Here is a 72,089-nt window from a genome sequence, read left to right as displayed (position 1 = left end):
AGATTTATTTTATAGTATTTTATATTAGAATCACGTTTTATATGTATTTTATAATAGAATTTATAATAAAATTGATGATTCATAGTGGCGCACTATGGAAGTCCATATAAGAAGTCTCTCTCTGGAATTTTGGCCATGATATATATACTCAATTTAGTAGTCTAAATGATTTTTGTCCATTACCATAATACTCAATTTAGCATAATTGCTAAATACAGTTCAGAATTACTTTGTGCAGTTCACTGAGATTACAAATTTATCCTTCCTAAACTTCTGTGTAATACTAGTATACAAACAAAATCAGCCCTAGTTTTTTGTGCACGTGAACATGATTAATGTATACAATCACTACATTCATGCACTAACTAATATTATATTTAAAATTTTTTTCAACAATTAACTAATGCGTGAATATTATTTAATACATACATTCTTTTTATTTATTCTAATTTTAATAGATTCATGTCACTGTGTCTACTAATTATTTACTTATTAATTAGTAGATCTGATAATACATATTCTATCTTCTGTATATAAAAAGAACTTATAAATTTCATTGTTTTGTTAAGATAACATCTTACTAATAAACAGATTGATTTGTTATCAATCTTGTCGATTTTATTTTTACTAGTTTTTGTTAAAAAAAAATCATTCACAACTTTAATCTAAACAATTTAAAATTTTACAGTTATACAAGGCTATATTTGATTTTTTTTATAATATAATCTTTAGTTGGCGTATAACCTTTAATATGTATCGAGAATGTAGAAGGATAATTCATATAAATAATCTTTATTCATATAATTTTTATTTGACTTTATATATAATTTTATAATTAAAATACTTGACTTTATATATAATTTTATCGACGTCTTTAATTTATTTTTCATCGATGTGTTTAATTTTTTTTATTTTGTACATTCTCATTTAACCAAAACAACTTAAAATTTTGAAACTATAACCATTAGGCTTGGATGGCTAAAATCCCAATACCTTAAAATATTAAAAATTTAACACTAGTGTTTGATATAATATTTCAGTCACAATAAAAAATACTTGTATTGAGAATTTTAATAGTCAATAATTATATCAATTCATAATATTAAATATGCAAAATTAATAGATTATTGAAAATATGATAATCATATTATATAATACATTTTTGAAAAGAACACATGCTTTACAATTAAAATCTAAACATTTTAATATTTAAAATTAAAAAAGTAAGAAAGTTTTTGATGTTTACAAATTAGGGTTGTACTACCGTATAAATATGCATCTACCCAAAATGTATATTATTACGTCAGAAGTAAACATCTCGTAATCAACAACATCTATTAAATATGGTTTCATACATTCAATGAGCTGAGGTTATATTTGTAATCTATACGAATTGCTTGAACTGCACAAAGTAATATTGAACTGTATTTAGCAACACCCTAAATTTGTAATCTCAGTGAACTGCACAAAGTAATTCTGAACTGTATTTAGCAATTATGTTGTTTAATCACCATCGTCTGTAGTAAACATAAGGTGACAGTAAGTCATTTGAAGTCTTACTGTCACCTTATGTTTAGGCCCTGATTTTCTTACCCTGTGACTTTTATCTTTCTTCTGTACAGACGATGCAACATAAGGTGACAGTAAGACTTCAAATGACTAATATCCTGTTTCACTCTATAATCCTAAGTTATGCATGTAATAAGTTTCATCGACTCAACGACTTCACTTTCCGACGACAGGACTCACCTGTCAATGTCCATATTATCTTGCACATATATATTCTCTCCAGAATCTTGCACACTACCTGAATCCACCTTCATATCCAATTCTCTTATATCACTAATAGCTCCCTGCAACATGGTATCTTCTCGTATTTCCTTTAATGAGTTTGACACAGCGCGAGCCATATCAGCCTCAAGTTCTTTGTCTGCTGCTCCTGATTTAACATTTGCTGGTTCGGGGGCTTTACCTGCACCTGAAACATTTGTCACTGTGGCAGAAATGGGGTCAGCAACAGAACATGATCCACCACGTCCCCGGTCATCTCCCCAAACAATTTTAAACATTTGAAACATTTTATACTCATGGGGCACATAGAAATCAGCTTCGTTAAAATCTTCATTGCCATTCAACTCCATAAAACATAAGAACTTCTCACGCAACTCCATCACTTTCTTCTTGCACTGGTCAGTTGTTATCTTGCTGTCAAGGAACAGATTAATAAATTTTGTAACACCATTTTCAAAGTCTAAAACGAAAGCTCCTCCCTGAAAAATGGAAGTCCTCTGATTCACTGTATACCAGTAAAGACGCCATAATATTTCATAATCCTCGTCATATTCATTATCTGTATTTAGTAGCAGACACCTTTCTTCCTCCTGATTTACACCGTGTTTTGGTGGAGAATATAAGAGTTTTCTTCGTTTAGATTGTTTATTCTCAATTGCCTCTGGCATTGGATCAGTCATTCTCCTTTTCCTTGGCAATGTGTCCATCTCTGGTGCTGGCTGGTCTTCACTTATTTTACTCTTTGTGTCTTCTGAAACTTTCCCTAGTGACATTTCTGTAGCCAGAGTTAAGTCTGCATCATCGGTGTCTTTGACAGCTTGTGGCTTTGGGCCTTTGAATATATGTGATTTGTCAGCTGACACTCCACTAGCAGAAGCCGGGGTGGAGTCGAATTGAGATCCGAAGCAGACGTCAATCCAGTGGAAAATCTCATTCAAGTCAAGGTCATCTATTTCATCAAAGATTGGATCATCGGGTTTAAGCACCTCTTTCAAGTCAGGGTAAGAACCAGTCATGTCAACATCCACAACTGAATCATCAGAAACATTATTCTCTTTCGGATCATATGGATTACATTTCATATCCGGGTGACTAAAAGGAGCATTCGGATCAAAAAATTCGCCATAATCATCCAGGTCATCAGAACCATCACTTTGGATAACATGATCACCCCAAATAAACCATGACATTCTATACATTGAGTACCCCAATTTTGAATCGAAATCATGCTTATTCAATGGCCTCTTACCGTATAGCCTCACAAGTCTGTTGTGCTTCGCCTCCAACTGGCTCCGCCTTGTCAGAAAACGGCCCTGGTTAACATGCTGTGTCGGGGAAATGCTCCCCTTTTTTCTTTCCAAATACACGAGTAACTTCAGTGTATGCCAATCATCTTGTTCTTCAATTTGCGATGTATCAAACAAATATTGGAAACCATCATCTTCCTGATAAGGTGCATTGGCTTGAAAGTCCCTTTCTTGAATTTGGGATTCAATTCTTGAAATTCCTGCAGGGTCTTGAGGTAGAGATTCTTTCGTTCGATTATAGTAATCAAGGGCCTGTTCTTGTCTCTTGAGATCAGACACACTCATGTCTTCAGAATGTATGACTGTTTCTTCATCAATTTCGGAGTAGATATTCGGAATTTCAGGGCGTTCATAGTGAGCAAGGGCATGACTCTGTTCCATGTATATAAAATGTGCCATCTCTGGATTCATTTCTAAGCTGATATTCGAAACATCTAGATTACGTTGGCTTAAGGATATAGGTTGAGGAGAAATGTGAGGTTGATGGGGATCAAATGAAGATAGAAGTTGAGGAGTGTATACAATACTAGGTTCAGGTTGTGGTTCTGAGGACCATTCATGAACACCAACATCATCTGAATTGTTTCGGTTGATTCAAAATCTGGAGAAGCAGATCCTGATGATGCTGGAGTTGGGTTTTTTTGGGGAGATGAAGAAGACATTCTTGTCTTGTGGGTTTTTCAAGAATCGTTCAGAGAGGGAGAGAGAGAGAGAAAGAAAGGAAGAGAGGGAGAGGGTGAGGGAGAGGGAGGGAGAGAGGGAGGGAGGGAGAGAGAGAGAGAGAGAGCGGGGGGGGGGGGGGGGGGAGATTGAATGATTTGGAGGAGAGGATGATGTGTCCACCAAAAACTTACAGTAACGGCAACTTGGAGCCCAGATGAGACAGATGAATATACTCACCCTGGGTCCCTGTTAGGAAGTGTAAGTAGGAAGTACAGATGCTACACTGAAAGAATGAAAGAAAGTGCAACTTTGTCTCGTTGCTCTGTTTTTTCTGCTTGATTAAATAATGTGAGATATTGCAACAGCGGGAATCAATCCATCGTGTCATTCTAATTTTGGAATTTAGTGGGGTACTATTTACCAACTATAGCTCTAAAGTGATATACCGGATATGAGGAGAGAGCCTGGCCGGTTCGGCTCGGTTTCCGAATAAAATCGAAACCGCAATCATATATTTTTGGTTTTTAAAATCGAAAATCGCAACCGCCGATTTGGATTCGATTTCAATTTAAAAAACCCGGTTCAGTTATCGGAAGAGGTTTTTCAAACCAGAAGAGGCCTTTATAAACTGGGCTATTGTTATAGCGTATCGCTGTAAAGTGGAATTCATCCTTTGTTTTTTCCTTTCCATTCACTCGGATCTCTTCCTGATCAATTCGAAACGTTTTTTTTGAAAAAAAAAAGAAAAAATCTCAGGATTTTTCTGACTTATTGAATCCAGTCCAGAGCCAAGACCACACCTAGCAACTTCTTTTTCTGGCAACGCTAGCCCATAGTAGATATCGGTTCGGTTTCAATTATAAAATTGACATCTACAAAATTGTAAAATAATAAACGAGTAATTTTTAGTATTACAAAAGCACTGCACTACTTATTTTTGAAAACAAGTAACATGGTAATAAACAGACCAGAGAATCTATTACTTGCAAAAGTACTGTATCCACTGCATGTAATGTAAGCCATCTTTAGAACACTGCTCGAAATATACATTGTTCAAGAATCCTAATTGTTTAGAATAATCATGAAATTCCGTAATGGAGACTGAAGCCATACACTCCCATTGTAAGCACATATAGACAACTGAACTTCCTAAGTTGATGCGTTATAGTAAGTCCTATGCCCCAAAGTATCTTCCTGAACACCATCAGAAATTACCATATAGATGTGTTTATATCCAAACAATATCTATGTTTTATTTAGACTATGTTTTGATAATATGTAACCATATAGATTTCTGAATTTAAATGATTAAATGTGTTATAAATTTTTTATATTATATCTTATATATAAGGTTTGGAAAATATTGCTAAAAGTGTTTTATTCATATTAATCTATGAAAAGAAATCTTTCAAAAAAAATCTATTAAAAGAAATATTCTGATATAACTAGGTTTCAAAATAACAGATTCAAATAAACATATTCAAAGACAGCAACAGATGATAAAAAATTTAACTTAAAGGTAGACAAGTCTTTATGAATACGAGTAAGCTTGAACTGAAAACTAGCACAATGTTAATCTGTTTTCTTATATTTGAAGATCAAAATACAATAGCACTTTCTTATCTCACTAAATTGTCCAAGAATGCGAGTCTATTTTGTTATCTTTGTCAATGCAACATTTTATATTATCATCTTACATGACATATATTTAGGCATTCATAATGATGCATTGTTGTGGATATATGTATCTTACAGAAGAAATTACACTGGCTGATAAAAGAAAGAACTCTGAGAATCTGAACATAACTTGGCAGAATCATAGCACATTACTTAGCAGAATCATAGCACATTACAAGGTCCTGGAAAGAATCGAAACACAAATCTAACACAGAGCAGAGACAATCTGTGAACCCAAAAGAAGAAAAAGTCTGATGATATCTCATTGTACAGTAATTGCTACTATGCCTCTCACATTAACATTTGGTCATCCACCTGTTGTACTTGTGCCTTGAGCTCACTTATATCATGGCTTTGTATTATACTTTCTTGAGAATACTTTCCCCTGGAAGCGCTTAGAATCATCTCTTGCCTAATGCTCCGGATTGGTGCTGTATACATAAAACAAGATATTATGATATTATTAAGTATAAGGACAGGGGAAGAAAATCCTGAGATGTATTTATGCATGTAATATGTTTCATCAACTCAACGACTTCACTTTCCTACGACAGGACTCACCTGTCAATGTCCATATTATCATCCTTTTGATCAGCACTTGGGTCTCGTACTTCCTTCAATGAGTTTGATACAGCGCGTGCCATATCAGCCTCAAGTTCTTTGTCTGCTGCTCCTGATTTTACATTTGCAGGTTCGGGGGCTTTACCTGCACCTGAAACATTTGTCAGCGCAGGAGGAATGGGCTCAGCCACATGACCCTGATCCACATTCATATTATCAACAGCTCCTTGCAGGGGGTTACCAACATTAACTCCCTGGCCAGCAACAGAACATGATCCACCATGCCCCGGGTCAGCTCCCCAAACAATTTTAAACATTTGAAACATTTTATACTCACGCGGCACAGAGAAATCAGCTTCGTTAAAATCTTCATAGCCATTCAGCTCCATAAAATATAAGTACTTCTTACGCAACTCCATGACTTTCTTCTTGCACTGCTCAGTTGTGATCTTGCTGTCAAGGAACTCATTAATATATTTTGTAAGACCATTTTCAAAATCTTGAACGAAATCTCCTTCCTGAAAAATGGAAGTCCTCTGATTCAATGTATACCAGTAAAGACGATATAATGTTTCATAATCATCGTCATTTTCATCATCTTTGAATAGTAGCAGACACCTTTCTTCCTCCTGATTTTCACCGTGTTCTAGTGGAGACTCTAAGAGTTTTCTTCGTTTAGATTGTTTATCCTCAATTGCCTCTGGCAATGTATCAGTCATTTTCCTTTTCCATGGCCAATTGTCGATCTCTGGTACTGGCTGGCCTTCACTTATTTTACTCTTTGTGTCTTTGACAGATTGTGGCTTTGGGCCTTTGATTATAAGTGTTTTTCCCTTAGCTGAAACTCGACTAGTAGAAGCCAGAGTGGAGCCGATTTCAGGTCCGAAGCAGGCCTTAATCCGTTCATTAACCGGATCAACAAGGTCAGCTAGTTCTTCAAAGAATGGATCATTGGGGTCAAGCTCCTCATTCGGGTCAAGATAAGAACCCATCGTGTCAACACCCAAGACCGAATTATTAGAAAGAAGGGCATAAGGTTCTTGAATTTGGGATTCAATTCTTGAAATTCCTGCAGGGTCTTGATGAAGAGATTCTTTCATTCGATTAAAGTAATCAAGGGCCTGTTGTTGTCTCCTCAGATCAGACGGACTCATCTCTTCAGAATGTATGACATTTGCTGTTTCTTCATCAAGTCCGGAGTAGATATTCGGAATTGCAGGGTGTTCATACTTAGCAAAAGCACGCCTCTGTTGCGTGTATTCGGCTATAGTAATGCCCTGCGATTGTATCAATTGTTTGGTGTCTGGATCCATTTCTAGGCTCATATTCAAACCATCTAGATTAGGTTGGCTTGAAGATATAGGTTGAGGAGCAAGGTGAGGTTGATGGGGATCATATGAAGATAGAGGTTGAGGAGAGTATACATTACTAGGGCCAGCTTGTGGTTCTGAGGACACTTCTTGATTACCAACATTCTCTGACTTTGCTTCGGTTAATCCAAAATCTGGAGATGCAGATCCTGATGATACTGGAGATGGATTTTTTGGGGGAGATGAAGAAGACATTCTTGTTTTGTGGGTTTTTCAAGAATCAGTTCAGAGAGCGAGAGAAAGGGGGAGAGAGAGAGGGAGAGATTCTTGCAGGAGTTGGAAATGGAGGAAGGGAGGGAGGAGGGAGGGAGAGAGAGAGAGAGATTCTTGGAGGAGTTGGAAATGGGGGAAGGGAGGGAGGAGGGGGAGAGAGAGAGAGCGCTTCTAGTAAAGCAAAGATGAGATAATTGGAGGAGTTGAAGACATTCTTGTCTGGGGGTTTTTCAAGAATGAGGGATGAGAGGGATGATTCGTCTGCAAATGCGTATATATAGTAGTAGCTGCTACGCCCAAGAACAAATTACAAACATATAGTAACGGCAAATTGGAGCCCACACAGATGAATATGCTAACCCTGGCCCCCTGTTTGGAAGTGTAACTACACATGTCACACTGAAACAACTGAAACAGAGAGAGCGCGTCTCGTTACTCTATTTTTTTCACTTGATTAAATAATGTGAGATATTGAAACAGAGGGAATCTATCCGTGTCATTCTGATTCTGGAATTAGGCGGCGTATTAACAACTAGGGTGAGCATTCACAGAAAATCGTATCAAATAATCGAAATTTTTCTGTTCGAACACTATAAATTTCGGTTTGATTTTCGATAGCAAAAGTTTAAAATTTTGATTTTTCGATTATTTGATTTTTAACTGCGGTTAACCGAAAATCAAATGGTTAGCCGAATTTTTAATATTTAATAATATTTTATTAGTATTAATTTACTGTACAACTTACGTGTTCGTAGATTATAATACTATATTGCTTTTGAATCACTTTTCTTTCTCGAATTTTGAGAATCTAAGAGTATCTCAAATGAACTCCTCAAACAAACTCTTAACTCTAGATTTTAGAAGTATATTAAAAAATAGAGCTCCAATGGACTACTAGTAGCTCTTTAAAAATTTAAGAGTTTCATCTCTCTTCTTTCTTTTAAAGAGCATCTAGGTGCTCCTAACTTATTTTCATTGAATAAAATAATCACTTTTTTATATTTCTATTCACTTCTCTCTAATTCTCTCTCCAACTTTTTTCTCAAATAAATAATAAAATATGAGTAAAGAGCAAGTATAAAGAGTTGGTTGGAGTTGTCCCAATATTCAATGTATTAACTTAGAGGAGCCACATATTAGATTTTTTTTACAGAAAAATTTAAGATCACCATGAGGAATTAATACATACACTTATTCAAAACCCAGCTCAAGATTTACTTGCAATTTCATTTATGTTCTGCTCTGTTTAACCGAATGGTCACTCCCGTTAACAACAAACAGTCTAAGCATCGTTGATCTTTATTCGACTTGAACGACGATAAATTTATTCCAACTACTTCGAAATAAAGGTTGTTTTGATTTATTCACGTAAATTTGAGATATTAATTTAAATATTATTTTTAAATTTTTTTTTCTGAATAAAATTTCACTTTTAATTTTTTAAAAATAAATAAATTTTGAAAATTAATATATTAGGATATGTTTTTTTTTATATCTTAAATTAAGAATAATAACACTTATTTTAGAACAGAAAATTACTAAATTTAAAATCAGAGTAACGTATAGGAAAATGTTATATACAGAGCAAATTTAATTATGTCACCCCCTTGCATCCACATAAATCTTCCAACTTTAGTAAAAAAATTTGCAAACTGCTCTGAAAATTAAAAACTGCTCTCGATATAACATTTTCCAACGTATAAAGGGTATAAAGGATATGTTGATTTGAATTACACGGTATATTTATTAGTTAATTATCAACCACATTAAATTTTCATGTATTTATGCAAAAAAAAAAAAAGATTTCCTAATTTTCTATTGACATATTCTCACCTGTACCTAATGTACTGAGGATCTTGATTGATATCAAATGTTTCAATGTTTTATTTTAGTTTATTTGCAGAATTTGAAAATGACATGAACTCAATTTTTTTGCAGAGAATCTTAAAAATAACAATTTAAATAAACATGTAGTTCAAAATACTTTCTACACTCATCTTCAAATCGAATCTATACATTTGTTATCACCCAAGATCAAATTCCTGTTATTAGTCTACACAATTTAATCAGAAAGACAATAGAACTTTTACATCAACACCAAAGTTAAGGAACAAATGATCAATATTACCATTACATCTTGATCTTACAGCTTCTTAACACTTTGGTCTTTGTTCAAGACCAACTTGCTACTCAAAATCTAAGAACAAGTCTATTGATATGGCATTCAATTCCTTCAGCCTACTATGTATCTAATCTTCCAAGATTATGCATGCATGATGCAGCAAAACAGACACAAAAACATCTACTTATCTTTTGACCACTGCTTGATAAGATGACAATAGCACTTCAAATGTCTAAATTCCTGTTTTTTTTAATCATCCTAACATACTTTGCATATCTTTGATTTACTCAAAGACTTCAGTTTCCTATAGCTAGTGAGAGTTAACTCCAGAAGTTGTACAGGGAAAGAACAAAAGGTAAAAGAAACCAAAGCAGTTTTCATTCATCATTTTTCTGTCTACAATTGTTTTTTATTATATTTGAACATAAGCTAACCACAAACACTCTCTTCTTTCAACCTTGAGCAACCTAATCTCTGAAATGTAGCTCACTTGTTCAGGTCACATACCACTATCCTTTCAGGCCTCCCTGGTAGCTTCATTGCCATGATCCATAGTCACTCCCTGTTCAGTTCCAGCTTCATAACCCTTAACCAAAGTCACTTCGCGGTCAGCACCATCACCTTGATCCACATTTACTACCAAACCAGATGCATTTCCACCATCCACATTCATTCCCTGGTCAGATGACTCAATACCCGGATCCACATTCACTGCCAGGCCAGCTGCATTACCATGATCCACTTTCATTTCCTGGAACACAAAAGCCTTATCCGCTTCTTGCACTTTGTTATTCACTGATGATCGCTGTCCAGGCAGAGCCATTCGCGCCCTCTCTTCCTTTTCTTTTCTTATATTCTTCTTCCACCATGGCGTTGGCTTCTGGGGCATTTGTGCCCTCGCTTCCTTCTCTATTCTCATCTTCTCATCAGTGTCCGGGTCACTACAGGATCCCGATCTCTTGCCCTCCTTCCTATCACTCCAAATAAGTCTACAAAGCTCAGCCATCTCATAGTCACAGGCTCTAGAAAAATCAATTTCTCTAAAATTCTCACCACCATTCAGTTGCACAAGACGTTGGAACTTCCTATGCAAGACCACCACTTTATCCCAGAACAGCGCGAATTTAATCCTACAATTCTCAGCAAGTACCCCATTGATGAAATCCACCATAAGACGCCTAAATCTTGGCACTAAATGTGCCCCATTTGAAATATACGCACAAAGAAACTTCAACGTCTGCAAATCATCTTCGCCTTCACTCTTCGACAAGGGAAACAAAAACCATTCCTCCCCTCTCTGATCACCCGCCTGACCTTCCGATTTCAAGATTTCCAAGGGCCTTGGATCAAATTCCGGTGGCATGATGAGTTTTCTTCTTCTGAGTCCTTTTTCATTTTCTTCCCCGAAATTGAACTTTCTCTTGGATTCTTTCTGAAACACGAAGGCCTTTTCCGCTTCTTCCTTTTCTTTTCGTGCCCTGTCTTCCTTTTCTTTTCTTATATTCTTCTTCCACCAAGGCCTTGGCTCCTCTTGCACATTTCCCACATTTCTTGGAATTCTTCGAGGCACCCCAGTTGTTGAGTCTTCTTCTTGACTCTGAATTTTCTCCAAATGAGGGGCAGACCTCCGCATATTGATTTTATAATTTCCAGGAGGCAGAGGAGACATAACGTTCTGAATCACAAGTGCAGATGGTTTTTGTGGCCTTATTACCACATTATTCGATCGTTGATCAGACGACAAAGCGTTTCTTGAACCTTCATCAAGACCAGATGCAATGGAAGGATCAACAGGCTGATCAAGAATGGTCTGTTCTTTCTTGAGAATGTTTTCAGGGTGAGTACTTAATGAAGAGATATGAAATGGGGTCTCTCTGTTTGATGAGACTTCTTGAGTATCATCATCATTATTTGAATTTACTAAGCAACCTTCATCAGAGTTGGAGGAGAATGAAGACATTATTTTTGTGGGATTTGCAGGAATGAGTTGAGAGAGATAATCGAGATGTTTGTGATTAAGTGGGAATCAGTGGTTTATGTAGAGATTAGTCAGAGGACTAACAAATCTACCAATTTTGGGACTAGACTTCTCTGCCAAACTTCCTGGTCTTTCGGATTCTTTAAGCCTTAAAGTGAGGATCAAGAAGTTGAGTATTCTAACGTTTTAAATTTATATTTGTTTTCAAAATTTAAAATTTAACCTCACAAAATGAACGTTTTTTTTTACAGTTGACAAAATGAACGTTATTATTTTAAAAATAATTAATAATAATTGTATTGTATTAGTAATATTCATATTATATTAGTAATTTTATGTCAAAGAAATTGTAAATACTTGCTTATAATCCACGTGTAACTAAAATTTTAGAAGTTACTATTTATTGGAAGGATAATGTCATTTTATTTAATTACATTATCTTATTTTAGATATACGTATTTAAATTATTGTTATTTAGATATAAAACTTTCTATGTATCAAAATTTGATCCTATTTAAAATTTTGAGTTTTACTAAAAGAGTTATACTCAAATACATGTTATGATATGAATTTATTTCATAACAATATTCTAGGTTCTGTGAGTCCACAAAATATTCGTGAAGTTCAAAATTAGATAAAGTATAATCTGTCAACTTAATTTCAATTTTTTTATTTTATAATATTTGTAAAATGCGACAATCGGTAGATTATGTTGTGCAACATAATCGTTGTAATGAAAAGATAGGACAATTATTTTTACAAATCGTAAAATACTATGTTCTACAACCTAATGATTGTTAATTAATGGATAATTATGTTTAAGACTACTTATAAAGGATAAATTTGGATAATCAAAAATATTATTTATGGTTAAACTAAAAAATTATGACCGATGATTCTTAAATTGATGAAAATAATATTAAGCATCAACACATATAAGTGCACTTATAGTGTCTTTAATTTTTAATAAAATTCAAATTTAATAATTATTTTATATGTCTAATAGGTAAATGTTATTTTCAATTCTAGTTGGAGTGTTTGTAGGAGTGTTTGTAGGTCCAAAACTAATTTGACATCAAATTTTTTGATGATGTTTTGTGTTTCAATCCTTTTTACTATTTGTCGCAATATGGACAATTATTCCAAAAATTGTGGTGATAATGACTTCATTTTTTTTGAATTTTTGTTTTTAATGTCAATACTACCCCCATCTTCTTCGTTTTTATTGCAATCTTCTCGAGAGCATTAACAAAATTAAATTTTGAAATAATAATTTGTAATTGTTTTTGAGTTATAATACGTATGTGTATTGTATATTTAATTTATAAGTGTTTTTGAGTTATAATATGTATTTGTAATGTTGGTTGGCATTCTTATAGATTTTGGAGTGGTAGTTATTTATATAATAAATTAAAATAGTAGTCTAAAGGTAACTTAAATATGTTTTATAAATAAAATTCGTAATAATAATAAAATAATAGAATTTTTTAGCTTATTTTTTATTTGAATATTTATCTATTCTATGTTCTCAGATCGGCACAAAAACTCTATTGACTCCTTATATTTATTTGATAGGAATTTTATAGAGTTAATTCATATATATTCGATATAAATATTATAGAGTTAATTCTTAAGTAAATATTTTATAAAGTTAATTCCATAAATATTTAATTTGTAATTGTTTTAGAGTTATAATAGGCATGTGTAATGGAATTTAATTTATAATTGTTTTAAAGTTATAATACGTTTGTGTTATTTTGGTTGGAGTTCTCCTAGATCTAGGAGTGATAGTTGTTTGTATGCAAATTAATATAAAAATATAAGAAAATTTTAAGTTAAATAACTTAAATATGTTTTATAAATAAAGTTCAAAATAAATAATGAAATAATCTCTATTAACTTAGTTTTTATTTAAAAATTTAATTTATTTTATGTTCTAAGATCTTCACATAAATTCTGCTAACTCCTTATATTTATTTGATAAGAATTTTATATTGTTTCGTTTTAAAAATTAAAATGTTCAGCTGTATTGGAATGTAATTCTATTTCATGAATAATAGTTATGTTATAAAGTCCTAACCAATATACATCTTTTAATAGGAGTATAATAATAATATAATAATAAATATAATATATGATGATCAAATTTTGGTACTTGGATATTTCTGATACTCAAATGTGGTTTTGCAGAGTATTGATGATTGATAATTACTGGGCTCAAGATCTAACAAAGCTTCATCCGGAGACCAAACAGATTCATGCTTTCAAATTTAACACTTAACTGATTACTCACAGTTTCTCTTTCACATAGAACCTTATTTGGATTTTTAAAAATAGAATAAAAATTTCAAAAAACCAAACATGGGGCAAAAATCCTTGTATATACACAGAGCGCAATTTTTTGCCCTTGTAAATCAACAAAATACAAAATATTGTATTGGAACAAGTATCGTAATGTCTGAGGCTAGGCAATCATATCTGACCAGTATCATGTCCAGCACAGAGAATCCAAGTCACAGATCTGGCTGCTACTTAATTGGAGTTCACAGGTTGCATACCTTTGACAGAAACCAACGTAGCTGGTATCATGCAGGGTACATAAGGAATAACATCCAGTTCCTTAGATTTGAGCTTATAAACAATACATCCTTTGATATCATCCTCGTCATAAACTAACATAGCATCCTCATCTTCACAAAATACGAGTGCATATGGAACTGTCTCTTTTATTCCCGGAAATTGCTTAAGAAAAGGCAAGGGAATTTTGATGGTATCAGCCCACTTCTGTCTCTTATAATCATCCAGCACCCATATATTCAGTTGCTCCTCTAAAACAAAAATTAGTGCTGGCTTCCCTCTCCACAGCTGTATCCTAAGATTCGGCCAGTCAAATCCTAAGCTGATTTGCGGTACATCAAGTATAGTAGAGGCCTGCTTGACAATGTCAAAACAAATGATCTTAGGCTTCCTTGGCCCGACTTTAAGTAGAGTAACGATATACAAAATGCCCTCCTTGGACAGATAATATAAAAATTTCTCATATATCTTTTGTCCGTTGAGCTTGTCAAATTCTGGAATATTGAAGTTTCTCCACGAAAGATCTTGGCTAGGACATGGATCGTTACTCTGACCTCCAAGATCAAGACGTTCAAAACATACTTTACCTTGATCTTTATCTGAGTATACAGAAAGCACATTATATGAACTAGTAGAAGAGTCTATAAAGATGCCCAAGCAAATCATTCGATTGTGTGGATTTGGGAGATCAAGTGTACGCTGAATTGATGGATTCATTATTCTATATTTGGGTGATGGCATGGCTGAGGATACTATTTTGTGCACCAATAAGCCTGTAGGAGAAAGAAATATTTTGCCCTCATATTTAATGTTGCAAAACGTATGTTCACTGCGTAGCGCATGCATGTTAACAAAGTGTTTGTTGTTTATTGCAGCATACCATAACCTGCAAACAGATTTACATCTCAACAAAGACTTCACTTCTAACCAGCTCAAAATCTCCGACCAGGCTTCTTCGGGGAGAAAGCATACATCTTTTGTAACCATGAGACTCCTTTTTCTCATATTCTCCTTTTCAGATTATTCAGAAATTTTTGGAATTCGATTACTGAGAGAGCCAGGAGGTAAATTGCATACAGACACAAGACGATATACAGAGACAAATATACTTTTTTTTTTTTTTTGTCACAGAGACAAATATACTTTGTCTGAGTTATTACGGGACATGTATTTATATATTATTATACCACATCTTCTATTTGTATATGGAATTCAAATTTACTTCTATTTCTATTTATATAAGGAATTCAAATTTAGTCGGGTAATACAACTTCTACTTGCATATAGAATCCAATTCAAAATTTGATTATAATTCGTATAAAATCTGCAAATGCGTATATATAGTAGCTCGGATGATTTTGTTTATTCATATATTATTACATATATTTATCTATTTTGGACTGCAAATTTAATTCGTTCCGGCCTGAAGTGCAGCACTCGAGATTCCCCTCCAACCCTTGTGAGAAGGAGTATGATATATATTCTTGAGTTGTTGTTTCTCAATACTTGGAAGGATTATCTTTTGAAACCAACTCTTTGATAGGTCTATAGAGCCTCGGAGATGGCATTAGACGAGTGCTAAAGAAGCATGCTACTGATACTCTCGGGCCAATTTTATTTGAAACGACTCCACACTTTTAAAGCGATCATTTGTTAGAATCTGAAAAAATAATCATCAAACAAGAATGGGAAACCTGAACTTTTCATCATTCAATGTACACTACATTTAAAGTTGCAATACTTGCCTGTAGAAGATCTCCGATGTTAACTATAAGCGTTCCTGGAAGAGGTGGAACATCAATCCAATGATCTTGGTGAAGAATTTGGAGTCCACCAATTTGATCTTGAAGAAGTATAGAGAGGAAATGATAATCAATGTGTTTGGTGGTGCCTAATATAGTAATGATAATCAATGTGTTTGGTGGTGCCTAATATAGTTGGCGTATCTTGTTCATAGACGGAGATATAATAGGCTATAAGAACATTATGATTTTATATTAAGCATACCTACATGGTTCTGGTAATTCCTCTAGAGGATGAGAAGGATCCATTGAACAAGAAAGTGAGTCCCTCCAATTAGCTGCTGGGCCAGTAAACAAATCAAAATTGGAATTATACCCCACTTTTTTGGAAAGGTCAGAGTGTAAAACTGTTTCTTCACTTCGGTGTCTTGCTCAAAGAACCTATATATGCACCCCATGAAGCCTCTCTTCTAAGACAGTCACCAGAATTCCATGATTCACAACTTGAAAAAAACCAAATGTCTCTTATGCACACCGCACTTTATCTACTATATCTTGATGACTCATCAGATCTTTGTCTATGCTTCCAAGATCAACTATTGGAATGCCAAATTCTTTGCAATTGTCATCTGAGCTCTTGTCAAAGGGGTCAGGTGGATGAATTAATATACTAGGAATCTTCTGAACTCCACCCTCTACGAGTCCCTTCACCCCGGCTTTGGTGTCATTAAAAGGTTGTAGTTCTATTTGGCGATTGGAGTATGATGTGGTTAATGCGAAAAATTCAGGTTGAGATGAGGCCAGTAATTCAATGAAACAACTACATGCTGCAACTTGCCAATTTCATTGACTAGCTCAGGATGACACGGACACTTAATAATATCAACTCAACGAACTACATTGATTATACGAAATCAAAAATATCAGATTGTTGGTGAATATGCTCATTTCATTCCATGTTTTACGACCAGACACAACATTAGATTTCAGCAACGCCACACAAACCAATGAGCCGATTAGAACATAAACCTGGCTTCCTGCAAATTGATTCACTTTCTGACTTTTTTGGCCTAGCCAACTTCAATTTTTGTCAAATAGTTTGGATAGACAAGAAGGGTGTATGGTTACGCGCATTCGTGAATTGCTCTTGAGAGTGTGTAAATGAAGCTTCAATTTTATTTTATTTGGAGAATCTTGAAAAAGACATGAACTTAATTTTTTTTTGGTAAAAATTAAGGGAAAATTAATTCTAAAGTCCCTGAACTATAGGCACTTTTTTTCTAGGTCCCTGAACTATAAATGTCAATTCATAAGTAATTCAACTCTTGATTTTTTCCTACTTGGGTCCTTCCGTTAGATTTGATTTGACGCCGTTAGTTTTTCCGGCGAACTTGGTCGGAAAAGCTCAAATCCGGTGAGCTCGAATTTTCCGACGAGGCTAATTTGAACACTAAAAATCACGAAAATTATACAAACATGCTCATAATCACACGATCTATCAATCTACATCATTATAATTCGAAAAAAAGCTATTAAAATGAAAACTAATATTCAACTCAAAATTCGAAAATTACCAAACTAAATTTTGATGGTATAGATGGATATGGGATTGAAAAACGAGCAATTTGATTACTCAAGCTTCAAATTTGGATACCGGAATCACCTTCAAAGTTATCTTTGATTCTCATGAACTTAAGAAGAACTAATGGCGTCAAACCAAATCTAACGGAAGTACCCAGATAGAAAAAAATCAAAAGTTGAATTACTTATGAATTGACATTTATAGTTCAGGGACCTAAAAAAAAAAGTGCCTATAGTTCAGGGACTTTAGAATTAATTTTCCCTAAAAATTAATGGCAAATTAAATAAACACATGTAGTTCAAAATAGTTTCTACACTCATCTTCAAGTCGAATTTATACATTTGTTATCACCCAAGATCAAAGTCCTGTTATTAGTCTACACACTCTTATCAGAAAAACAATAGAACTTTCACATCAACACCAAAGTTAATTAGGAACCTCTTCATCTCTATCTCCTCTCTGCATCTGGACAAGATCATACAACTTTAGTTTCCTGTAGCTAGTGAGAGTGAACTCCAGAACTTGAGAAACTCCCAGAACAATATCCTCCTTTCTAGCGCTTTCGCTTCCCATTGTCTTGCCTTATATCATCATTTTCAGCGCAATCAGTGGCATTTTTTATAGAGGTACTAGTTATGGCTACCTGCCTTGGGCTGTCCCCTCCAGGTGGACTGTCCAATGACATAGGGTCCGTGATAGGAAAGAACCTTTGCGTGTCCACTGACATAGGGTCGGTGGTAGTTTCCGATGGAGAGTAACTTGACTCGTTGTGATCAGTCCTGGTGTAGGGCAGTAGACTACAGTTTAAGCGTGAGAACTCTTGTTTGATGAAGTTCAGTTTTTCAAACACAGACTGATCACCAAATCCATTCTGCTTAATATCACCAAGTATAGAGTGTGCAATCTGGTGATTGACATACAAAATTTCTTCGACTTCTGCACACATTCCTTCCCATGTCAAAGTGGGATTCAGTTTTGTCCTTTTTAAAGGTCTCTCACTATCTTCAATATCTTCCTGACCTGTCAGAACTTTCCTTGCCTCCTCACTATAAATTTAGTATTCAGCTTCCAAAAATCACGAAGAATGGTGTGTGTAATGTTCTCTGTAGGGATAGAAGTTCTTCAACTTCAATGGATATTCTTGCACATGTCACGTTAGGATTCAGCTTTCTCCTTATTAAAGGTCTCTCATCAGCCGTGTCTTCAGGCATGCCACTAGCCGCGGGTCCATTAGGGGTGATCAAAAAACCGCAATAACTGCCCGCACCGTACTGCAAAACGCAATTTTTAATGAATAATCCAAACCGCAACCACACCATGAAAATTAAGAATCGCGTTTTGCGGTGCGGTTAATACGGTTTGTGCAGTTTTTTGATCACTCTTACCGTTGCATTAACTTGAACCGTAGATTTAGTTCTTCGTGCCTCAAAAATGAGTGTGGTTTTGATTTTTTTTAGATAATTTGAAAAAAATATTATATTTTTCAACACAAAAATAACATATATTTTTATTTAGAAAAATAAAATTTGTAAAAAAATATATAAGAATATGTTTTTGTACAACTCAAATTATGCGTAAAATTTCAAAATAATATTTATTTTGGAACATAGGGGCACTAAATTTAAAATCAGAATAATGTGTAAGAATACCTTGATTTGAATTAGATCGTATATTTTGTTAGTTCATTATTAATCACATTAAATTTTCATGTGTTTGTAAAAGAACAAGATGTCCTACTTTTCCCTTATGTATCGAGGATTTCGATCAATACTCCGGGGCCGTTTGGGTAATTTTAAAATAAATGTTTCTTACTTAAAGTAAAAAAATGAAGTAGAAGTTAGAAATTAGTTAAGACTCATAAGTGATTAAAGTGTTTGGAAAAAAAGTAGAAGTCATGAAATAAAAGTTAGGATTCTTAGCTTTTTATAAGTGTTTCTCGACTTTTTACGTATGAATAGGGGCTTCTAACTTATAACTCCAGAAGTGGGGCTTCCCACTCATATGTTTCAATATTTTGTTTTATTTTATTTCTCATGTAGTGCTAAAGTACAAGTCGGATGTTAACAAAATAACAAAAGAGAAAATTAATGAGGTACTCCCTCCGTCCCATTTTAATTGACACTTATTCCTTTTTGGGACGTCCCAAAAAAAATGAACCTATTAAACTTACTATTTTTGAACACTACTTTTCACTATTACACCCACTACTTTCTTCCACTATCTCTATTCTATAATAATATAAACACTATTACACCCACTACTTTCCTCCACTATCTCAAATCTATTATTAAAATTTTGATGGGTCCCACCACTTTACCAACTTTTCAACTAATATAATTTCTTTTACTACCTTTTTCTTAATCTCCGTGAAAGTCAAAGCAGTTCAATCTTTTCGGGACGAAGGGAGTAGTTAATTGTGGAAAGTTAGGTTAGCTTGTAATTTAAGTGCTAAACAAGTGTTACATAAAATAGTACTCCCTTCGTCCCAATCAATTCTATACAGTTTCCTTTTTGGGATGTCCCATCATTTCTATACATTCCCAAAATAACAACTTTTTATAATATTAAATACTATTACATCCACTACATTCTCCCACTATCTTCACTCTGTAATACTCCCTCCGTCCCATTTTATCTTGCTAATTTGACTTTTACACGTAGATTAAGAAAATGTAGTTTTATCTTGTTTAGGACTATACTACCCATATTTATATAGTCAGAGGTAAACAACTTGCAATTAATTCATTATAGTTTCAATACATGAATGCTTTGGAGTTTTACTTTGACTGGTGGGAAAATGTAGACAAGTCTGCATAAATATACGTATATGGAAACAAAAAAGAAGAAGAAAATTTATTTTGATCTCAATGAGCCACCACAAATACCTAAAACTATCGAAACCAATCAACCAGAGCCACCAGAAAATATGTCCATCACAAAACAACAAAATATCATGAAAATGTTAAGCATATTTATAACTTGCTGTGATTGTAAGTAATTTTAATTCTATTTTTTTTAATATCTTAAAGTTTCTTGTACAATTATTTTTATCAGTCCAATATTTTTTTTTCAGGTTGTTACTAAAAGGTGCTCTATTAATTTCAAAGCAAAATATGGATGAGCCTGCTATAATATTCATGGTGTCTACTGCTTAATTTAGGTTATTAGGAGTGAAAGAATTTTGTTTCTTAGAAGTTGTGGAATGATTTGGTGAAATTAAAAATCAATTTACTTTTCAATTTCTTTACTTTCTTTTAAGTACATGTATCAAATTTTATAAACATGTGTTTTGTTAAAAATAATTATTTAGAAAAATTAAAACTCGTGAAAAATCAAACATGAAATATTAAAAATTCAAACACTTAATTCTTAATTACTCCATATTTTTAATGTAATTTTTTTTTATAAGCATTATCAAAATTTATAAATTAGGTAAATATTTTTAATTTGAAAAGCACACATTTTTAATATTTTTGAATTTTAAAATTTAGAGTTAAAGTAAAATATTAAAACTAGATGTAAACATAAAATTTTTAAAAATAACAAAATTACATAAAACTCCAACTTGATAAAAACTAGAAAAGTACAATCACATTCATCTCCCATAACTAACTAGTTGAGAAACCGCGCGTTGCGGCGGCCTATAAAAATTATATTAATGATTCAATATTAATATTTGTAGAATAAAATAATTTTGTGACTGTCTATAAAAAATATTATAATGTTTCAAAATTAATATTTGTAGGATAAAATAAATTTATATTATAAAAATTTTGATGTAATACCAATACTAATATATAAAATTGTAAAATTGGACTATAATTCATGATGAAAAAATGAAAATATGTAATTAGCAAGTTAAAGCATGATGAATTTTAATTTTATTCATTATTTTTTTTTTTAAAGTAATCATGTTCTTACATTGTCACCTTCTGCCAATTTTTTTGGATTGACTGCGCACAGAAACATCTAACTTAAATATGTGAGATAGCGGTCTAAACTACCCTCTTAAAAGTTGCTTGAACGGAGCAAACATATAATTCATGATTAATTTTCTCCTGTATACAGAGTAAATCATATAAAAATTAACAACAACAAACATGTCCAATAAACAAAACAAATATTATAAAAGAATAACCAACAAACATACATCACTAATAGTTAATTTATTGATATCAACCATCAATATCATGTCAAGACTATATTCTTTTCCCGTGTTTGGATTTGTCCACTCCAATATAACGGTCTATAACTATCTTTGCTTGCAACAACCTTTATTTTTTTAATACTGTATAAACAGTCTTCACTTATCGTTGCAGAAGAATGACACCTCCGCGAGTTAGAAATCGAGCAAGTGAACTATCACCAGAGAGAGGTAGAGTTGTGGTATTGACAGTGCTTGCAACAACCTTTATTTTTTTAATACTGTATAAACAGTCTTCACTTATCGTTGCAGAAGAATGACACCTCCGCGAGTTAGAAATCGAGCAAGTGAACTATCACCAGAGAGAGGTAGAGTTGTGGTATTGAGAGAGAGGAGGTTGTGTTTAGATGATCCAAAACCCTACAATCTATAAGGGTATTTGTAGGTGCAGAGAGACTTGTGTGCTACTCTTTCCCATAATTAAATAATCCGAAACAAAATCAGATTAAAACTTTCAAGCTACTATATTCCATAAATAATCTGTCTTTCCCATAATTAAATAATCTGAAACAAAATCAGATTAAAACTTTCAAGCTACTATATTCCATAAATAATTTGAAACAAAATCAGATTAAAACTTTCAAGCTACTATATTCCATAAATAATCTGTCTTTCCCATAATTAAATAATCTGAAACAAAATCAGATTAAAACTTTCAAGCTACTATATTCCATAAATAATTTGAAACAAAATCAGATTCTGAAACTTGCTTCTAATATACTCGAAACTAAAAAAGCTAGTTCTAATTTTTGATATTTTTCATCCAAAAATTTCAGAAAATTAGAAAAATAGAACGGAGCGATGTGAGAGGCGCCACCTACACGCCCCTCGCTTCTCCTTTATATAAGTATATTGATTTCTAGACAATTGTTCAGTGTCAAAGTTGATAACTTCTTCTTCACACGTCAACTGCACTGGAATAGTACCAGTTGGGCATTGAGCTTCTTGAAAATGAGGTTGTTTAAAATTGTTGTCACCTCCTGCTTTCATAATTTCCATCATATTTAGCTGCAGTGTTAAAAATATCTTGTTGAACTTGTCAGGGTGAAGACCTTCAAAAGCTTCTTCAACAGCTTCCACAAGTTCATCTATTGTTCTTGGTGTTTTTTATTTATAAAATTATATATTCTAGATTGGTAGATGTAACTAAAATATTATAGATTAAGAAATAAAGTGAACCGGAAGAGTATATAATTTTTTGAACTTAAAAGACATTTATTTATTTTTTTGTAAGATATTTTTAACATTGTTGTTATTATTTTTAATTATATTTTACATTTTATTATCAATAATATGTTATGGAGGTAAAAGAATATTTAAATTTGTTGACCTCCACTGAGGTTAAGCATATGAAAAATGTTATAGTGTTAATTTCATTTTGTGTCTAAAAAGACTAATTATTTCACAAATATATACTTTACCTCTATAATTCAAATTTGATTGTTATTTTCATCTACATATATTTTTTTATATAATCTAATATTCTATATGTGTAGATATAAGTCAAATATTATAGATTAAGAAATAAAATGGATCATGAGAGGATATAATTTTTTTACTACTTTTTACATCTTTTGTATGATATTTGTAACATTGATATTATTATTTCTATTTCTTAGAAATATATGTTCTATCTTGTTATCGATAAATGTTATAGAGGTAAAAGAATGTTTGAAAATTTTGAATTATACCGGGTTAAGCATATGAAAAATATTTGGGGAACTTGTAAACATTTGTTTTAAACAGTATTGAAAATTACAACTTGTGTTTAATACGTGAAGTGGTTGGCCCTGTTTATGAGTAAAACAGCTCATTAATCAATAAAAATGAAGTTAATTATTATTAGTTATTGGATATATTATTCTTTATTTTTTAATAATATATATATAATCAGTTATATATATAGACTTATATTCTCCTTGTTTCCTTTGTTTATATTTTCAGGATGCTTGGAAGAAGATGGGTTTTTCTTTTCGGACATTAAAGTTTTATTATCTAAATTTCCCCGGTCATCTTGCATGTCCGATGGTTAGATGATAAGCTTTCTTGAATGATAGAATTATCTTGGTGAATTGCCGGATCAATTTTGTTGAGATTCATTCTCATTATCAAAAAAAAAAAAAAAAAAAAAAAAATGAAGTTATCAAGTTACATTAAATAAGGGTACTGAGCGGAATTAACCTGATATAAATGGAAATACAGACTCAATTTTGGGACAGATGAAAATAGTAACCCAGCCAGATAAAATGGGACGGAGGGAGTAATAAAAACAATATTACACCCACTACTTTCCTCCACTATCTCAAATCTTTTATTAAAAATATATGGGTCCACCACTTTACTCATTTCTTATCTTTTTCTTGATCTCCGTATCCAATCCCAATGTATATAATTCATTGGGACGGAGGGAGTAGTTCTTTAGATTTTTCCCCACGTAACTATATGATGGTAGAGCTATGTCGTGGGCTAATTGGTCGGAAGTTCCAATTGTGTTCAAGGCGGATTGTCTTTCGAAGATTACAGAAGTCTCTAATTTTAGTTTGTGTCTGTTTACTAATCATCACCCGAAGAGGACTCCCTGTTGTACGACGATCAATTGAAGGTCCTTATGGGTTCTAATTACTTGGGTTCGGATTCTAGTGTCTGATCTTAATCATATGTCATATGTTGAAGATAATTTGTTTTATATTAAAAAATTTGTTTTGGACCTTATTCCCAAAATCCTCCTTTTCATATTTCTCAAGATTTTTATAATTTTTTTGACTCCGTTAGTCCAAACAGTGGATGTAAACACACGATCAATTCAAGATTTAAAAACCAGGATCGGTTCTTTTGAAATATGTTCTCAACAAACTTTGCAGTCTCTAGACTTTATCAATTCAAAGCTTACAGCGTTGAAGTCTCATGGTCAATGGGTTGTCAAGACGTTGGATTTTGAGTTTGGCTTGTTACAGGAAGGAATAAATGTTGATGCTAAGGCTTCGGATAAAGAGTCCATCAAATTGTTCTTTAAATTGGGTCGTGAAACTGAATTTCTATGAAAGAAAATCACTGCATTCAGTACGAGAAAGTAGATCCCATGAGAGCATCTCCAAGGCTGAAGATGAAACTGTTAGCTAAAATATCATTAGCTAAAATTTTTTTGAACCTGTAAGGATTTTTGCTCCAGTGGTATTAGCTAAAACCATTAGCTATATCCAAAATATTATTTTAAATGTTAATTATAAATATACAATAAAATAATTTATTTAGTTTTTATTTTATATTATTGAAAACAAAATAATATTTTTAATAATAATGATTAATTAATAATAATGATTAATTATAAATATTTAACATTTTTATATTATTATATTATAATTTTTTAAAAAGTTGATTGACAGTAAAGTAACATTTTCACATAATATTACATAACAATATTATTTATAAAAAAAAACATGAATAATACATATATACTTGCAATAATAATAATAGTGCGTTAAATATTTCAATTGAAATATTGTAAAAATGATTTAAGGTATAATATTATATGTTATAAATAAAAAAAAATGAAATTTAGCAGGGCAAGAATCAAAGTCAAAGTGAAAGATTTTCAGCTAATTATCTTTTGATAAAAAGGGTTTGAAAGAATTAAAAATATAAAGTTAATTAATTTTTTATTTAATATAAGTGAAAATAAAAAATATAATTAATAAAAACATATATACCGATACTATTATAATAATAAAAACTTGAAAAAACTAATGAACAAAAATTACTTATATTATGTAAAAGATTTACTAATTTTCTTTGTTAAAAATTCACAATTGAGGTTAAATAACTATATAAGTTATTATATTAGTTTTATTATATTATTTATTTTATACAAATATTTTTACACTTAACAATACATAAAATTAAATTATAAAATAAAAAAGTTATACAAATATATATAATATAATTATAATATTATAATACATATATAATAACCTAGGTTGAAGCAGAGTTAAATTTTTTTTTGAATTAGATTTTAAAAGAAAATGACGTGGATATGATATAGATGACAGGCTCTCATTCAGCAAATGTAGCGTGCTGATTTCTCGGCATCTAAAAATATTGCTAACATGTCTCTGCGTTGGAGTTGTGTTTTTTTGACATATTAGGTATATGAGCTGACACGTAGATTTTAAAGCTAACAGATGACCTGCGTTGGAGATGCTCTGACTATGGTTAAAAATGTGTGTGTGGGGGGATGGGGAACCGCCCCTACCCGTCCCGAATGGGGCAGATCCGCCCTGCTAATATGGGGAATAAGGTAGTGACGGGGAATGATTTTCAGCCCCGCCAAAATATGGGATAAGTATGATATTTGTTGAATTCCCGCGGGGATTCATCACTCCGCACCACATGTATTTAATATAAATAAATAATTATATCTAATATAATATATTTATTATATTTAATATTATTATTTTATAATACACAAAATAATAATTTTACAATGTATAACATGTCTCTTTGATTTCTATTATATTTAGTTTTTTGCTTTTAATATACATGTCTCATATATTTTATTAAATTTTGAAGAAAAAATTACTGAATTTTAAAGTAATTATTTAAAGTGTAATATTATAGCAGCGGGGCGGGGCAGGGCGAAATTATATTAAATCCCCGGTGGGGCGGAGATGAGGATTAAAAGTAAATCCCCGCGGGGAATGGGGCGGGGACAGGGCATGAAAAATATATATGGGGCGGGGCTGAGAAATAAAGTCACTGCCCCATTTTTAACCCTACCCAGGACATAAAAAGCCCGATTGGATTGGCGATTACACACTTGAGAAAATTACCGAGTCAAAGGTGTTTTATCGGACAAACTTTTATGTCCGAATTCGGTTCGGTAACGAACCGAACCGGACACAAACTGTTCGCGAACATGTCGAACCGAACCGAACTGAACACGAACTGTTCGTGAACGATGTATATTTTTAAATAATATTCAGGTTATTTTAAATTAATTTAACGAAAAAAATTATCTCAAATATTTTATTTATATATTTACAACATATACAATATCAATTTTAAATAATTCTACAATTATAAAATAAAATTAATACCTAAATTATGGATATTATATATTATATTTACATATAATATTATAAATATTTTTATTTATTGTCGAACGAACACGAATTTCTCGAACTCGAACCGAACACGAGCTTAACGAACCGAACATCCTAAAAGTTCGGTTCATTAAGCTTATCGGACAGAAAACGCTGTTCGAACTCGTGTTCGGTAAGCTTACCGGACGAGCTTACCGAACTCAAATAGAACTGAACCGAATGGGCTCTGTTCGGTTTTGTAACGAGCTTCTGGTGATTGCTAATACAATGTGAGCGTTTGGATAAGGTTAAAATAAGTGCTTTTTGCTTAAAGTAAAGAAGTGGAGAATAAGTTAGAAGTAAATTAAGACTTATAAGTGGTTAAAGTGTTTGGCAAATAAGCAGAAGTCCTGAAACAAAAGATAGCATTCCTAACTTTTTATAAGTGCTTTCCTGACTTCTTACACAAACGGTATGAATAAGTGCTTTTAACTTATAATCCAGAATCCGGACTTTTAAGCCCTCCCCAAACACCCCCAATGATTTGAAAGTTATATTACGATTGATTTTCTTGAATTTTTATAGTATAAATAGCTTATTAAATTTAATTAGGATAATCATGGGACATGTTAAATTGTGTCACTCAATATTAATATTTGTATATATTGAATTTTGAGTTCTCCTTTCATTTATTTATAATTCTTTACTCAAAAAATATTCAAACTATCTCTTCCATCAAAATTATATAGCCGATCAATACTGATTAGCTGAGTTCTCCGCTCTCTCACATAATAGGACTTTCTTGGTATATTATAATTCCTTTTTTTTTTCCATATACAGACTACACTAGCATTTTGGAATTGGGGGTAGGTTGTAATATACCAAGCAGAGAGAGGAGAGGGAGAGAGCAGACGGAGAGAGATGAGGAATTCCAAAGAATCAAACTCAGATGTTCACGCAGCGGCTCGAGCAGGAGATTTAAGCGGCGTGCAACTCATATGTTCCACCAATCCTTTGGCTGTCAATTCTAGAGATAAGCACTCCAGAACCCCGTATCCTTGTATCTATTTTGTTCGGTACTTTTCTTTTTATTGCATTATCAGTGAAACTAGAAGTGGGTTTTGTATATTTTTTGATAATTTCAAATGGGTTGTTGTTACTATGACTTGATGTTCACACTGAAGCCTGAATTATAGTCGTTTTTGCTTAGTGGGTTAACTAGGGAAGCATGTTTTGTGAAGGGCCTATCAGCTCAAGATATAGGTAGAAACAACCAAACATAAGTCTTAGCTGTAATTGCTCATTCGTATTGAGATGTTTTAAACCTGATTAGAATGAAGAAGGATATATCATGAAACAATTGAGAATCCGACTCATAATAGTGGAGAAGATAATGCTGTGACAAATTTTTTGTACTTAAGTATACAGCTAACTTTGCATTTCTTTGTTATTTTGACTTTTAAATTATTCTAGGCATTGTACCTGTGCGGTGATGAATTTGGTTGCTTTATCATTTGTGACTATTCAGTTTGCTTCAATATGTCTTTTTATCTATAAAATTGTAGAGTAATAGTTTGCATTATTCCCTTGTATTTATCTATGATTTTTTTGTCTTTGATGAATCCAGCATGCCTTGTTGCGCTTATGCTCTGGAATTAGTATCTTTAACAGTTCATGTTTGCTCTATGTTTATTCCTTATAACAGTTTCATATGTAGAAATCAGTGGGAAGACATTAGAAATTTGATACTAAAGTCAAGGATTTGTCAGGTAGTGAACATTAATGGGTAAGAAATTTAATATGAAAGTTGAGGATGTGGTGAGTTCATCTATGATGACTAATTGAAATTGATTGCTTCTGTTGTTAAATTTTTTACCATAGGTTCTGTCCATATTTATTTATTTATGAGATGTGAGGTAATTTATAGTTTAGCCAACTGATTTCCTTGACTGAGAATTGAACTCCAGACTACATTTAGCAGCATGGGCAGGACAAGCACAAGTGGTGAGTTATTTATGTGAGAATAAAGCTGATGTCGGCGCTGCAGCCATGGATGATATGGGTGCTATTCACTTTGCTGCTCAGAAAGGTCATTTGAAAGTTGTTCAGATCCTTATTTCTTCTGGGGTTTCCACCAAATCAGCCAATCGCAAGGGCATGACAGCCCTTCACTATGCTGCACAAGGCTCTAGCTTGGAACTTGTAAAGTACTTAGTTAAGAAAGGTGCAAATCTAAATGCTAAGACCAAAGCTGGTAAAACTCCTTTTGATCTTGCGAGCAGTGAAGAAATCCGCTCATTTTTAGTAGAGAGTGTTTGTATATCAAAAGACAGTGCTGCAGATGGTGAGAAGAAACCTGAAGATGTACCAAAAATATCCATGGACAACGAGGAGGTTACCAAGACAGAAACTGCTGTGTCCATGTCTGAAACTGTTGATCTTGTGAAAGATGAATCTACAAAAAGAAAGAATGATAGCGAAGACGAATCAAAGGAGGATTTTTCTGCACCAAAGAAGCCAAAGATTTCCCTTAATCATCTGCTAGCATCAGACGACACACAGGAAGAAGAAGATAACTTGTAGGCATCTAATACTGTTACTATATTTTTAACTTTCTAGTCATTTACCTAGAATGTCTCAAAGTACTGTTGCTTAAGCAATATGCAAAGTTGTTAACATAGTCTATTTTCATGTGCTCTTGGAAGATGTAAACTATCTGCATGTATTGGACGTAAATCTGGTTGTTGAGCTTGCGTATGAGAGTATTGTGATGTTAACATTTCTTTCGTCCGATAAAGTTTTTATTTGGTATGTGGCCCATGTCAGTTTTGCAGTTTTGCTATCACTAGTTTGCTTTCACTTATAAGTAATGGGTCTATTATATACCAATGATGAGATAATATTAAGCATAATTGTGTGAAGTGATGACAGTGACTGTGACAAAGGCCTTCTGAGTACATGTACATCTAACATACCAAGATTCTTAGATTCTTGGTGTGTGTGTGTAGTGTAGCCAAAGATTTCTGATGTTGCAAGTCTGTCAGTGGGGAATGTATGGTGTTATGCTTTCCTGATTGTTTTCAAGGAGCAACTTGAAATAATTACTTCAGCGTTACATCAAAGCCAGAGAACTATGAATTGTTTAATAAAACAATTTGTTTATATTGAAATTCAAGTTTTTTAGTTTTCTTGAATAAAACTACTCCTAGGTTTAAGTTCATGAACTGAATGAAAAAAGACTGGATCATAAATCATTATATTTCTTACATTCTTGTCTACAGAATTTTAAATAATAAAAAATATGGAAGAAATACTAAGAAGATAAGATTAAAAGAGAATATTTGGTAGTGCCGCCCAACCCCCAGTGACCTAACTTCTCACACTCAGAAAAACTGTAGTGTATGTAAATATATCTTCAACCACATGTCTTTCATGACCTAACCTCTGGCCAACTAATAGTTTAATACTTAAAGCATCAATTAAGATTTTTGAGGATTGTTAATTATATAAAAATTTATAGGGAAAATGTGTAACTTAGATAGTACCTTGTGAGTAAAGATTATCGCATGCACTCAATCCTAATTGCTCATGTTTACTGAATTTGAGTTGCTTGATAAGAAATTGCAAGTTCAAATTCCAAAATCCGCTGGATTCGATTCGGTAAGATAATGAGTGCATACTTCATACTGTACTTAGAGTGGAATCTTTGTTCAATAATCTTATCGAACACGATTCGGGCTAACGATTTCGGATATAATGTCGGGCTGGGTTCGGATATCGTGTCGGATTGGGTAGATAGTTACGGGTCAAAAATATTACTCAACCCGAATTCGATCCGAAATTTTAATGGGTCAGAATACCAAACCCGACTGGCACTAACCGCCGGTAACCCGAACCCGACCCATAATATTTATTAATAAATATTTTTTTAAAATAACAAATAAATGTTATTTTAATGTAAAAATTAAATAATTTTTTTAAAATTAACTAATAAGTATTAAAAAATATATATATATATATTTTTATATAAATACATATAATATTTGTATTATATATTAATTTTCGAGTAATTTCGGGACAATTTCGAGTAACCTGAATTCCACCCGAAAATGACCCCCTTTTTTTCGATTTGGGTACATGAAAGTACACGAAATATTTGTACGATAATATTTATTTTATATATGTTATAATATATTAGATATATAATTATGTATAAACATATATGTTTATATATATTATATACTCCCTCTGTCCCATTTAATTCTATACGTTTCTTTTTCACTGCTCGACACGCACTTCAATGCTCTTATAAAATATAGTTCTATAAATTATTTTTAAAATTTTCTTTTTCTGAATAAAAATATAACATTCAAACTTTTATTCAGAAAAAAAAAATCTTAAAAATAAGTTATAGAACTATACTTTACAAGAGTATTAAAGTCCGTGCCGCATCCCCGTCCCCCAATGTATATAACTCAGGGGGACGGAGGGAGTATACATTAACAAATTGTAAAAAATCGTATGATATATGTTTATACATAAATAAAAATATTACAAAAATAACATAAATATATATTTATCAGAGGTATAATTAGTATTTTATATTCAATTTTTTTTACTTTTCTTGTCCCGTTAATATATGTAAATAGAGTAGATAAGTAGATTTAAATAATAATTTGTTACAATTTGTATAAGAAATTGTATATAAATACTTTTAGTTACCAATTATATTTTTTAAAATATTTTCGTAAAATAATAAAATCTTGAAAGGAATTCTGAATAACTTTTTATGTTTGATACTAACTCCTCAAAAAATGTTTCCTCAAAAAATGTTTGATAACTCCTGCCATTACGTGTAAATGACGTAAAAGTAGTAGGTTTGTTGGAAAGTTAAGTATATTCAAATATTATAAGAAATCAATATGTTCTGTCCTCTGCATATAAATATGATTATTACATATATGAGGCTTCCGAGGGGCTGTCTTGTCTGGTTTGGTGTTTTCTCGGACCAAGAAGATAGATTTACAATAGATACATCACCAAACATATATACATAGAGAGAGAGGAACAATATATATCAGCAGCTGTGGAGTCATTTAGGCTATGCCGTGTAACCCAGAGGTATTATATGCTTTTCATTCTTCTTGTGTAATTTTTCTTTCAGATCTCAATTCATTTTGTTTTAAGATTTTTTAATTTGATTTGTTTGATTTCTTTTCATCAAAATGTATGATATGGGTTTTGTATGAGGGATTGTTAATTATGTTTACATGCAGCAGAATTTGTATTTCATAGCTGGGTCATGATTTTGATTGCCATGAACTATTTGTTTGGGATGATGTTGAATTTGTGTGTGTTTTTTTTGGGATAAGGAGGTTTTGATTTTAATGGGGTATTAAGCATTTTGATAATTGTGGTTTTGGTTTGTAATTTGATGAATTGGAGGGCATTAGGATGTTCACATATCGGTAATGTTGCTAATAAAGTTATGGTACAATACCTGGCTATTAAAATTAATTTAAAGTTACCATCTTTTGTAGTGATAGTCTGATATTAGTTTGATATTTTTAATCTATTCGGAAATGCAAGTGGTGATTCCTGTATGCTTGATTTTGAGTACAGGAGTCCGCGGTGTCTCTGCGTCTTTCTTTTGTCTTTTTTTTTGTTGAAATGTAATCATGCATTAACTGTTCTAGATCTTCTATTTATTTTCTCCGGTGTGAATGGAAATAAATGGTGCAAAACTGCAAATCTCAGGTAAAAGTAATATAGATTGTGATTATATCGTGAGCCAGTTTGCTTGGTATCTATATATGGATAAACTGGTAATGAATTTTCTCCTGAGTTGCAAGCATGATATAACTTTTTTTAGTATAGACAAGAGTATGATCAACTGGTAGGGGTTTTGTTCTATATTAAATGATTAAAAGTCTTCGTGGACAGTTAGGGATTTAGGTATGCATGCAGGAGGATGTTAATACCACAGATGTAATATCCACAAGTATAACAATAATAATTTAGAGAAAAAGAGAATACAAATTAGGACTTTGGTTGAAATAAGAAGTGAATAAGATCAATCACGGCTTTGTCTACTCAATTGAACCCGGTAATTTTAAATAATTGATTAACTTTTCTGTTTACCCTGACGGTTAGGCAATTTTGACTGATTTAACTTTTGTGGGAAAAAATTAATTTTATGTTTAATACTTCTCCAAACATAAAAGTTAAGAGGTGAAAACATAATCCAGCAATTAAAATGAGTAACCCATTGCAAATGTTCGTACAATCCAAGATTCGATCCTCATGACACTCCCTTTCTGGGGAAAATGCAATTCATCAATTAAAAAGAGTAACTGTAATCAAATGAACCTACAATCAAGGACTCCAGTCTCACGACACTACTATTTTCTATGCTGGTACTCTTCATCCTTTTATTTTGTTTCAATAATTTACTCATATTTTTTTCGTGTATATTGTTACCTACTTTGTATTTAGAGAAACATATCTTCCCCTTCATAATTATCTTCTTCTTTTTTTTCTTCGAATTTTTCTATGATTTCTTTATTTTGAAATTAATTATTACTCGTACTTAGTTTTTCATTGTTCATCTTTTCTACTTTATTTTCTTGCACAAAACATTCTTCTTATTTAGTTTTTCTTTGTGATGTTGATCAATTTTTAAAACTATATTTTCTTTATTCATTGTTAATGGGTACTCAAACTGTTGTAACCCTAAAAGCATATCTCTACTATAACAACCACCTTGCATCTGATAATCAGTAGAAAAACCTTGTCGCCTCATCTCACTTTTTGCTTAAAATAATGCCAATCACAAGGCTACGTGGTGTGCTGGCTATAATTAATGCATCAACACTATACTCAAATCTTAATATGTGGAAAATTCCTTTTGTGAATTGGTGGAGACTGGAGAGGCTTTGTGGTGGATATGTCTTTTGAAAATAAATTTTAAAAGAAAGATACCCTTGGATACTTCCTAATTTTAAAGGAAAAGACTCTAATTTAAGGCACATCTGAAGAATAGAATATTTACTGATTTAGGTTTTCAGTTCTGGAGAAAAGAAAATTAACCAGTTTGGTTTCAGTTTAGGAGTCCTGGCAAGTATAATTTATATGAAAATTTAATTATCTAACCGCAATGTATCACATTTCTTGAGTAAAGGATTTAAAATGTCAGATTTTTCCTAGGTGTTTATTAAAGCATATGATGTGTCACTAATGACATAGAATCATAGATATATACAGAAACCGCAAAAGGTCTTTTTTATTTTGCAGCTGGATTTTTCCTTCAGTTAAGATTTATGTTAAACAAATTCCTTTTTAGAATATGGAACAGTGGTATTATCTTTGCGTTTTGATACACACATTTGCACACTGTTAGAGCGGTGCTTTTGAGAATTTGTCTGTGTTCTTTACATTTGAGTGATGCTGCCAGGTTGGCTCAGACATCTATTTGAAATATATAATCTTTTCAAAGATATGGAGAAACTGTGCCTCTGGTCAGACTGCTTCCAGAATTGGAGCTTTTCATTCCAGGAAGTTCTTGATCAACGTTGTTTTATCCTTGGAGAGTTCCTTGTTTCCTTTGTCAACTATACTTAGTGAACACCTGTTTCATAATAAGCACGGGAGGCCTAATGCCATAGTTTCCTGAGTTAGGTGTTGGATCTTTAGCTCACTTCCTACATGTAAGTTTATTTCTAGTACTTGTTAGATGAATATATGTTTTATTTTCATCGTCAAACTAATTATTCCTAAATTGTTGTGGTTTAGTGCATTGCTGATAAGATGTTCCTTCAAGAACCATCAGAAACCATCTTGTGGGGTACCTTCATTATCAAACTGTTTCTATTTTAATTTTTTTTGATTTTTCAATTTCTTTATATCGTTATCATCACTGATACTGTGTATATATTTCTTCCGACTACAGGGCCGAAGTTTGAGAGTGCATAATCAAACTTGTGTACTGGGTTAATTATAGACAATTCTGTTGCTGTGAATATATTTTAATCAATAGCTTGTCCTTTGTCCTCATGTTACCTCTTAGAGCAATAAAACATCTCAGCCAGTGGAGCTTATAAATTGAATCTAGTGTATTTGGAGTTTGCTGTTGCATCTTCTCATAAATTTTGGTGGCTATGTTCTAATATAAGATTCCAAGATACTGTCTAGAACTGATTTTAACTTTGATCAATTCCATCAGTTGCTTTCAAGATGCTCAGCAGTTCTAGACTTATAACCAATTGTTTTCCTGACCACCACGTCAAAGCCTTTGACAAGCTATATACTTTAATAAGGGCTCTGATGCCATTCTACCAGAACAGTTTTTGTTCTGTGCTCATATCTTCTGGAGGACAATATTATTAGTTTATTCAGCTACAGAACTCAAGCGTTTTTTTTACTATTTAGGTTACGTTATATCCATAGACTAGAGATAAACACCCTTCATTTTTATGTCCGTGTTCTTGATTTGCTAAATAAGGAGTTGCAAGCAGTTGAAGTTGCACGAATGGAAAGGTCAGTTTGTGTCTTGTGAGTTTTTCTCAAAATTATTTTCATTTGTATTAATTCAGATTTGACCAAATCCTAATCTGGGTTCCTTAAATTCCTAAAGTCGGAGAAAAAGTACCTGATGTACCTGTCAGGGTCCTTTTCCCCATCTTTAAGTTGAAAATAAGGATGCCCAATCAGGCTCTAATTATATCAATTTTCGCTGATATAGGTACAAAATAATCAAGGAAGTTGGCAATGGAACCTTTGGAAGTGTCTGGAGAGCTTTGCATAAGCAGACTGGTGAAGTTGTAAGTGTTATCTGTTATATTTATTTGTTGTTTTTGGTTTAATAGCATGCCTTTTATAAGGTACATTATCTGTAATGTTAGTGTAGAAGCTGCTATCATGACCTTTCATTTTGTGGCAATATTTACATAGGTTGCTATAAAGATAATGAAAAGAAAATACTACTCATGGGAAGAATGTATAAATTTGAGAGAAGTCAAGGTTACTTCTAACTATCATTGTATTTTCCGTTTATTGTCTTCTATGTCTTATTACAAGTATTAACAATAGACTCTTTTCTGGCAGTCTTTGCGCAAAATGAAGCATTCTAATATTGTGAAGCTCAAGGAAGTAATTAGGGAAAATGACATCTTATACTTTGTGTTTGAGTACATGGTAGGTTATATCAACTCACTTGCTTTGACTCTACTATTCTTTTTCACCATTTAAACTGAAAAATTGTGTGCTCTATAAACAGGAATGCAATTTATATCAACTTATGAAAGACAGAAGTAAACTTTTCTCAGAAAGTGAAGTAAGAAATTGGTGTTTTCAAGTATTTCAAGGTCTTGAATACATGCAACAGCGTGGATATTTTCATCGTGATCTCAAACCAGGTGAGTATCGTAATGTACGAGGGAACCAAACTCCAAGCTGGAGATATAGTTGGTTCATTATGGTAGGATACTTAAGAGGACATGACATAAACAGAAGGAATTGGGTTGTGGGAGAGAATGGAATTATGTCTAATATATATTAGAGGAGATGAACATAAAACAGGTATCTAGAAAATAGATTTTTATAGATTCAAGGATATAAATGCTGCTGCTGCTTTTTTGTTTTTTCTTTGTTGACCGGAGTAAATAAGAGTATAAATACACTTGTAAATTTCTAATGATTAGCTTGGCTGTAAAAAGATAGTATTTAGTTCTTGGTCTGGAGCTATGGTTTTTTATTTTCATGTCTTGCAATATTTCATAGAAGAGTCGACCTTAAAAACTTATAATGCAAATTTGAATTTTGCTGTGTCGGTTGGTGCTTTTGTATGTTGTGTCGTTTGACATGTTATAATTTTTAGAAGTAACTCATACTAGGTGTCCCATAAATATACATCTTTGATGTGCTTTGTTTACAGAAAACTTGCTAGTTTCAAAGCAAACAATAAAAATTGCTGATTTTGGTCTGGCTCGAGAGATCAATTCCTCCCCACCATATACGGAGTATGTGTCAACACGCTGGTGCGTAATATTTCTGAATTTTTTTTAATTTTTGTTTTGTAGTTCTATTATTTTGTGGTAGCTAAGACATAGGCTTTTGTCAGGTATAGGGCACCTGAAGTTCTTCTTCAGTCTCCAGCATATAGTTCTGCAGTTGGTGAGTATAATATTGACACAGAAAAAAAAAAAAAGAATGTGTGATATATTTGTTGTTAGGCTGCACAGTCTAAAGGTTGTAATTAATTTATCTTACAATGTCCAGATATGTGGGCGATGGGGGCAATCATGGCTGAACTATTAACTCTGCGGCCACTTTTTCCAGGTTCAAGGTATCAGTTTATTTCATTATAATCCCTTCTGCATAACTTGTACATTGCTTTGTAGGTATCTTAAGCTGATTGGTAATGATATTTTTATTATAGGCACTTTGTTGAGCCAATCTTAATATGAATTTTTAGAAATCGATTTCGGATAAATTGTGTTTAAACGAATGATGTTTCCTGCTTATCATAATATTATATGAAATTATTGGTTGCTAAACTATACTTCATTTTTTGTGTGTATGTGACTGGTAAATGTTTGTCGTATTTTTCTCTTTTGCAGTGAAGCAGATGAAATTTACAAAATATGCAGTGTAATAGGTAGCCCTACAGAGATTAAATGGGCTGAAGGGCTTAAACTAGCAAATGCAATCAATTATCAGTTTCCGAAGGTGAAAGGCGTTGCTTCCTCTATGTAGTATAGTTTTAATGTTTGCATCAATTGTTATAAGTCTAATACAGTTTCTAACTATTTTCAATGCTCTTGATTTGATATGGCAGCATGGAGGTGTTCCTCTCTCTTCATTGATACCATGTGGAAGCAAAGATGCAATTAACCTCATTACAGTAAGTTTCATGCTAATTTTACTTTATCTTATGTGACACAGTTTGATTTTCCAGTTCTATTTTATTTCCTTAGTTCAACTCCTTCTTTCCAGCTTGGAAAGCTCAGTGTGTGTGTGTGTGTGTGCGCGCTAAATTAAAGCTCACTTTACTGGCTACTTATCCCTTTTTATTGTGTGTTTGTCCAATAATGTTAGTTGCTTTGTTCGTGGGATCCTTGCAAGAGGCCTACAGCCTCGGAGGTTCTTCGGCATCCTTTCTTCCAGGTAAAGACATTATTTTCTTGCAATAATGGGATATGATGTAACTTCATCTGTATTCGGATATTTGCAATTTATTTAGGTTACTAATAGAATTATTGTTTTTTCGGTATTTTGGCAGAGTTGCTATTATGTACCTCCATCTCTTCGTCCCAAACCTACTGCTTTAAGAACTCCTCCTGGTTAGCCCCCCCCCTCCTCCTCCCTACCTACCTTCCTACCTTCCTTTCTTATCCCTCTTCCTCTCTCCCTATCCCTGATACTTTTTAAATTTTCTGCAGCTGCAAATAGAGGATCTTTGGAGCAGAAAAGTGTGAAGAGGTATTCTGGTGACAACCTGACAACTTTGAAGTCTTCATATGCTCTTTCTTCAGTCAAAGCTCACTCAAATTTAAACACAGGTGATGTTTCTACTTGTAAATTGTATTAAAAATGCTACCTATAGTATTCTTACAGCCCCAAATTTGCCCTTGCTTTCGTCTCTTACAAAGAAACACCCTTGTGTCTGTACTCTGTTCCTTGTTTTTTTTTTTTTCACAAGATGTTCCTGGTTTTGTTTAAGTAGCACATCGATTTAAGAATTTATGTAACGCATTATTGACATCTGATCCAAACATTTGTTGCAGGTGTGCAACGGAAGTTGGAAATTAGCCAACAGGTACTGGGTTTTTTTTCCTTCTTTTGGTTATATGTTTCAACTACTATATGTGTTTTATTAGTGTACCTTACCTAAACTATGCTGAGTATAATTGTGTTCTTTTTGTAGGATGCAACTAAGAATATAAAAACTTTGAAAAACCCTGCTGTGAAGCAACCAAGACAGAGGCCATCTGTCGGGGATAGTACACGTAAGTTTATGCTCTTGCAACACAATTTTGTTCCATTTAATTTCATAAAACTTTGCGGCTTTCTTGTCTTCATAGTTTCTTCAAAGTGTGAATATAATTACCCTCCGAAATCAATGTCTTGAAATTTATTATCTAATGCATGGATATGATGGTAACGCAGCATTGAATATTTATTTAGTATAGAATGTTGTGAGTATCTTTTCTAATTAAAATAAAAGTTTACATCTAAGTAAACAAAGAAAGAGAATTACAAAAATTTATCATGTACAAATTGTTTTGTATTGTCGAAAAGATGTGCAAAGGGTCAAATGTACCATGTACGTTGTATATACTAGTGTTTCCAATTTTCATACAGAAAGATTGTATTCTCCATCTGTCAACAGCAACCATTCACACAGGGAAAGCACACGGACCTTCCGCTACTGCTGAGAAGTTGGCAAATATGAGAATTGGACCAGGCAAACAGCCTGTAAAGCGAACCATTCCGCCTCCTATGAGGGCTGGAGGATTGAATGGTCAACCTGACTTGTTTCTTGGACGATCTCAAGAGGTCCAGGCCGGCAGAACCTACCCCAAAAAAGTTGCTGGATGAATAATATGGAGCTCATTTTACTGGATGAATCAGAATTCCGTATCGCCATCTTGTTCAGTGTAACTATAAGAGCTCCTTTTGTGCCTGCTCTGCCCAACCGCGTTATCTCGGAGGTACTGTGTTTTCTTAATCTGATGGGTGTGGTGCTAGGTTCCTTGGTTTTGACATGAACAAGCTCTGGTTTGTCTACATAATATGTAATTACAATATATTTGATGCAAGGCCCTTCCGCCGGAGCCACGGGACTGACTACTTTGATGCTCAATTTGTCTATAAATACATTTTATTTGGTCTGAAAGTTTTCGTTAGATCCTAGTAATGTGCTCGAGTTAAACTTCCCATATAAACTTAAACCTCATATATTTGATCAAACTAATTATCTTAACAACTTGCATTTAACCAAAGAATATGATTATTAATGTATTGTAATCTACTTTCAACGAGCATTGTAATCTCATACTACAATTTTACTGTATTTTTGAAAAAAAATCGAAAAAAATGAGAATTTTTACAAATTTTCCAAATAATAATAAGTTTATCCTCACAAACTGGTGACAACGGCTATTTTAGACTGAATTTGGACAGAAAGATGCAAGCAAAATTCAAATCTAAGAATTACATTATATCAATATTATAAATTTAAAAAATAAATCAAAAAATATTAAAAATAAGGGATGTGATATGCTCTTTACTTAAAAAAGAAAAAAAAATATAATATCGAAGTATATTAACATAGTTGGTGAACAGTCTTGCTAAATTTATTGAAATTTTTAGCATGAATATTGTGAAGGAGCCAATAGCATAGGTCACAAATTTACATACTTCGTGACAACAAAATGATTTATAGCAGCAAGTATGGTTATGGCTCACTTGTGAGAGTTCAACAATTTAAATCTTCTCAAACACAAAATGAGAGTGCTACTGTGATTAAAAAAAGAAGGGAGGATATCTCAAATTCATAAATCATTTCATTTTATTTGATGCCTGAGTATATTAAATTTGGGTCCAGGTCCTTAGCATCTCAAATTCATATATCATTTCATTTTATTTGATGCATGAGTATATTAAATTTGGGTCCAGGTCCCTAGCATATGCTGGGACCTGTTAAAAATCATACAACTTTCTGACCGCTGAGGACTTGTTAAAAATCATACAGCTTTCTGACCGTTGGATGCATATCCAGCGGCCAGGATTAAAACAAAATTTTAGTATGTCCAGCGCTTTTTTAACGCTGGACGGTAGAAATCCATTTTTCCCACGTACAGCGCTTTTTTAGCGTTGGATAGGTTTCCCCGTCCAGCACTAAAAAAGCTGGACATGTTAAAACTTTGTTTTAATCCTGGCCGCTAGATATGCATCCAACGGCCAGGAAGCTGTATGATTTTTAACGGGTCCTTAACATATGCTAGGGACCTGGACCCATTAAATTTTAACCTGCAATCAACTTAACAAAGGTCCCTGCAACATACTATTTTGTTTTGTTGTGTTTTTGCCAAGTGTACTAGTCTTCAACGAGATCAGACAAGTAGAATCATGCTCTAGCTTGCAAAACTTTCAAAAAAAAAATTTGACATAAACTAAAATGATTCCATAAGTTATAATATATGTTACTGCTACATTTGATCCAGAATTCCAACACCTAGAACTGGAATCACCAACGCATCCTATTGTTTAAGATGGCCAAGTCGCCATTGCAGGTAAATGGCAAAGCTCGAAAAACTACTTCACTTCCATGCGCCAACAAGATTAGTCTAGAGGTATTGATCTTGTATTCTCTCCCGGTTTTGTTCCCACCAAAGTTTTGCATCAACCTCTCCAAACTTCTCCCGGCTGTGTACAACAGAGTAATGTACGAAAAAAATGTACTTAAACAATTAGTTTAAACGATACTGAGCATCTGATTCTAGATTAATTAAGGTTGCATGCATTAATTAAAAATCATTTCTAACAATATTGATTGCTGTTCTGTTTGATCTTTCCTGCTATCAGAATTTTGTTGTAATAGGTAGACTGTTTTTGACGTAGATTTGTAATGAAATCAGTGGGAATTGTTTACCTGAATCTGACACGTCGAAGCTCTCTAGTCCCATCTGCTAGTTGTCTGATAGTTATGTAAACTCCAGTCTCATCTTGTTCCACCCACTCTGATTCTACATCACTAGCATTGCTAATAGAAACGGATGCCTCATCTCTAGAGGAGGTGGTCGTCCTTGATGCTTCCACAGAGGATGCCTCGCATTTTGGACCACCAGTAGCATAAACATTAGAACTGACATTGTATTGCTGGTTGCCACCTTGATCTGGAGAGTCTGCAGGAAAATAAGCTCTACTACTAGAAGCTTTATAATGGTCTTTTGGAGTCCAGTCTTTGTTAAGTGATGGAGTCACAGGGCTTTCCTTAACTAATCCTAGCCTGGAGTAAGAAGAATCTCTCTGCAGAAACACATTTTAAATTACTATCCAGTAAATTTTTATAGATGTACAATTTGAAATGTGGTATGTTGGTATCTAGACCATATATTAAGAATGGTTTCAACAAATTGACTTCATAAAACATTTAGTTGTACCATTTATGAAGCCATGTGAATTCTCTTTAATGAATTTACCTTGCTTAGAAGACAACTAACTGCGTCCTAGCACCAGTACTGTATACATTTGATTAAAAGCAGGTGAACAAAACTGATGTAGTAGAGAAATTACCGCATCCTCGGACCCTGGAGTGCCAAGTGCTTGCTTATTAAATCTCTGAACGTTGTAGAGCTCCATAATTCGATCATAATTTTCACCCCACCATCGTTGAGCTTGCCACTTGTTAAACATCTCCCGGCTTCAATGTGAAAATATCAGTAATGTTATCCCAAAGATAAGTGTACTGAATTCAACAACATTCATCGACAAAAAGTATCTGATATCATTTTTCTCAATGTTTCACAAAAAACTAAATAAGAAAATCAGGTGGTAACTATTTTGAAGCAGGCCCATAAAACAGGCAAGCTTCCTGACACCTAAGATTAAGTGTATGTCTGAAGGTAGGAATGATCAATGCAGTAGTTGGCTTTTATGCAAATACTCTTACATAAGTTTTGAACATGATTATGATTGTCTAGGTGCAACTTAAGTTCTAGTACTATTCATGGAGTCAAGAACCGAGATCCGTCTAAGATAGACCTTGTCAGATCTTTAAAAAGGGGACCAAGCACACTGTCGACGCAGATAAACACTTTATTTACATGAATCATTCTGTCTTATACAATTTTTATTAATCTTGAAGTGAAATTCAGAAAAGTAAAAGACTTGAATAATTTAACCATTCACAATAAGTGGTAAAGGTTTATTACATGAGCAAAACTTCTTTTAGTCAGGTAAAATAAAATCATTTAAAATACCAAAATGCATCTAAACCATAGTTCAGCTTAACAAGGAGTAAACGTTACCTAAAGCGAATCCGTTTAAGATCATTCCCACCATTAGGAAGAGACACAAATGTGATTTGGACACCAGGCTCCACCTGTGCCATCCACTCTCCAGGCTCATCTTCATTCTTCACAGGTACTTCAGCAGACTGAGTCGATACAGATGATGATCCTCCAGGCCTAGCAAACCTTGAGTCAGCTCTACTGGCTTGATGGTTTCCGGTTCTTGTAAAATCCCAAGCAGGAGTAGAGCTTGAGCTTTCTGGTTGCCTGCTAGGGTACGGTACTCCTTCTGAACTGGTATCAAATTCAGGGTAGCCTCTCTGTCCTTTCTTGAAGGTGGGGGAGCCTGTGCAAGGCTTGCATTGTTTATAAGCACCAGAAAATTTCACTGCTATATCCTTGATCTGCAAATGATCAAAAGGAGATCAATATTCCATATGTATCCAATGCTTTTGTAAACAAACGTTGATTTATCCTTAACAATTGCAACTTAAAAAGAAAAGCATACACAGGGAACATTTCATATAAATCATGATGTATTAGATTACATCATGATTTGCCTAGCATTGGAGCATGCTCTCTGCGCATTATTACAGCTAAACTAAATTAAAATCAAAATTCGAGAAAAATGACATGTCTGAAGGATGTCATTCTGCAAACACAATATCACCACCATATAAAATTAATGATAAAAATATAAGATACCCAGTTTTCTCCTAAAAGCTTAGTGCAGTTGTTGGATCATTTATAATGTAAAGATTATTTATGATTTAAGAGCTCTGCACTATGATACGTCTGTCGAAATACAGTACTGAGTTTAACTGCAGTAAGGTAGGAGCATTAGTTTGACATGGATAATATAGCACAAAGCCACAAACACACATGATACAGTTAGGTCCTATGTACTCATTTTAAAGTGCTGGAAAGGGTGGCACTCCTACATATAATTTTCATGTAAATTTCAGACAAGGCACCGGAAAGATTTGAAACATGACGATCACACTATATGGAAGGTATATTGTTATAAAGTTCCTATTTGGTTTATTCGTAGTCGCCTAATTAACTTGCATGTGCCAGGTTTCCGAACTGACCCCGTAGAAGAGTCCTCCACGGCTCCCCTGGATCATTCCATGCAATATAATGTCTCTACTCCTTAAAATTTTCTAATGCACTTGAATGTTGATGACCCTTGTTCACTGTTATTCCAGTCGGGAAATCAGTTAAAATCAAGTGTCTTTGAACCATAGAAGGCAAGGAAGAAATTGCTCATTTGAGTGTATCAGGAAATCTGCAACACTCCATTCACTTTTTCTTTTTCCTTTATTAAGTTTCTTGTTCTTCTCACCCAAGAAAAACATAAAAAAATAAAAAGACAACAAACAAAGAAGTTGTTTGTTTTAGTAAACCAAGAAAATACTCCTGCAATCCAGTTTGAAGGAACAGCCACAGCCATGGTGTGCTTTAAGTACACTACTGCAACTAGTACAAAGCACAGCAGCACAAGGACCAAGGCTGGACTTACTGATCCACTTAGTCACACCAATTCAGATACAAATATACATATATAGATTAGTAAATCTGACACAAATTTACTTCTCTGAATAAACATGCAATAGCATTCTGCATTTTCCTATATGCAACTTTTGAATCACTGGTGGGTCACCTCAAGGGCAGTGAGGATGTGTCTTTTCCAAACATGGGGTCTAGTCTTTTCCTCAGATCTCTAGTTGGCCTTACTGTTTCAGGAATATATTTTCACTAGTCCCTCATGGAATTGCATGCAGTAAAAAGAGTATTTTGACCAGAAGTAGTTCATGCCGGGCATCTAATCTTAGTAAAGAACTTGATTTCTTTGCTCTAACCTGTGGAACTCCATATTTACCACTCTGGGCCTGTGGGAATTTAATTTTCACTTCTTGACTATAATCTTTTGGCGACACTGAGTAACATATTTTTAATACTATACGTTCATCGATGTCAACAATATCATACTAGATAGGCGTTCAATAATGTCATATTGTCCACTACATCATGTTAAGTGAATAACTTTTCGCGATTCTTAATTTATTGACATGAAAGCATAAGATACGTAGTTATACACACGTCATATTATCCATTATAAGTGTTAACTGAATTGTCATAAACAATATCACTAGTAAAAATTTATATCCCTTGAAAGAAGGGATAGCATCTATGTGGACTTTGTTTTCACTTGCTCTACTGTGTTCTATCTTTCTACATGTTTGTATCAGGTTACCAGACATGACAAGTCTTCATCAGATACAAAAATGTTAATAATAGTCAAATTTATATGACAAATTTGAAACAGTTAAAATTTATTGCAGCAGAATTCTCTGGGGTAGTTGAACTTTTATGAGAGTATGATGAGTGCATAATAATGTTTGTTTTAACAAAGATAGATTTATCTCCCTTGCTCCTAATATTCCCTCGTTTTATGATAACTAGGCATAAGGTCACGATTGGATAACCCAGGTGATGGTTAATCCTTAGTTGTTCTGGGACCCAGGTTCGATTCTGCCTCATCCGAAAAGTATTAGAACATAACAATTAAAAAGGAAAACATGCCGATCTTCATTTTTGGAAATTGATGATAATCCAAAAACAGAAAACGAAACTGGACAAGACGAAATATAAAACAAAAGGGCACGAAATAGACGAAACAGGAGTAGATGAGATAGGTAGGATGGATGGAAGCAGAGGTTCTTATATGGGAAGAATAAAGCTCAAAAGAATTCAAGTGTGCACGAGCTATACAACTTTTCCTCTGAAACAAGCAATACTCCATTAATACACATTACCATTCTATTCTTTACACGATTATGCTATGCTGTACTTTGCACCTATATCAAACATCTACACATACACCTAGGTGAACCCCACTCATTCTTAGCTGAGCCCCATTAGACTGGTCCAAATCTTAAAAATAAAATAAAATCATAATCAAGTTTGCAAGATAAAACATACTAAGAACAAAAATAACAATATATTAGTCAGTCGGGACTTAAGTCTAGACCGGTCACGACGAATGACAGAAGTTTAGAAGATGGAACCTGGGCAGTCAGGCTTTTGACGGCTTCTTTAGTACTAGGTGTCCCACGCGGAGGAGCACCTTCTTCTTCTCCGTCCTCTGTTGCTTGCTTTGAACACGTTATACATGTCAGCATCTTTATTTCCCCTGTTTTTCACACCTACACAACATTATTCCTCTGGTATCAACCAAGAATCCTCCATTGCTATATCAAACACTTTTCAATTTAAAATTTAAGTAATTATGGAAACATGTGTAACGTTGGTAAAAAAAACATGTGTAAATGAATGACTTGCCAAAAAATTCAAATAAAGAAATCTTTGTTTGGTAAGTGAAGATATGGTATCATGGATTAATTGTTCAAACTAAATGTGATTATATACTTAATACTTGCAAACCATTTTAAATTTCAAAAATTTACATATAAATAAAGTATGAATATGAATATACCATTAATATAATGCATATTAGAAATTCGAATATGAAATTTTATTTGTAAAAAGAAAAAAAATGCAGATACATAGAAAACTGGAAAGTGAAATGAGCAAGTGCTTTAATCTACAAGGCTGGACCCGAAGAGAAAGAAAAGAATAAAGACACAAAGAGAAAGAATGTTTAGAATGCACATCCATTTCTCTTGCGTGCTGCAGAGATCTAACACTTTCAAGATCAAATAAAACAAATAATTACATTTAGAGACAAAAATTGCTTTTAATTAAATCATGAAAAACTATTAAAAATTAGTGGGGAAAAAATTATCAATCCCTTCATGAGGTGATTACGTGATCCTGATTCCGTCACTGTTCCGTGGGCGCGAAAGAATGGTGAAGAGGAGTGCAAGAGAGGGAGACAAAAAAGAACTCCGACAGATGATCATAACTCATAAGTAACTAATAATTACTGATTTGAAAATGACTCACCTAAAAACACAAGTAATAATTAGCTTCTTTATTAGCCTTCACCTTGTTCTTTCACTCCTCCTCTTCTCAGCCTTCACTGCATTGAAACACAAACAAACCAGTGTAAATAAATAAATAAATAAAAATATATATATGTATACGTATAAACATGTACATGAGTGATCTATACGGGATAGAATTAACGAGGCCTTGATCAGTTGGGCAGTGAATCTCGTAAAAATGAGATATACCGAGTCAGATTCGGAGCAGCCGCGACAAGTGAAATGAATGAATATGGCGAGTGATTAGAGTGAAAGATGATAGAAATATGGTGGTATGGTAGAAGAATCTTTGAGCGTAGATTAGGCTCCGGCGAGAAGTAGTGATTGATAGAGCCAACGTTAATGTTGTGACGTACATGCAAGAAAAGATATAGACAAAGAAATGAGTAGTAGAGACAAGAAAAGAGAACATATGTGCGTTTTTATACACGCATGTCGGATGTCATTCCGTCGCTTATGTAACGCCATGCTTTATATATATTGGAGTTTTATAGTTTATACTAACAACGCCTTACCCGTGTGCAGTTAATTTTTAATGAAAAATAATTTTAGTAGTATATAAATTTATGTATAATATATCGTATTTTTATAATATATATGAGGACGAGGAAGCATGACGGGGAAGGAGGATCACGAATCGAAGCGAGATATATCAAATAGAGAGACACCAATCCTCATCTCCGTTTCTTCCCCTCGAATTTTTGGAAAAACGTCTCCCACTTTTTTTCCTCGTCTTCAAAAAATTCACCATTTTTCGACTCCGAATGGAGTGGAAGCCGATTTAGGTAAAGCTGCAAAACTGATTTGGTCATTAAGAAACTCGACTTGACAATCGGTATAAAACTCGACCCAGCACGACTCGACTGGTTGTTAACAAGATCGAGTTCGAACAACCAAACATGTTCGATAGGCATAACGAGTCAATCAGACCTTTTTAAATTTCCGACTTGACTCGGATCGAACTCGAGTTTGACTCGTTAAACTCGAACTTGACTCGGCAAGCTATATGTATCAGAAAAAATAATCTTTTTTTGTAAAAATGAATATTATACCTAAAGGCAGTTCCATCTCTCATCATTGTAGTCCTTGGATATGAGTGTTGTTTTTAAGTAGCACATATGTAATTTTATGCCGGCAAACAAACATGCATGATATTACCTACTACCAATTCCACTACGTTCATAAAAATGAGCAGTGGTAGTTCTATTTTTTTAAGAGGAGCTAATGTGTATAAAATACTGCATCTAAATACATATTTTTTGTCTTCTATTCAATCCACCTGCATCTCTAACCATCTAAAGAAGAATACAAAATGTTCTTTGATTTACACGAAAGAAATTTCTACACACATTGCACATTATCACTCTCCCTTATCTTTTGATTCAAATCACGCAATCTCCTTTTTTTTTTCCGGTCCTTTTGTCATGTTATATTATTTGGGAATTATATAATGTATTCCTAATCGAGTATCACACTAGATGCAAAATTACAACATAATTAATCATTATAACTATAAAAACAAATATTATCCCAATTTCTCCTATTTCTGAATGAAGCACCAATTCGAATCATTCTATGTATAAAAAGACATTATATATACTATAGATATGACAAAAATAGTGAATAACCACACTACCTTGCTTATCCAAACTAAAACATGTATATGTATCGTAGATGCTACAGCAGTGATCCATAAATATGTTTATACTGAAAGGTGAATAAAAAAAAGTAAGAAAGAGAAGGAATAAATACTTGTATTATTTTCTCAAAATTCAATAAAGTAGAGGAGTGAAGGTGTTTTCTTCTTCTTCTTCTTTTTCCCTTCTGGTAGATGGTCGCACATAATGTTGAGGGGAAAGATTAATAAAAAAATCCTGGGAGGTTGCGGGAATGAAAATATAAGAGCTTTGGATAAACAAAAAAAAATGGTCTAAAGAAATGATTTTTTTTTTTTGCCAAAGATTAATAACAAATGAAATGGAGTCAGTTAATTAATTTCCTTCCCTTTATAAGTAATTATTTCAAAACAAACGACCCTCATAATGTACATATTATATTTTAATTCTACATTACTCTTTAATAACATAATTTATTTTTACACAAATGTCATCGATTTATGTATCACAAACTATCAGGATATGATAATTACTTCTTAAAAAACATTACTATTACTTATCAGTATTCAAGCATTTATTTCACCACATTACTCTTGTTATGTTATAATATATTACTTCTCCAGTCTTTAATATTAACTTTTTAATAGTTTTATAAATGGTCCAAATTGTTAGCTTTTTTGTTGTATCTATATGCTTATGTTTCAACTTTACTAAAAAAAATAAAATTTGACTCGTTGATTTTCATTAAGAATTACGTATATGCGAAATTACAATTCCAATGCATAATTTGAAAAATGTAAAGTATCTTTAATACTCTTTGCCAACTACTGATGACTACTACAGCGTCCCATTTCTTGTATATTTATATAAAAATATTTGCTCATATTAATTTCAACATACAATTTCTATAATCATCTAGTTCTACAAGTAAATTTTATGACAACTACTTCCAAAGAAATGAAAAGAAGAAGGAAGCAGATCCAACACAAATGAAGAAACTAGCTCTAAGAATCAAGCAGAAGTCAGATAACAAATTGATTGATTTAAATGAATTTTCAGATGACCAAGGGAACATTTCAACAGAGTAAGGAAGATTTCAAGTTGTCCAGATGATGACAAAAAATTTATTTTCCATCTGTATATTACTCCGACAAGTAAATTGTCGAGTGTTTATCTAAGTAAGACAATGATATCTTAATAAAAATATATGCTTTTTTATACCATGTTCATAGATGTAACATTTCACATTTTATAAATGGTGAACCACAAAGCTTTCAACTACATAATCATAAGAAAAAAATATTACACAGATGACTTTAAAACTTCACTTCTTGTACATATTAGATCAATTGGGCTGCTAACTATTCGACTAGCGTCTGATCGCACCTTATTTAACCTGGCAGTCTATTTTCTCTCTCTAAAATAGCTTTATTTATGTGTAAAATTTTGTAGTGGTTAGAACGAAATTTTTTCATGAATTCTCTCAAACATAATGGTAAAGACAAAAAAATATGGTTCGACTTTATTATTGAAAATTTCTAGTATGCCTTTTCACGTCACGAACAAGTTCATCAACATTTCTTGGAGACTCCTTATGTTATAAAGATTTTGTAACTCTAAAAAAATCCAAGATCTAACACATTCAAATCCGGAGAATTAAGAGGTTGACACATCAAATGAATATTAAAACCGTCTTGTATTACCGCTTGACAAAATTCCACATCGTTTGGATTGACATGTGCTTTAGCGTTATCTTGTTGAATAGTAATAAGCTTATTATGATCCTCAATCGGTCATTTTTCTCGAATTGACTTCACTACTTTTTCAATCAAAAAAGATCTTAAGGTGTCCCGGTCAACAGAAGTCATTTCTTTAGTCTCAACTAGGCAACTCGATTTACACTACTTTTTACGGGCTCTTTCGTGACAAAAGGAAATATTCTAATTCTTTTTCCGAAAATTTCACATTTTCATTTTTGTAAAATCTTGGATGATCAATAGGCGCTAAAAACATAACTACAGTGATAATAATTTTGCTTTGCATGTACGTAATAGTTCATCTTCTTTGGGCACAATATAATAAGTTTCAGATTCACACGTAAAACCATATTTCATCGATATGAACCATATTATACATATCAATAAAACGTTTTGTCGAGTATCATCAAACAAAATTGTAGTCTTAATCTTTTATTTTCATCCTTTAAAATTGACTTGAGAGGATGAGTATGCCGCTTGATTTCTTCTTTTCTTTTCCCATTGAATTACTGTCATTTTACTAACATCCAATGCACATGAGAGGATTAGTATGCCGCTTGATTTCTTCTTCTTCATTTACAACTTTTTACGATCACAATTTTTCTTTCGTCGATGACAAACATCTACTTCTTTATTTGAACTTTCTTTAGTACGTCTTCATATTGTAATCGTTGATACCGGAATAGTAGAGCAACAAATTTAATTTAATTAATTTAATTAGAATAAAAGAATAATTAAATTAATAATTCAACCCAAATCTAAAAAATATAGTGTTTTGATAATATTTAAAATTACTACACATTCTTTTCATTTCTTATTTTTAATATAAATAATTTTTTATATTACATATCTATTAGAAATACTTAAGAAATGAGAATCAAAGCTGGCGTAAAAGTGCGATGTTCCCCTGCATTAATACATTTTTATTGTCTCACGTAGCTCTCTCCTTTTTCAGAATTCAGAAGCATGCACAACACAGTACAAGAATGATCATCAAAATACAATCGTATATGCAGAGGTTTAAAAAAAATACTAAGATACATAGAAATTTTAAATAAAAAATATAATGGTGGTGTTTGGCAACGGATAATAAGTCAGTTTCTGGATTTATAAATTATAAACACTTATTTGTAACGTTCGTGTAAAAAGTCAAGAAGTGCTTAAAAAAGCTAGGATTATTAAATTTTGTTTCACGACTTCTACCCAAACAGTTTAATCACTTATAAGTTTTAACTTGCTTCTGATTTCTGCTTCACTTTTTTATTTTAAGCAAAAAAAAACACTTATTTTAAACTCAGGCAAACGGCCCCAATATATGGATTAAATTATTTATACATTTTACATAATATTAATATATAATAACTTATGTAATTAGGATTGTCATTATCTATGTGTTACAAGTTTTAGTTTACTTAAGATTTCTGATTAAATTCTTTTATCCTATACAATAAACATTGTATAATTTAGAATTTAAAACTTTAAAATATAGTTGAATTACTGTACGGAGACGGTATGCAAGACTGCAGCCAGTGGAGGCTAGTGAAAACACAACTGTCTTTGCTCTTCTTTTTCTGTTCAACGGGGACGAGAATTGTACTTTGTATGTACTAGATAAAAAAAAACACAACTGATTTATTTTATTAATAGACAATTTTGGGATAATACTTGTTTTCTCAATGGCCAAATGTGTTTATTTAATTCTTTTGTCGAAGCTTTAGAACATATGGACCTTTTACACTTTAAGGCCCAAACCAGCTCTCGAAGCAAAGAAAAGGTGCTCGGAATCACGAAACCACATTCTGGCCATTTAAAAGTCCAGTGAGCATAGGCAGAAGTCTCGCTGAAAAATAATTAATATATATTATAAATAGAAATTATTGAATGTTAAATAAAATATATTGGTACTCTAGTGTATGCGATATTGTGTTTTATATAATTTTAGCCGACGATCATGTGGCCGCTTCTGATAACCTATAACAAGATTTCATATTATGGATCATTATATAAAATAATGTATTTTAATTATAATAACTTGAAATAATAATAATATATTATTTTTAATATATAATCAATAAATATAAATATTAGTTGTAGAAGCAAAATGTGTTCCACATTCCATCTTAAAATGGTGCCGAAAAACTGTAAAATTAAGGGGGTGTTTGGGGAGGGCTTAAAAGCCGAATCACTTATTCGTACCGTTTGTGTAAAAAGCCAGGAAGCACTTATAAAAAGGTAGGAATGCTAGATTTTGTTTCATGATTTCTACTTATTTCCTAAACACTTTAACCACTTACAAGTCTTAATTTGCTTCTAACCTCTACTCCACTTATTTACTTTAAATAATAAGCACTTATTTTAAGTTTACCCAAACGGCCCCTAAGTAGGATTAAGGTAAGCTATAAACTTAGAACATCTACCACGGGTTTTTTAACAAGCTCTTATCCTTAAACTTAAATAGCAAATCAAAATATAGTGCTCCAATGGGCTGGTAGAAACTCTTAATTTGAAATGATCACAACTGGTAACCGGTAACTCTTAACTTATTATTCATGAATATTATATTAGTTTCCCTTCAACTTTACATCCGACCTTACTCATTTTTCACGTTTTTCTCTCACTATATGAATAAACTATGGACAGGGAGCAACGATAAACAAGAGCATTAGAGTTATCATCTTTTTCAATGTCTCAAGTCATTAGGAGTCACATAATATATTATATATTTTAAAAAATAATTTATTAGTCTTGTCGGAGATGCTCTTGAAAAATCATGTATTTGGTCATGTTTAAGCTGTATATTTAGGAAATTCCGGCTGGTATGAGTATGTGTTAATTGTTGAGGTACGTTGATGAAATTGATCCAAGAACAATACCAAAAACTTGCAGCTTTTTGTATCTTGCTAATCGAGACCATGCAACTTCGATCACATAACAAATCCACAACATTCTTTAAAGAAGCATAATCGATAATTCATCCTTTACAGACTTACAGATACAGACAACAATATTATAGTGTTGTTTAATTAGGGCAGAACATCAAGTGTACCACGTTGTGAAGTAAAGCTTTTATCTAAAGCGGTTGTTGTTCTTAGACGATCTTGTTAAGCAAGAAAAGAAAAGCATAGTCAAGGTTCCAAAGGCATTATTCTTCAATCTTGTCTTCACTTCATAACTCATCAACTTTTACATACCTTCACCATCATCTCCTCCCTTTATATGTTACCTATGCTGATTTTGTCACCACAAGCGTGGCCAATAATGTAACGCAAAAGCTTAGCATTAAGATGCTAACAAAAAGTAACTCCACGATGCCTTATTTTTATGTCATTTTCTAGAACCGGGTATCATGCAGCTACTACATTTCAGTTTTGAAGAGAGAATATCCGAGTGCGATAATAAGTAAATTAAAAGTTCGTAAAAATTAAGGAAACTAACCGAATTGGGTCGAATCGAGTTTAGTTCGTTCACGAATTTAGATAAATATGTTTAATGACGCAATTTAGGTTCATACGTTTTACAAATGAGTATTTGTTCTAATATTTATTGGGATGAATCAGAGTCGAATCTGGGTGTCGCAGGACAATAGAAAATAAACTCATCACTTGGCCTATCTGATAGTGCTCATTCATGTACGAACTTATGCTCACTGAATAAATAGTGAGATTATCATATTGCATCAATGTATATAATAAATTCGAGAAAAAGTACGGTAAGGATATGTGATGCGGGTTAAGTTTTGTTGAAGAAGCAACGCAAACAAAGGTCCTTTAATTTAAATTAGCTTTGGCCAATCTGCAATATATCAAAGTTGCATCAGACACAATTTTAGCGTTTAAAGCTAAAGTGCTCCCAGTCAGTAAATATTTAGGATAATGTAATAAAATGAAAATTTTAGTCTAGGTGATCACAACTGGGAAAAAAAAGGTATGAGTTGTGATTATACTTTGTTTAAACGGAGGAATAGGAATAATGTGGATTTGTTTTAAGAAAAGAAGGAAGAGAATAGAGATGAAAGTAGAACAAGGTTGGTACTTTTTAAAGATGGTGATTGTAAAGCCATTGGATGATCATTTACTGTAAAAGTAGATCTATCTCTGTACTAGTACTCAATCCCCGTGTCTTTCCCCGTTACCAACGTTTCATTTCATGCTTTTCTGTGTTTATTTTTTACTTACTCCCTCTGTCATGAGTTATAGTTATATAACTTATTTTTAAAATTTTTCTTTTCTGAATAAAAATTTGAATGTTATATTTTTATGTAGAAAAAGAAAATTTTAAAATAAATTATAGAACTATATTTTATAAGAGTATTGACAGTGGAATAGAACCGTATAGAATTAAATGGGAAAGATGGAGTATTGTTTTGCATTTTAGAATTTCAAAACTAAAGAAACAAATATGCTTATTTATCAAACTGAATTCTTGAATATTTTTCTTTTAATTCCTTTACCGTGATCAGAATTTGAAATTATAATATTCAACACAAGTTCACCGTTACCTTCGTTTCAAATTAATAATCTATTTTAACTGAAGTTTATATATATTATATGACTACTAGGAAAATTATATCAATTAGAAGTATGTGTGATCTCTATTCAAATATATTTTTTTAAGTTAGCATCTCCCTGAATTTTAGTTGGTCCGAACTCAAGAAATTTTCAGGTAACCATGCGGAATCAGTATAATTTTCAGGAGCACTCATTTTTATTAGAAACAAGTATTTTCAGCTTCTAGGATTGTTCTATTTTTTTTATTTTTTTTGAAGTATAGGATTGTTCAATTTATTTATTCTATTTATTAGTTTTATACTTGAAGGTTGTTGATGCTTATTTATAATTTTGTGCCCCAATATTGAGAAGTTTGGGATCAACAAATGAATTTATATAGTCTTTTTTTTTAAAATAAAAAAGAATCTAACTCATTAATTAAAAGTCATACCACATCTACAAATACAATCGAAATTGGACAGACGCTGAAAAATATTACTGTTGATCCTTCCTTGAGGCAACTAAGCGACTTGAATATAATTAAAATATACACACTTGTATCCGATTGGTTTTCACATGTCTGTTATGAACAATCAACCATAGATGTGATCCCGTAATAACTTTCAAACCTGAATTAAATCCATGAAAATGATGCCGATCTATAACCTCGGTCATAAAAAACATCAAAACACACCAAAACAAAACAAGCGAACTCTCAAGAGACTAACAAAACCTAAATAAATTGGGAAATAAGATTTCAAAACAAGAAAATATAAAAAAGGAATTCGGGCTTTCACCAGTGAAAATGGATGGAAGCACCTCAAAAATCTTTGATGAAGGCTAGGGTTTTGAGGAAAAGGGAGGGAGGATGCTGACATTAATTAATACTTTTTTGAATCTATATAGTCTTAGCTGGGCTAAAAATCAAAATGATTACTGAAGCGGAAGTTATATATCATTTTGTTCACCAATTTTAATTTGATATTATTTCTATTAATAAAATTACAAGAAATATCAACCAACCTTTAAATATGAGTTTAAGAATTAAAAATATTATTTATAAAATTTTACACATTATTCTTGAATGTTACTACAACCAAGTAAAATGTTATGAATTTTAGTATTTATAATAATTTATTTAGAGTTTAACAAGTTTATTTACTCTTTATTTTTTATTATATATTTATTTTAATTAAAAACAAACAGTAAAGAAACTTGATAAATCTTGAAATATTATCATAAATATTAGAATTCATAAACTTATATTTAAGTATGATAACATTAAAGAATAATGTGTAAAATTTTAAAAATTATATTTTACTCTCCAAATTCATATTTAAAGTTTATTTATTTGATATTTATTTTGATAAGACAAATAATATCTGTTTAGAAATAATATTTACGTTTACCTCATTAACCATTTTGATATTTAACCATTCGGAGTTTTGTAGACATGAAAGCTGTTATCCTTGGGCTTACTAACAGAACCTGCCAGTCTAGTTGAACTTGAAATGTTACTTTTGCTCAAGTCCAGTCCATATCATAAAATTTGGCTGCACATTGCAATCATCCACGAGAGAGTGGTCCAAGCTTGGAGCCCGTTTAGAGAGTTATAAAAATTAAGAGGGGTGTATTGGATTGAGATTTTAAAATATTTTTTTCATTTATTAAATCCGGGGTATTCGATTGGGATTGTTTGAAATCCATTAAAATCTTGAGGTATTCAGTTGGGATTTTAAATTATACTGCAAAATCGGATGGTATTCAATTGGGATTTTAAATTATGCTTTAAAATCCGATAGTATTCAATTGAGATTCTTTAAAATCCATTAAAATCTGATGGTGTTCAAATGCTGATGGATTTTTTTACATTTCATAAAATAATGGATTTTGTGGTATTCTCCGGTGTATTTTAAGTTTTTTGAAATCCCACCAAAATCAATGGGATTTTGAAGCATTGTGCCTAAATCCTATAAACTCTATGATATTTTATCAAGAATCCGCACAAAATCAAAATCACACACAATCCATTAAAATCTTAGACTAAAAACAATTCATTGAAATCTCAATCGAATACACTCCCGTTTAAGAGAAAGTGTATGTTTAGGAAAATTGGAGCTGAGCCATTCTAATCTGGCAGTTCGACCGATTTTTTTTTTTTTTTTTTAGCCCCCAATTCATAGTACAGAAAACCGGTCTGTAATCTACTCATCTTTTGGGTTTTTTTTTTTTTTTTTTTTTTTTTTTTTTGACAGAAATACACTTGCTCGTATCGATATACGCCCAATACTCCGAGGAGTTTCTTTCATTCAAAAAAGCTTATCATCTAACCGAAAGACATGAAAATGTCTCCGGAAGCTTAGACAATAAGACCTTAATGTACGAAAAGAAATCGTCCCAATTTGTAAGACCACGCCACCTGAAACAAATACAATCCATTAATAACAAGAAAAATAATAATAATAAATTTAATAATTAAAATCAATATAGATTATCAAAAGATGGTACAAGTAGAAGAAATGATATATATAATATATTTGACAAAAGAAAATAAAACAAGAAAGAAAACAGAATATAAACTATATCTAACCAAAGGGAGACCCTTTGGCTAGATATATAACAAAATAAATAATAAATAATTACTAAGAATAATTAATAAAATGTAATAAAATAAAATTATAATTTTCAAAAAATATCTAAAATTTTCAATAAAAATTTAAATTAAAATTAATAAACAAGCCAACAAAATGGCACCAAATTGCCGATTATTAGGCCAAGAATATACGCCATCAATTATGGCCACCCATATACGGTACGAACAAAACCATGAATCAAGACTGCAAATAAATATACACCGGTTAACAAATTGCAATAAACTCTAATCAATGAGAATTAAAGCATTTAGAGCATATATTTAAAAGCAATTACTCGATTAGCAACAATCAAGTGAGTCAAAATGGTAAACAAGCCACAAAATGGCATCCAAACTTGAACAAAAACATTAAAGGCACAATAAAGTCATAATTAATGACTCCCATAAATTGTAATAAATATTCATAAAGAATATTCCCAATTACAATCACAATTTAAAAGTAATTGTTCTATTTAAAGAAACAAATAATGAACCAATCAACCAATCATAATAATTATGGATTGAAAAACGTAACGGATTCGACCTTCATTGCATACATTATAACAAACACTAGACCACCATCACCGCCGACAAAAATGTAAAAATCACATAGATCAATATCCCAGAGCAACAAGCATCAACACTTCAACAGAGATCTTATAAGAATGAAACCTTTCTCAGAGAACAAGCCTGCTAAACAACATCCACTCAACGATTGCACAACCAATTCACAGCAATGACAAGAAACCAACAAGACTAGACTATAATCATCAATATATAACACACATAGATGGATAGAATACACACATAATATACATAAAGGATGCGCAAAAAAAGAAATTTTGAATACAAAAACACATAACAAAACCCACAATAAACTCATTAAAATCAACAGGAAAACTATGAAAAGATTGTACCTTGATCATGATCAAACATATAAATCCACTTACAAGGTCAGCAGATGGATCTATGGTCAAAACTTGACAAATCAAAATGAGGCCACCCCTCCCTAGAGTACCCGCCCACGAGATAATCAGAGTGCCAAGTTGTGTGACCTCGGCACACTCTACACCTTGTTCGTCATTTTCACACACATCACTACAGATTTTAACAAACTGAGAATACTCAACCGAGTTGGCTGGAATTTGCTTGAGTGTTGATCTGAGCTTCTCCAATCTCGCGGACCGCAGAATCTTCCTGGCCTCGTGCACAGATATCCCGCTGACACTCCCTGGCGGATCAAACCGAATTTGATTTTCTGAAGAGGCAAAATGAATAGGCCAGAGCTTTTCCCTCAGCTTATCACCAACAGGCAAAATTTGTTAACTACTTCGTGCGGGGCTTACTCATCTTTTGGTTTGATAGAGCTGGGGTTGCTTCGCTGGATATTTTAAGTACAAGGAATACTGAATATATAAAATATTTAAAAATGGTTTTTAATTTGCTTTATATATATATATATATAGGGTAGCACTCCATAGCATACTCTCTTATATGGAGTTACGTGGCACACCATTATAAATATATACATAATATATATTTTATTATATTTTTTATGAAATATAATTGCAAATTTTGATTATTAAACCGAAAACGAAGTTATTCAATTTTTTTTATTCCAAAGATCATTTAAAATTATGCAATACCTCAACGTGATTCTATAACAGAATAATAATCATCCAGAATTATTCTGTTTTAGAATCAGTTTCGAAAATATACTTTTTTTAATCAAATTTGAAGTATTAAATTACTTAAAATAGATTTATTTTATAGTAATTTTATATTAGAATCACGTTTTATATGTGTTCTATAACAGAATTTATAATGAAATTGATGATTTATAGTGACGCACTATGTAACGATCTATATAAGGAGTCCCTCTCTAGAATGTTGGCATATATATATATATATATATATATATATATATATATATATATATATATATATATATTTATGCTCTCTCCGTCCCATTCATTTTCCTTTTTGGAATATCCCATCATTTCTATATATTCCAAAGATAATAATTTTTAATAATATAAAACACTACTAAACCAACGAGTCAAGTTCAATGGAGTACAAAAAATATTGGAGTATTGGAGTACAAGATTAATACAATATAATCTAGTCATTCAAAATCTTAATTTTTTTTTCTACAATATTTGTAAACATTCGATAACCTGCAGATTAGATTCTACAACATAAACATTCTAATCAAAAGATAGAACAATTACTTTTATAAATTGTAGGACATTATGTTATGCAATATAACTTATAAGCAGAATAACAATCTTAATGCTTCTTAAAGTTGAAAGATATTAAGGATTAATTGATAATTATGTTTAATACTACTTATAAATGATAAATTATATATAAATTTGGATAATCAGAGATATTATTTATGATTAAACTAAAAAACTATAATTTGTACTCCAATACTCCAATATTTTTATGTACTCCATAGAACTTAACTCCTAAACCAACTACATAATTTCTTCCATTATCTTCGTTCTATAATTATATATTTATGTTACATATTTGATGATGTCACAGGTATCTAACTTGTTTAGTGTGCAGAAGCAAATATCAGAGTTTAGCTGGAAATCAGAGTTTAACGACTGACAGCTGGATCAGAGTTTAAACGATGATCAGAGTTTGCAGGCGGCTGATTTTCAGGAGCATATCTGACTAAGTAAGGAAGATAAAGATCAAGAGAGATTGTGCAGATCAGGACAGCAGAAGGATAGCTACTGATTAGATTATTTTAGGAAGCAGATAATTATAAATCAATCAGTAGATATCATGTAACTGTGTATATAAACACAGCTTAGGGTTTACTCTAGATGTGTTATCAATTGAATATCATTCGTGTAACCTAGCAGCTCTTAGTGATAAGATATAAATCACTAAGAGATTATTTGTAAGCTACTGTGATTTGTGAATAAGAGTTTAGTTGAGTTATTCTCTTATACTGGTGTCTTGTTTTTGATTGTGTTCACTATATTATCTTATATAGTGAGTTTATTCGGCCTAACAAGTGGTATCAGAGCCAGGTTTGTTGATATACCTACAGTGAGATCTTAATCACACAATCATGTCTGAGAAATCACAAAACAGTAGATATGAGTTTCTTAGGGTTCCGGTCCTCAGGGCATCTGAATATTCTGTCTGGAAAGTAAGAATGATCATGTTTCTGGAATCTACAGATCCAGAATATCTGGATAGAATTTATGATGGTCCACACATGCCAACAAAGCTCTCTGTTGCAGTGGGAGATGAACCCCAGAAGATGATCCCTAAAGAGAAGAAGGATTATACTCCAGAGGACATCTCATCTATCAGTAAGGATGCAAAGGTGAAGCATCTGTTGCATAGTGCTCTAGACAATGCTATGTCCAATAGAGTAATTGGGTGCAAAACTGCAAAGGAGATATGGGATGCTTTGGAAGTCAGATGTCAAGGAACCAAAGCCATCAAAAAGAACAGAAGAACCATACTCACTCAAGAGTATGAACACTTTGATTCAAAATCTGGTGAATCACTGACTGATCTTTATGACAGGTTTGTCAAGCTGCTGAATGACTTGTCTCTTGTGGACAAAGAATATGATTTGGAAGATTCAAATCTCAAATTTCTGCTTGCTCTTCCTGAAAAGTGGGATTTGAAAGTAACCACTATAAGAGACAATCATGATCTTGAAGAGATGTCTCTGGATGAAATCTTTGGAAGGTTGAAAACTCATGAACTTGAAATGGAGCAGAGGAGCAAACGACATGGTGGGAAACCCAAACCAGTTGCTCTAAAAGTTCAAGAAGAATCAACTGTGAAAAGCAAAGGAAAAGCTCATGTCAAAAAGTCTGATACTGAGTCATCAAACTCTGATGTTGACTTAGACTCTGATATGCCTTCAGACTCTGATGACAGTGATACTGAGATGATGCAGCTGGCAGCACTGATGGTAAAAAGCTTCAAGAAGATGGCTTACAAGAACTTCAACAAAGGGAAGAAGTTCTCAACCAAAGACAGAAACTCTGATAGAAAGGTCTTCAAAAAGAATGAAGGCAAAGAAGAAAAATCTGGAAAATCTGATAAGTCTAAGTACACCTGCTTCAATTGTGGAGAGAAAGGCCACTTTGCAACTGAGTGCAAGAAAGCTAAGAAAGAAAAGGAACAGGCCTTTATCACAAAGAAAGGAAGCTGGGCAGACACATCAGAATCAGAGGATGAAGTCAACTATGCCTTGATGGCAAACATGGACAACAGCACTGAGACTGTTGAAACTAAGGTACCTCATTCCACTCTTGCTTTTGATACTGAAGATATAACTGAGTTAAGACTATTCCTTAAAACTCTGCATGTTAGTTATAGAGATCAGACTTTAGAAAATGGAAGACTAAAATCTGAGATCTTAGATGTCAAGAAGAGAAATGATTATCTTGAAAAAGAACTAGTTCAGATGCTAGAGATTCAGAAGGAGAGAGATGACTGTATCTTTGTTAAAAATGAACTTTTAAAGAGAAATGCTTCTCTTGAATCAGAACTAGTTAAGGAAAAAGAGATAATCAGAACTTGGACTAACTCAGGGAAGACTACTCAGAATATCTTGGAAAGTGGAAACTGGAAGAAAGGGTTAGGTTACTCTGATAAAAATGAAGCTGAGTCATATAAACAAGAAACCATTAAAATTGAAAAACCTAGGGTAGTTCCAGTAAGATTTGTTGCAGAATCAAAGACTCAGGACAAATCAAAGACTGATATACCTAAACAGGTTAACATTGGTTTGATGACTCAGAAACAGCTTAAGCACAAGCTAAAGGAGGTTAATAAAGAAAACAAGGTTAAGGAACCTAGGAAAAATAGGAATGAAAAGGTTGGAATAAACAAAAGCAACAGTTGTATGCCTATTCCAAATGCTCCTAGGAAAACTTGTCATAATTGTGGTAATCCTAATCATCTTGCTTCTTTTTGCAGGAAAAATAAGGACATAAATGCTATGTCTCCAAAATCAGAAGTTAAGACTAGGAATACTAGATTTAGACCAGAGAATCCTTGTTTTCATTGTGGTAGTTTATGGCATTCCATTTACACTTGTAAGGAATACCATAGTTTATATTATGATTATTATGAATTGAAACCTTCTTTGAAGAAAAAGATTGATTCTCCTAGAGCAACATCTGTTAAAAAGTCTGTTAGCACAAACTCTGATTTAAACTCTGATAAATCTTCCGCTGCTAGTGTTAACAAACTTAACAAGAACAAAGGATCCAAGCAAGTCTGGGTCCTTAAAACTAATCATTAGTTGTGTATGTGATTGCAGGGCAACAGGAAGAACATCCTAGTTCTGGATAGTGGATGCTCAGGACATATGACAGGAAATAAAGCCCTGCTATCAGACTTTGTGGAGAAGGCTGACCCAAATGTTTCTTATGGAGATGGCAACATAGGGAAAACTTTGGGATATGGCAATATCAATCTTGGAAATGTCATCATTCAATCTGTAGCTCTGGTCTCAGGACTTAAGCACAATCTGCTGAGCATAAGTCAAATCTGTGACAGAGGATATCATGTTGATTTCCTAGAGGAACACTGTGAGGTTATCAGTAAAACCACTGGAAAAGTTGTTCTAAAAGGATACAGACATGGGAACATCTATGAAGCCAAGCTATCTTTAAACTCTGAAAGCTCTGCAATCTGTCTACTTGGCAGAGCCAGTATTGAAGAAAGCTGGAACTGGCACAAGAAATTATCTCACCTGAACTTCAATAATATAAATGAGCTTGTGAAGAAAGATCTTGTGAAAGGACTTCCAAAATCAGTTTTCACTCCAGATGGACTCTGTGATTCCTGTCAGAAAGCAAAACAGAGGAAGTCTTCATTTAAAAGTAAAACTGAGTCCTCAATTCTTGAGCCATATCATCTGCTTCATGTTGATCTTTTTGGACCAGTAAACATAATGTCCATTGCAAAGAAGAGATATACTCTGGTCATTGTTGATGAATTTACCAGATATACATGGGTATATTTTCTATACAGCAAGGATGAGACACCATCTTTATTGATTGAGCATGTCAGACAGCTGAATAAAATCTCTAAAGATGCAGTAAAGATCATCAGAAGTGATAATGGCACTGAGTTCAAGAATTTTAAAATAGAGGAGTTCTGTAAAGAAAATGGCATTAAACAGGAATTTTCAGCACCTGGAACACCTCAACAAAATGGTGTTGTAGAAAGGAAGAACAGAACTCTGATTGAAGCTGCTAGAACCATGTTGGAGGAAGCAAAGTTACCAACCTACTTCTGGGCTGAGGCTGTGCAGTCTACCTGCTTCACACAGAATGCAACTCTGATTAACAAACATGGGAAAACTCCATTTGAAATGGTTAAAGGCAGAAAACCAAATCTTAAATACTTCCATATTTTTGGATGTAAATGTTTTGTTCTGAAAAATCATCCTGAACAGCTAACCAAATTTGATTTAAAAGCTGATGAAGGAATTTTTGTTGGTTATCCTTTATCAACAAAAGCCTTCAGAGTTTACAATCTGAGAACAAGGGTAATCATGGAATCCATTCATGTGTCCTTTGATGATAAGAAAATTACTGGAATGGAAGATTTTGAAGATCATGAGCAACTGAGATTTGAAGATGAAGATGCATTCTCTGATTCCATAAACTCTGACTCTGAGACAATATCAGAGCATGTCACTTTTACTCACCAACCTCAAGCACATGTTGAGGGGGAGCACTTTCAAGATGAAAATCTGGATGAAAATGTTGCAAACTCGGCAGAAAACACAAACTCTGATTCTGACTCCTCAAACTCTGATCACTCTGCATCAGAGAATCAGGAGAACACATCTTCAGGGGGAGCATCAGAAACTTAGAATGCTCATGGAGATAGCATGAATAATGGGGGAGAGGCATCAGAGAACCAAAATGATACTGGCATGGATTATGGGGGAGGATCTAGTTTCAGGAATCAACTGCCACATGAAAGAAAATGGACAAAGTCTCATACACCAGATCTGATTATTGGGGATCCAGATGCTGGAGTACAAACCAGAACTGCAACAGCAAATGAGTGTTTATTCCATTCATTTTTATCTCAGACAGAACCAAAGAAAGTGGAAGAAGCTTTAAAGGATGTAGACTGGGTAACAGCAATGCAGGAGGAGTTAAATGAATTTGAGAGAAATAAAGTCTGGACACTTGTACCAAGACCAAAGAACAGATCAATTGTTGGTACTAAGTGGGTTTTTAGGAACAAAACAGACAGTGATGGTGTAATTACAAGAAATAAAGCCAGACTGGTAGCTAAGGGATATTCTCAACAAGAAGGAATTGACTATGATGAGACCTTTGCCCCAGTTGCCAGATTGGAAGCAATCAGAATTTTCTTGGCTTATGCAGCACATAAGAAATTCAAAGTGTTTCAGATGGATGTAAAGAGTGCTTTTCTCAATGGGGAGCTGGAGGAAGAGGTATATGTTGAACAACCTCCAGGATTTGTGGACACAAAATTTCCAGATCATGTCTACAGATTGGATAAAGCACTGTATGGACTAAAGCAAGCACCAAGAGCATGGTATGAAACTCTGACTCAATTTCTTTTGGACAGTGGTTTCAACAGAGGTACAATTGATAAAACTCTATTTTATCTCAACCATGGTAATGATCTGCTATTAGTTCAAGTCTATGTAGATGATATCATTTTTGGGTCAACTAATTCTAAACTCTGTGAGAGATTCTCAAAGCTTATGCAGTCCAGATATCAGATGAGCATGATGGGAGAAATGAGCTATTTTTTGGGACTTCAAGTCAAACAGACTGATGAGGGTATTTTTATTAATCAGTCTAAATATACCAGGAACCTGCTAAAGAAATTTGGCATGCAGGATAGCTCAGCTGCTACCACTCCAATGGCAACTGCCACTAAGTTAGATAAAGATACTGGTTCACCAGTAGAACTTACTAACTATGGAGGTATGATAGGCTCACTACTATATCTGACTGCTAGTAGACCTGATATCATGTTTGCAACCTGTCTCTGTGCAAGATTTCAAGCAGATCCAAGAGAACCACACCTTGTAGCAGTCAAAAGGATTTTCAAATATCTCAAAGGAACAGTTGAGATGGGACTCTGGTATCCCAGAGAATCAGACTTTACACTGATTGGTTACTCTGATGCAGATTTTGCAGGATGCAAAATAGATAGAAAAAGTACAAGTGGGAGCTGTCAATTTCTAGGAGGAAGATTAGTTTCTTGGTTCAGTAAGAAACAAAAATCTATCTCCACATCCACTGCAGAAGCAGAGTATATTGCTGCAGGAAGCTGCTGTGCTCAGATCTTATGGATGAAAAATCAACTACTGGATTATGGGTTAACTCTGACTCAAATTCCTATTTATTGTGATAACCAAAGTGCTATTGCTATGACAGGAAATCCAGTACAGCATTCCATGACCAAGCATATCAGCATAAGGTATCATTTTATCAGAGAACATGTGATGGAAGGAACAGTAGAGCTTCACTTTGTTCCAACAGATCAGCAGTTGGCAGATATCTTCACCAAACCTCTGGCTGAAGCAACATTTACAAGGCTTGTAAACGAATTAGGGATGATTTCTGGTCCTCTCTAAACTCTGATACATTGCATGATACTATATCTGTTAGTATTTGTTGTTATAAACCTGATCTACAACTGCGTCTGTTATTCTCTGATCTAAACTATGATGATTATACTCTGATTTGATAAACTCTGATATTTAAACTCTGACCCGACAAACTCTGATGACTTGAATTTTTCTTGATGAAAGATACTCCTGTGAAGAATATGTTGCAAATACCTGAATTAAGTCATAAACATCTCTAAAGTCTGATTTTTGTGATATTACAGCTGTGGAAACTTTTGACACACAACACATGGTTTAATTTGTTACTTAGACTGTCTTACTTCTTAAATATTAGACATGTACTCAGTAAAGAACCTGTTTTATTTCCCTTATGAGCTAAGAGTTAATTAGTTTCAGTTACGGATCCTCAAGATATCTCTTCTCAGAAAAAGAAAACAATAGAAAACAATCTCAGGTACTCCTTTGAGATCTTAGAAAATTTGTGAAAGGAAAGATCCAAGTGCACTGCTGGTATTAAGCAAATGCATCAAAAATTAAAACAATTTTTTGGGGACTTTTCACATTCTCTGATTACTGGAGAAATACTCTGAGAAAACAAAAGTCTGATAAAGGTTATGACTCACTTACCATGAGGAGTTTCCTTCCAAAAGACAGGTGCGATTCAAAAGAGAAGAAATGGTATACTCTGATCCATATTATGAGAACTCGGCTTATGAGGTGTTTAAAACATTTTCTGATTATCTGATTCTTTCTAATATTATTTAAGAAATTTGACAATCTCTGTGACATTAGAGAATTCATGTTAACACACACCTCACTCCACTTCTGTGATTAACAATTTTTTTTTGACTTCGAGTAATTATTGACTGGAGTTAAATAAATATTTGCAAACTCTGAGGAGCAAGTGTCATTTAGACCTTGAATATTTATCTCTCATCATTACAAGATTCCATGATCACTCTTTGATTTGTCATATTATAAGTCATTTATTTAAACTCTGGTCAATGGTCAGCTTCTGATCGAAGTCCGAGTTAAAATAAATAATTCTTTGGTTGAGTAAATATTAGTCTTTACTATCAAACGGTATAAAATCCTTTTGCATTCCTGAGCGGAGAAAAACACGGTGAATAATTGTATTTTTCTCGGAAATTGGTGCACAGTAATACATGATTACACTCCACCAACACGCTTGTCATGATTACACTCCATTACCACTTACTCTGACCACTGTGGATCTGCCACGTGCCCCACTAACGCAGAAATCAGATTTTCGTGTATACACTCATATATATATCGATTTTGAATTTTTAACTCTTCACTTTTCACACACGATTTTTACTCTCTCTCTCAAACCCTCTTCTCATTTTCTCTCAAACCTTTTGTCAAACAACTGACCTGCATAACCTCAAACTCTCATTTTCTTTTCAGAAATCATGTCGACAACTGCTTTCGAGTTCAATGGAGCAAAGTTCGTCACCAACAACTACTCAGCCATACTTGATAACGATGAAGCTCCCAAAGAGTTTCATCTTATTCAGGACTTCCTGGCTCACAGTGAGCTAATGTATGCTCTGACTCAGCCGGAGTCCATCTCTCCTTCTCAGGTTCTCACTTTCTGGAGGACAGCAAATTACGATGACGGAGGGGAAAAAGGTTCTCCATCTCTGACCTGCGATTATGAGGGTCAAGAGTATGTTGTTTCACCAGCGACTATCAGGAAGGCTCTTCATCTTCCTGAAGAGAAGAAGTTTGATTCCTCAGTCCCTACTCAAACTCTGAGGGACATGATGATTTTTCTTGGGTACACAGCAAGTACTGACAAGATGGGAGAACTTAAGCGTCCACATCTCTGCAAGGAGTGGAGCTTCTTTTATGATTGCATCACCAGGGCTTTCGGCAACAAATGTAGCAACTTTGATGCCATCCCCATCTTCAGTCAACAGATTGGGTACTCTCTGATTCATAATCTCAAATTTGATATTGCTACATCTATCTTGAGATTCATTGGTGATAGGAGACAAGAGAATATGAATATAGTTTATTATGCTAGATTCTGTCAGCTTATATTCTCTTATTGTTTTCCTGATGTGCCCATTCCTGAAACTGGTAATGAATTACCCTTTAAGATCACCAAACGTGCTTTTACTGATCTTATTAAGAAGGATAGCAGGAAACCACATGTGCCTGTATTTGCCATTCCTGTGACTGTACAGGATAAATTAAGAGTAGCTTTACCTGATAAGTATTCAGCTCTATTCTCTGATGAAAATATACCACAGCCTTTATCTTCTACTGTTGATCCAGAACCAGTCCCAACCTCTGGTCCTTCCCAAAAGGGGCCAGTTGTAAAATCTACTCACACACTACCCTCTGGTTCTTCACAACAAGGACCAGTTGAAAAATCTTCACCCAAGAGGATTCTCAGGTCCACTAAATCCCCAACCAAACCCTCCCCTCCTCCCAGAAAAAGAAGATTTCTGCAGAAAATATCAGACTCTGACTCTGATGAAGCACCTCCACCTCCTCCACCAGCAAAGAAACAGAGAAAGAAAATCAAGCCAACCACAATCACTGATCTGACTGTTGAGCCACTTCAGTCAGAGAATCCAACACAGGCTTTGATCCCATTCTCTGACCAACCCTCTGGTGCAGAGCCTGTTATGATTGAACCTATCACTGCAATTCCACTTGACACTATGGCAGCTGACACACAAATGTTAGAATCATTCTCTGAGCACAATGATCAACCAACAATGACAATTGCAGCTGATACTTTTGTGTCAGAAATAGCTCCTGATGTCCCCAATCAATCAGAAGATGCACAGATAGAGATGGTCTTGCAAATGATTCAGGATTCTCTGCTTCAACCTGAAGTTATTGTTGCAGCTCCTGCTCAGGAGATTCCTGAAGCTGCAAACTCTGATGCAGCTACTGAAGCTCTGGAATCTCATACTCTGAGCCTCTTTGCTGCTGATATTGATGATGATGGTGCAACAGAAGTCACATCCACTCCCATCCAGACACCTGGTCTTCACCTTGCAATCTCTGAGCCAGTCAGAGACATTACAACTGAAAGGGCTGATTCTCCAATTAAAGTACTATCACCTGTCAGAGAATCTTCTCCTATCAGAGCTCCCACAGCTCCAAGCTCTCCGCTTCCATTCTCTGTACCTGGCAGAAGAAAAGTCTGCAATTTAACTTATTATCAAAGGATGTGCAGAGCTACACCTCCTTCTATTGAGGACAGACTCACTTCCATTGAGGCCACTCAAATGTCTATGCAGCATACTCTGACTGATTTGAGCTCCTCTGTAGCTCAGCTGGTTCAAGCTCTTACCTCTGATAATGTCAAAAAGGGGGAGAAAGTGCTCAAAGACAAATGCAAAAATGACCAGTTATTAATAAACAAAAAGTCAGATGATGATGATGAAGAGGAAAAGAAGGAAGCTGCTAAGGAAGATGTAAATGAAGACAAATCCATTAAGCAGTTGGTACAGATCAGGAGCAATAAGGATGCAAACTCTGAGAGACCCAGAGAATCAAAACAGAAGAACAAGTCTATGGAACTGACTGTTATGTCTCAAGCTCAGAGCATAAGTAAAGCAGTCAGAGATTCAGATGTCATATCCAAAGAAATAGCTCTTGTAAATTTTGAGGTTGAAAAACAGAAAGAAGTTCAAATTTCTGGAACTGATAAGCTGATTAAAGCTGGAGACCCTGAGTCTCAGAAGTTCTGTCAAACTCTGAAGTTTAGAGGCAGAGAAACCACTCTTTTCTACAAATCTCCTTCCTTGCAAGCAATTGATGAAGCCATGGCAAGGAAAATATTTGAAAAGGAGAATCCAGGAGTTGATATAGAAGCTATCAGACTTGAGGAAGAAAGACTGGCTGCTGAGAAGAAGAAGATCAGCAAGACAAAGTCTGATGAGCAAAAACAGATTACTGATCCCTCACAAAAACAGAAGATTCCAAAGCAAAAGGGAATAGTAATCAGTGAGGTGAACTACACTGACATCAACAGACCAAGAACCAGGTCTCAAACTAAATCTGAGTCTGATGCAGTAGACAAAGGGAAGAAACCTGTTGATGGAGTTCCTTCAGTTCCTCCTGTGATAAAGAGATCAGTGATCAAGATAGCATCAGAGAATCCTTCTCAGAGGATGTTAAAGCTGAGCAGAAATGCAAATATAATTACTGATGTATCTGATCAAGTAGAAGAAAAGGAAGCTGGTTTAACCAGAAGAAGAAAGGGTGATGACAGATCAATCTCTGACATGACTTTAACCTCTGACAATGCTCAAGTTAAAGCTTCAGTAACAAAAGAAAAGATTGACAATGCTAAAGCCTCCTGGCTGAAAATAAACTCTGAGAAGAACCAAGATCAGAAGAAAAGGAGTCTCTATGGAAGCCTTGGTACAAGTCTGTACAAGGAAAGCTCAATGCTAACCAGAGTAAGAACTCATGGAACCAGAGGAAAGGAAGCCTATGATACAACTGGTCTAGGTCACAGGAAAGAGAAAATCCAAACAGGCTCAGCAACTACTTTCAGAGATCCTTATCCTCTGACTGAAAAGTTGGGAGATGCTGTCACACAGAAGGATCTAGACAAGGTTGAGTCAGTGCAGATCCTTATGGATACTCATGATGGCACAGGAGACAAGGAGAAAATTGCTATATTTCCGGAGTCTGGCAGAGTTTACAGAATCTCAGAAGCTGATCTTTTGCTGAAATCTCTGAGAGAGCTGGAACATTTTCACTACATGTTGGAGATCAAGAATGAAGCTACTCAGAGATGGTCTGATCTGATGAAGAGGACTATCAGTGAAAAGAGAAGATTTTATGGAGTAAAGTCTGATGAGGAATACATTCCACAAATAGCTCAAGATGATGGTACTGAAATTAGCATGGAAAAGAATAGCTCTGTAATGGAGACTATTGCAAACACCAGAATATTGGGTTATAACAATGAAGCAGACAGGCCTAGAGTCATTCAGCTTGGAGAAGCCATGAAGAGAAGCAAGGCTAATGCCTTGAGATCAGCTATATACCAGACAGGAGATGAAGATGAAGAATTAAAGACTGTCAAAGCTCAAATGATACAAACTCTGAAACAAATTGAAGAAGATCTGATTACTAAGTTTGTTAAGGAGAGCTATGGATATAGACTGATTGAATAATTAGTTCTGCTATGATCTGTAAGTTGTAATTAGTTCTGCCTACTCTGTAAGTGTTAATTTATTTATGCAGATTAGTTACTTCATGCATTTGTCCTTGATTGTTTTTGACATCATCAGTAAATATATAGAACTTGTTCATTCTGTCTAATGCACAAGTTGGGGGAGATTGTTACATATTTGATGATGTCACAGGTATCTAACTTGTTTAGTGTGCAGAAGCAAATATCAGAGTTTAGCTGGAAATCAGAGTTTAACGACTGACAGCTGGATCAGAGTTTAAACGATGATCAGAGTTTGCAGGCGGCTGATTTTCAGGAGCATATCTGACTAAGTAAGGAAGATAAAGATCAAGAGAGATTGTGCAGATCAGGACAGCAGAAGGATAGCTACTGATTAGATTATTTTAGGAAGCAGATAATTATAAATCAATCAGTAGATATCATGTAACTGTGTATATAAACACAGCTTAGGGTTTACTCTAGATGTGTTATCAATTGAATATCATTCGTGTAACCTAGCAGCTCTTAGTGATAAGATATAAATCACTAAGAGATTATTTGTAAGCTACTGTGATTTGTGAATAAGAGTTTAGTTGAGTTATTCTCTTTTACTGGTGTCTTGTTTTTGATTGTGTTCACTATATTATCTTATATAGTGAGTTTATTCGGCCTAACAATTTATATATAATAAGCGTAAGGGAGATAATTTGGTCGCATGGTCACATGTTTCAAAAGCTTATCATCCGTTGGATCGTATATTAAACAAATAAGCACCGTTAGATTATAACAAAATTAATTTCTAATTCAATAAGGCAACTGAGATCTACTTGCATGTTTGTAATTCCTTTTCTGAACCTAAAATAAATTCTGTCTTTCACATGTTTATGATTTTTTTAATCCAAAA

The 72,089-nt window shown here is 33.4% G+C and overlaps 4 protein-coding genes across 12 annotated transcripts; 2 read left to right on the top strand and 2 right to left on the bottom strand.

The window, feature by feature from the left end:
- Positions 1-5,539: 5,539 nt before the first annotated feature.
- On the bottom strand, positions 5,540-7,809 carry LOC108199053 (uncharacterized). The gene is made up of 2 exons (XM_017366811.2): positions 6,000-7,809; positions 5,540-5,869 (listed from the first exon to the last, which is right to left on the bottom strand). The coding sequence occupies exons 1-2, from the start codon at positions 7,562-7,564 to the stop codon at positions 5,851-5,853; spliced, it is 1,584 nt and encodes a 527-aa protein (XP_017222300.1). The 5' UTR covers positions 7,565-7,809; the 3' UTR covers positions 5,540-5,850.
- Positions 7,810-27,649: 19,840 nt separating this feature from the next.
- On the top strand, positions 27,650-29,685 carry LOC108197404 (uncharacterized). The gene is made up of 2 exons (XM_017365010.2): positions 27,650-27,917; positions 28,833-29,685. Exons 1-2 carry the CDS (start codon positions 27,787-27,789, stop codon positions 29,446-29,448), a joined length of 747 nt encoding a protein of 248 aa, XP_017220499.1. The 5' UTR covers positions 27,650-27,786; the 3' UTR covers positions 29,449-29,685.
- A 2,118-nt stretch (positions 29,686-31,803) lies between these two features.
- On the top strand, positions 31,804-39,760 carry LOC108199996 (cyclin-dependent kinase F-4). 4 transcript variants are annotated; one of them, XM_017368041.2, is made up of 19 exons: positions 31,804-31,986; positions 34,319-34,571; positions 34,657-34,708; positions 34,814-35,400; positions 35,606-35,684; positions 35,815-35,883; positions 35,968-36,057; positions 36,140-36,278; positions 36,797-36,899; positions 36,983-37,035; positions 37,141-37,207; positions 37,482-37,590; positions 37,700-37,765; positions 37,960-38,028; positions 38,144-38,204; positions 38,304-38,423; positions 38,649-38,680; positions 38,789-38,870; positions 39,254-39,760. In XM_017368041.2, the coding sequence occupies exons 4-19, from the start codon at positions 35,393-35,395 to the stop codon at positions 39,460-39,462; spliced, it is 1,356 nt and encodes a 451-aa protein (XP_017223530.1). In that variant the 5' UTR covers positions 31,804-31,986; positions 34,319-34,571; positions 34,657-34,708; positions 34,814-35,392; the 3' UTR covers positions 39,463-39,760. The 4 variants fall into 4 exon arrangements, with proteins under 4 accessions (XP_017223530.1, XP_017223531.1, XP_017223532.1 ...); XM_017368042.2 differs by having other exon boundaries at positions 31,840-31,986; positions 34,657-34,703; XM_017368043.2 differs by lacking the exons at positions 31,804-31,986; positions 34,319-34,571; positions 34,657-34,708 and having other exon boundaries at positions 35,267-35,400; positions 39,269-39,600.
- A 1,161-nt stretch (positions 39,761-40,921) lies between these two features.
- LOC108198782 (protein BREVIS RADIX) lies at positions 40,922-47,328 on the bottom strand. 6 transcript variants are annotated; one of them, XM_017366555.2, is made up of 7 exons: positions 47,002-47,328; positions 46,848-46,923; positions 45,950-46,087; positions 42,897-43,282; positions 42,163-42,289; positions 41,519-41,895; positions 40,922-41,292 (listed from the first exon to the last, which is right to left on the bottom strand). In XM_017366555.2, exons 3-7 carry the CDS (start codon positions 46,061-46,063, stop codon positions 41,214-41,216), a joined length of 1,083 nt encoding a protein of 360 aa, XP_017222044.1. In that variant the 5' UTR covers positions 46,064-46,087; positions 46,848-46,923; positions 47,002-47,328; the 3' UTR covers positions 40,922-41,213. The 6 variants fall into 6 exon arrangements, with proteins under 6 accessions (XP_017222044.1, XP_063938648.1, XP_017222041.1 ...); XM_064082578.1 differs by having other exon boundaries at positions 45,950-46,074; XM_017366552.2 differs by having other exon boundaries at positions 47,017-47,328.
- Positions 47,329-72,089: the final 24,761 nt, after the last annotated feature.

Source organism: Daucus carota, chromosome 8 (assembly GCF_001625215.2).
Source record: "Daucus carota subsp. sativus chromosome 8, DH1 v3.0, whole genome shotgun sequence".
NCBI lineage: Eukaryota > Viridiplantae > Streptophyta > Magnoliopsida > Apiales > Apiaceae > Daucus > Daucus carota.
Note: the sequence above shows the minus strand (reverse complement) of the source record. Positions and strands in the feature narration are given on the sequence as shown.

Bases quoted from the DNA above. Each gene is read 5' to 3' on its own strand.
- LOC108199053 (XM_017366811.2), bottom strand. From the start codon at position 7,564: ATGTCTTCTTCATCTCCCCCAAAAAATCCATCTCCAGTATCATCAGGA.
- LOC108198782 (XM_017366555.2), bottom strand. From the start codon at position 46,063: ATGCTGACATGTATAACGTGTTCAAAGCAAGCAACAGAGGACGGAGAA. The intron at 43,283-45,949 runs GTTCCATCTTCT...GATCATTTGCAG, and splicing joins TCAAAAGCCTGACTGCCCAG to ATCAAGGATATAGCAGTGAA. The intron at 41,293-41,518 runs GTAAACAATTCC...TGTTGTACACAG, and splicing joins CTTCGACGTGTCAGATTCAG to CCGGGAGAAGTTTGGAGAGG.
- LOC108197404 (XM_017365010.2), top strand. From the start codon at position 27,787: ATGAGGAATTCCAAAGAATCAAACTCAGATGTTCACGCAGCGGCTCGA. The intron at 27,918-28,832 runs GTATCCTTGTAT...ATTGAACTCCAG, and splicing joins GATAAGCACTCCAGAACCCC to ACTACATTTAGCAGCATGGG.
- LOC108199996 (XM_017368041.2), top strand. The intron at 36,900-36,982 runs GTGCGTAATATT...GGCTTTTGTCAG, and splicing joins GAGTATGTGTCAACACGCTG to GTATAGGGCACCTGAAGTTC. The intron at 38,205-38,303 runs GTTAGCCCCCCC...AATTTTCTGCAG, and splicing joins TGCTTTAAGAACTCCTCCTG to CTGCAAATAGAGGATCTTTG.